Source organism: Coenobita brevimanus, chromosome 8 (genome assembly GCF_032717465.1).
Source record: "Coenobita brevimanus isolate Jiangsu-jjx chromosome 8, ASM3271746v2, whole genome shotgun sequence".
Lineage (NCBI taxonomy): Eukaryota > Metazoa > Arthropoda > Malacostraca > Decapoda > Coenobitidae > Coenobita > Coenobita brevimanus.
Genome location: NC_136961.1, coordinates 47,556,962 through 47,629,050, shown reverse-complemented (window position 1 = coordinate 47,629,050; position 72,089 = coordinate 47,556,962). Strand labels below are relative to the sequence as shown.

Sequence of the window (72,089 nt, the reverse complement as noted above, 5' to 3'; positions counted from 1 at the left end):
TAATCTTGGCACAAAAATACTCCTGTGTTTAGTTATAAGGGTTTGGATCTGAGCTGCTGTGATTTAGGGCTGTATTCTAAGTGGCTCTGGGGATTTCATAACTCCTCTTCCTTAGCAATTTATTCCTCACATTATACCTCAATAACCTTTTGCATGGTACTGATACAAACCATATCAGTGTTAGAACAATACAGATGGCAATGAAGAGAATGTTAAGTTGTAATATGCAAAATAAATAACTTACGAAGAGGTGTTATGAAACCTGTGCCACTCTCTTAATTCTATGCCTGTAGGCTGTATTTATTTATAATTTTATGCTGATGGTCCACATTGTACGTCAGGAATATGTACAAAAATACAGCTTCTTATGTATGAGTGGACTCAGGCTCATTTGGAGATGAACCCAGTGGACTGCAGACTGAAGTAGTCATTCTCCTGCAGTCCAGTATCCTCCTTTTGGGGGAGAGGGAAGTTGAGGGATGTTTGAATAATCAGATAATGAAGCTGTGTGGCTATATAGGTGTCACTAAGAGAAGGTGTCCTTCTTGAGCACCAACAGGCACATTACCTGTGCAGTACTGTAAACTGGGGAAACCAGTAAATCAGATTTACAGGCAGGAATGGAACTTTGGTGATGGAGAGGGATGCCTTCAAGTGGTGGCATTGATATAATACTGTAGCAGTTACTACAAACATTGCCAAAGTCCCTCTCTACACCCCAAAAGAAGGGTGGTGGACTGCAGTAGAATGCCATTTTTATACTTGCAGTCCACCAAGTTTGTTCAGATAACACTGAGGTCACCACACTAAGAATAACGGTACTGTGACAGTTTTCTGTACTTGTGGAGTAAACAGCAAATATGAAATTTGGTGGCTTATGGTGGGGACAAACTGAACATATCAAGAACAATATCCCAAACACACACACACTGAAAACAAATGTGTTTCTAGAAATTAACCGTACAGCATGTGCACTCACATAGACAAACACAGACAATCTATATTTTTTAATATCAGACTTGGATTATGATTCTTTTGTATCCATGCATATCTTGTAACTGAAAATGGAATGTTGATATGTTATTGGGGATGTTTTATTTCCAAAGTATTAATAACTAATAAAATTTTTAAGACTTGGAAGATGTTCTTTGCTTTAATCTCCTACACCTTCTGATGGTGCTGGTAGGGATGCCTCCATACAGTGCCACCAATATGACTGGGTGGCTCAGCGAACTGGTTATGAAAACATCCCTCAACTTCCTCCCTATCCCACAAAAGGAGGACTGTGGAGTGCAGGAGAAGGGTAACTTAGATCTACAGTCCACCAGGTTCACGTTCATATGAGCCTGGGGTCAGAACAATAGCAAATGTCCAAGCAAGAGTGCATGGGCAAAGGGCTAGGCTGTTTAGTCCAGACAAAAGCAAGGGTGACCAGTCACTCATCCCTTTGCTACATTATGACCAAAAATCCCAAACATTCATCAGAGTCAAAACCTTGGGGGTCACATCTAGTTGCACCACCTTAACCCAACAGACCACAGTGTCCATTTGTTCCTTATATGGTTACCACCCATCATAGGCTTGTCACTTATGTACAGCCACATAAATCATCATTACATCAACAGAGGGAATGGTGGGCACCTCCACCTTAAAAAAAAAAAAAAAAAAAAAAAAAAAAAAAAAAAAAATTTGAACTCACTGCAGGTATCTGATATTAATAATCTCATCCTCACAATAAGCTTATTTCCAACTGCTAGTAACAGGGTGGGGAAGGATACAGCAAAAATGTAAAACAAGAAGAAATTGTCATCAGACTTTCATTTTAAAAATCCACGCACACACACACACACAATGTGCACATAGAAAAAGGCAACAGCACTCATAAAACTTAAAACATTCCTTAACACCTCTTTCCTTCAAGTAATTTCTGCATATGATACACAAACCTCAACAATGCTGAGCATATGTTACTGATTTCTTGATTCTTTGCTTGTTTTGAGTGCTTGTAACCCTTTTTTTAGAACGAGAGAGAGAGAGAGAGCTCCGGGTGACTTCATTCAGCTTGGGGGAGACCTATGTAATTTTGGGGGTAACTGGAGATGTATAACCATTCCAGTTCTAAGTTTCGTCAAAGCTGAATAAAATCGACTTGAGATGGTAAAACTATAATAAACATCATCGGACTGAAGGGCTTAATACTCTCTTGTATGTTATTTCTATCGTCACTGTATCGTCACAATTCAGTTAGTAGAAATATCAAAGAGGAATGTATTCAACATCATCATCATCAAAGTCACCACCACCACCATCATAATCATCATCGTCCTAAGCCCACTTCTCCACTAAAATATAGGGTAGGAGGGATCTAAAATAACAGGTAGACAAAAAACAAAAACAAAACAATGTCTCAGGTTAATTTTTATATATTTTATTTCGAAATCAATGCCACAAACAACCCCCCCCTCTCTCTCTTTCTCTCTCCTCAAGATAATTGGCACTCTGTTTATCACCGAGCCTGCATAATTGAGAGCAAATATTACACAGCTACAAAGTCAAGAAGGTAGCGACAAATGAGTATGAAGAGACGCGTGGCCGAGTTGTTATGGTAACGAGTAAACAAAGTGGTGTTTACTGCGTTCTGAGGCTTCGCGTGGCTCAGGCTTGGGATTAAAAAGGGACAGCTATATGTGTGTGTGTGTGTGTGTTTTGGTTTGACAGTCTCTCTCTCTCTCTCTCTCTCTCTCTACATATCTATCTATCTATCTATCCATCTACTGAAATGAACACATTAACCACACAGTAAACTTACATAAATCCGGTATTCATTCTTCCCTGTTTATGTAGGTATGTGTACGTGCGTGAGTGTGCACGTGGCTATCATTGCATGGGAACTGTGTGTGTGTGTGTGTGTGTGTGTGTGTGTGTGTGTGTGTGTGTGTGTGTGAGCTTTTGTAAGCATGAATGCGTGCATTTTTGAGAGAGAGTGAGAGAGAGAGAGAGAGAGAGAATGCTTACTATACAGTATATGCCTTTTCCAACCAGATGATGTATTAGAGTGCTGCCGATTTTTGCTGCTGCTGCAACCATTCCTACTACTATTACTGCTGCTAAGATTACTGGATTTTTTTTAAAACATGCTGTGTACGTACATTTTTATCGTTCTTCTTTTTGTTGATACCGTTGCTGCTAATGTTGTTGCTGCTAGTCGCTATTTATCTTCCGTCTAACATGGCTTCCAATCGACCTCCCTACTGACCGAGAGCCCTTGAACTCTCCCCCTATTCCCCCACAACACACACACACACACACACACACACACACACTCCCGCACCCCATTCCTCATCGCCCTTCTCCCTACATCCACACACGCTCCCGCACTACATTCCTCATCCCCCCCCCTCCTCATTCTTCACCCATTCACCGATATTCCACATGACTTTAGAGATTTCGTAACACCTTTTCCTTGTTAATTCATTCTATACATTGCGCTTTTATATCCTCCTGTATGTCACTGATGCAAATTATGTTAATACAAAAAGATACAAACAGTAAGAGAATAATAAACTTTAACATCCAAACTCAGTCGCCAAGGAAGAGGTGGGACGAAACCTCCTATATCACCTAGAAATGGCTCCTACTGTCGCCCCATACCTTCCCCTTAGCCTACTCTCTAAATTTTCTCTGTCTTTGTGTTTTCAGTAATTTCCCTCATTTTCTCGACTTTCAGTTTATCTCCTCTATTTTTTTCCATCTCCCTCCACTCCCATTCCCTCCTCCGGGAGTACTAGAAACGTAATTAAAATGGCACAGTTCCTTTACACTTATGTTCTCTTGACTTCCCCTATTTTCTCCTTCCTTCCCTCTCCCACGGATTTATTTTACCTCCCCCACTCTCTCCCTCTCTCAACTCTCCAGGTCAGAAGAGTAAGTAAAATATGATAGGGTGAGACCGTAGAGTTTATGTTGAATTTCTGAGCATATATCATTCCTTGTGTGTGTGTGTGTGTGTTTTCACGTGTATATGTAAGTCTGAAGGTGGCATGTGGATACTCGTTACCAATGGATGCACACATGACTTCCTAACCTCGTATGCGCATTCTGAATATGTATGTTTTTGTGCTTGTGTGCGTGCGTGTGTGCGTATTCCTGTACACGTCATCTGTAGTGCGTGCATATCATTATGTGACAGCGCGTGCGTGTGTACGTCATTTGCAGAGAATGCGTGTGTGTGTGTGTGTGTGTGTGTGTGTGTGTGTGTGTGCACGTCATGTACGTGTGCAGTTGTGTGTGTTCATGAAGACTCACAGACAAAATCAATACCGACAAAGGATAAAACACCAGACATTTATCATTTTTATCATTATTCAGCATCAGTACGTCATTCTGCGCGCGCGCGCGCGCGCGCGCGCGAGAGAGAGAGAGAGAGAGAGAGAGAGAGAGAGAGAGAGAGAGAGAGAGAGAGAGAGAGAGAGAGGAAAATTGAAAAGACGATTCCTTGTTAGACGTTCCTATTCTCTCTCTCTCTCTCTCTCTCATACACTAACATACTCGGGATCCTATGACTCACTCTCAGCTGAATAAAATCGGCTGGTGTTGGTTTGCATAGTGTCCCAGGTTGCACAGGGAGCTTCGTAACACCTCTCCCTTAGCGATTAGTTTGCCTGTTACTCCCTATCATTCCCTTACACGTTATTTTTATCGTTTACTTATTATACCGGTCTACTGTAGTTTGAAAGATAACATGCAAACAAATAATGAGGTTTAATATCCTGAATAAATCGCTAAGGAAAAGGCGTAACGAAGCTTCCTATGTCATCTAGAAGACCGGCTTTTATAAGTACTCTCTTGAATCCGAGTGACTTAATTTATTAATTTTATTATACTTGTGCTGCCACCAAGAGATTATATTCAGGTTACCAAAGGCGCCTCGTACAGAAGGGGTTTATTAAGGCTTAAGGCTTCAATTAACCTCTCGAGTTCATCAAGTCTGTCCTGAGCTGAATAAAACTGTCGGGAGATAGGTAGGAACTGTACTCCTTCCCCCTTAACTTGGCCTAGATCTTCCTCCTTCTGCAGCTTATTTCACGCAGCCCAGTGGCCGAGAGATTATGCAACGGTTCTACATCCTTTCCATGGCATTTCTTGTCTAGCGTCATATTCTAGTGTTGATCTATTGTTACAACTCGGCATTCAAGATGGAGAGATGGCAATTTTATGCCAAGTTAAAGTGAAAAGAGGATAGCACATTTGTAGTTGTTTTGTGGGTAAAAAATACGGCGTAGAAAATGTCTGGCGTGTTCTTATATAACATCTTGTATTTATCGGGAACCTGGTAACAGAATACTGTACAGACTACTTCAGTCCCGCATGACTGACGAGAGGTACACACGAGAAAATATACATACATACGACACACACACGAATGAAGTTTACACACACACACACACACACACACACACACACACACACATATATATATATATATATATATATATATATATATATATATATATATATATATATAATAAAGGTGAGTGTTTGTATGTTTGTTACCAATAAACTCGGCTCCCTTAGGGTCTGCCCCTACATATGATACATAATTGATCCAGGGAGTGTTATGGTATATAATTTATTAGGATTAATTGTATGTTGAAAAGTTACAGGAGGTATTTTGACCGAAGGCCCAATCAGCCTTCCGCAGGTTATATATATATATATATATATATATATATATATATATATATTTATATATATATATATATATATCTCAACTGACATTTGCAGTCTGCACAGGAAGTATAATACAGACAGCAGACAATGCATACATACATATATATAAACACGGTAATCAATTTGCATTCTTATTGTACACATATATACACATACAGTATACATGCACATGTACATAAATATATACTGTATATACGTATCCATCAGCGGTTCTTTACCCCTAGATCGCTCGGGCTGTATGTGAGTATAACACTGTGTTTGTGCATATGGGTTTGTGTGTGTGTGTGTGTGTGTGTGTGTGTGTGTGTGTGTGTGTGTGTGTGTGTGTGTGTGTGTGTGTGTGTGTGTTGACTTATATATGTACACCGCATGTCAGTATTTTTTAACCTCTTTTGACGGACCGCAATCCCGCTTTCCGGATATGACGTCAAACAAAATGTCTGCTGCGACAAGTGAATGAATAAGGGTTAAAAAAAAAAAATCAAGACAAAATACCAGAACGATGATACGACTTTCTGACATGCTCGGCGTATGGTGACTTAAATATTCGACAGTCCTGAAAATATTATGAATTTCCGCAGTAATAAAGGCTAATATTTGTTACCATTATTGATTTGTTCTGGTTGATGCTTTACTTAAAAAAATATATCTACAGTCTGGTTTGTGCCCCACTTTGTTATATTTGTGACTTATTTCTGTACACACACACACACACACACACACACACACATAGGTGAAAGAATATCCACCCACACGTATGCACAAGTGAATCAGCACACACACACACACACACACACACCAGCCCTATGGCAGAGAGGGTGCGTAGAGGTACGTAGGGGAGCGTGTGAGACGCTTGCCACCCCCATCACCACACTCTACCACAGTCATCACCTACCACTCAACCTACCACTTCGTTGGATCTCTACAGGTGGGTTTGGGATTATTTTTGATGCTAACTATTGACTATTTTACACTATTTTTGTTACCAGCGGAGTATCTTATTTAGCTTTATTTACCCGAGAATAATCTGCCTGAATTAGCGACCCAGGATTCACTATAATTCCTTCACCTTAACTTGACCCAGATTTTCTTACTTTTGGAGCTCACTTCGCGTAGCTCAGTGGTAGAAGGAAGACGATGCTACAGCTCTTCTTCGTGACTAGCATCATACTCTAGTGTTAATCTATTTGCTACGACGAAGAACTGAAAACGGAGAGATCGATATTTTAGGCTAAGTTAAAGACTGTAACAAACCTACAACCACCTGCCTACCGTAACTCTTCTTGCAAAAATAATACTGAGTTGAGGAAAATATCATGGTTTTCTTTCTTTTGTAAGGAAACACGAAAGGACACCCGAGACCGCACGTCTTTTACTTCTTCTGCTAATAAAAAATCTATGAGCTTAAATCTGGATCCGGGTCAGGGGTCCTCAAATTGTAGGCTGTGGGTTGGAAGAAAGAAAAAAAGACTGGCGGTCGTAGTTTGTGTGATTTTGAAGGTTTCGTTGCACCTCTTCTTCTTCTTCATCTTCTTCTTATTGTTATTATTATTATTATTATTAGTAGTAGTAGTAGTTGTTGTTGTTGTAGCCCCAGGTTCATCTTTATGTGAAGCCAGTGGACTGCAGGTTGAAGTTGCCCATTGCACAACCCACCATATTCCCCGTAGGGGATGGGGAGGGAGTTGAGGGACGTTTATATATCCGGGCAGCGGAGCCGCCCACTGACATCGGTGCCACCAACAGAAGGCGTCCCTCTCCGGCACCAACACCTCTTCTTTAGCGCGATTTAATTGTGTGTTATTTAAATCGTTTTCATACCACACAGTTTGCATCACCATACATACGGACAGAAAGGGTTAAGGTGCAGAATAACTCGGTAATGAAGAGGTGTTACGAAATCTCCAAGGCCAACTAGAATATACCTCTCAGGTGGGTCGCTTTATGACACTCAGAATATAATGTTATATGAAAATTTTTGGAATAGAGTCACAAATTTGCAATGGGGGATTTTTTTTTTAATCATTAGTACAGTGTCCATATATTAATCTTCTTATGAGTGGGACAACTCTAGCAGTGCATTTCAGCTAACAGCATATCTATACATTTAATCATTTTTAAAATTAGTCATTATTATTACTATTACTACTACTACTACTACTGCTACTACTACTACTACTTGGACGTTGTTGAAGGGACACAAGAGTGAGAGCAGTGGAAATGAGTTATTTGAAAGGAGCCTGTGGAGTCACATGGAGAGACAGACTGACAAATAAGGATGTGAAGGTGCGTTGTGGTGTGGATGTGGATGTGACTGGAAGCGTTAGGAGAAACATACTGAGGTGGTTTGGCCATGTGGAGATGATGGAGAGTGAGAGACTGACGAGGAGAGAGTATGTGAGTGAGATGGAGGGGGAGAGAGGAAGGAGAAGGCCAAGGATGAGATGGAGGGATGGAGTGGAGAGGTATATAAGAAAGGGGGTGTGAATTGGGAGCAGGGCAGTTAAATGGTGGGGGACAGGGCGACGTGGAGGCGATCTGTTTGCGGCCACCCCGTATAAACAGACATCAGTGAGTACATGGGGAGGAAAGTCCATGAACATACGAGACGCCAACGAAAAACGCATTAAACTGCAAACATCGATTCAGTTCACTACGATACATAACGAGACGGTGAACACTGACTTTCGAAAACCACTTAGTTTATCCTCGGGGGGCCGCTAAAATTTTCAGAAATATTGCGTACAAGTTTCAGAACTGTTGGTTTAAAAATTTAAACTAATATTAATGGCAGAAAAAAGTACAATTAAGAGCCGTAGTACCTCTTCTTTAACGATTTATTTGGTATGCTAGGCTGTCATATTCTCTTGTGCTTTCTTTTTTTTAAATATCGAAATGGTTGACCTTAGTCCCACACAGGATGGAAAAAAAGAGCTGTAGTATGCAAAATAAATCGCCAAGGGAGAGGTGCTACGAAGCCTAATATGACACCTAAAAAACCGACCATCTGTCATCGTTGCTAGGAGGTGGATTCAGCCGGATATTTCTTTCCCCCTTCTCTCTCTCTCTCAATCTACCTGTCCATCTGTATACCTGCCTATCTATCTATCTACCTAGCTATCTATCTATCCCCAAGTCCGTATTATAAAAACAGGGAGCGCCAAGCTGTAGAAAACCCAAAGTTTTTTTACAATAATTTTGTCTGCACGACCATAAAAACGTCTGACCTTTCTGAGCCGCTGATAACTGCACTCTGGAACGTGGGATTCAGGCAAACCACATCAAACATAAATTACAAGAACATAACAAATAACAACAGCATAACAAATAACATAACATAAATAGCCATCACAAAACAGAACTTTCTCACACCTCGCCACACACGGTTTTAATAATCCAGCCTTAAGTCTGTCATCGCAGTTGTTACCGCTAAATTCAAATCACGTTGTTTTGATTCAGTCTTACTACTGTCACATAAATATATTCAGTTTTGCCTCTCATGCTTAAGGTATTATTTAAGGCCCTATCTAACTCCTCTAACTCAAAACCTCTATCTTAACAAAAATCAAGAGGAAACGGTTAACAAAAAACAAGGGGAAATGGCATGATGTGTAGGTAAAATCAAATCTCCTTATATCAAGTTACATTTATAAACATTTAAACATGCCCTGAACGCATTTGTGGGTATGAATGAATTTACCCTTTCACTATGATGGTGCCTTATATTAATTTTTACTATTTCCGGACCATTTCATATGTCTTAAAGAGTCAGGGCGATGATGCTGATAATGGTGATGGTGACGGTGATGATAAGGACGATGAGGGTGATAGTCATGATGATAGCAGACAGACAGACAGAGACGTATGGACAGAAACTGAATAGGACACACAGACAGACAGACAGATAGATAACTTCTGACATGGAGGGAATATATATACAGTCAACACTAACCCTTTCAGTACAAACAGACTTTCGCAACTGAACTAAATCGTCTGGGAGTAGGAAGAAATGCAGTCTAAGAGAGAGAGAGAGAGAGAGAGAGAGAGAGAGAGAGAGAGAGAGAGAGAGAGAGAGAATTATTCATTACACCCATTGCACGTAAACACAGTCGACTCGGCACTCCACCTTACTTCTCTCTCTCTAAAACCCTTCCATCTTCGTCATCATCATCATCCTCTTCTCCTCTTTCTTCATCTTCTCCTCTCTTCTTCTTTCTCTCCTCTTTCTTCTTCTTTCCCTCCTCTTTCCTCTTCTTTCTTCTCTTCTCCTCTACTTTCTTCTTTTTCTCCTCCTCTCTCCTTTTTCTCATCTTTCTTCTTCCTCTTCTCCTTTCTTCGTCTTGTTCTCCTCCTCTTTCCTCTTCTTTTTCTCCCCCTCTTTCTTCTTTTTCTCCTCTTCTTTCTTCTTCCTCTTCTCCTCTCTTCTTCTTTTCTCCTCCTCTTTCTTCTTCTTTTTCTCCTCCTCTCTCTTCTTTTGCGGGATCTGTGTTTCACTCATGGTGCCTCCACACGAGAGAGAGAGAGAGAGAGAGAGAGAGAGAGAGAGAGAGAGAGAGAGAGAGAGAGAGAGGGGAGCAACAATAGATGAGACAGTTTAGCTATTGATTGAAGGCTTGTATGGAAGAATAAGTAACTCTCTCTCTCTCTCTCTCTCTCTCTCATCTATCCGCCTCTTTCTGATCGCCTCCCCGAAGAGCATGATCAGTACACCCTAATTTGACCTCTCCATATATTTAAGTATTTTCCATTACATACACCTATCAACGTTCTCTTGGTTTACCCCTCAATCTATCAATCTATCTTGTATATAAGGGTTATGATTATTTACTACATGGTTTAAGTGTGTGTGTGTGTGTGTGTGTGTGTTTCAATAATATACCCGTGCAGACTGGATACATAAACCAAAATATATATTGAACGTCCATTTCATCTCAAGTATCAACGTAAAGAAACAAACACATACTCGTGAAGTTGTGAGCAAGCAGATGGAAAGCATTTTAATATTTTTCGGGTGCTTATACATTCACGTTAGTCTGCGGTAACCAAATCAAATTATCGTTGGTTAATATCACCCTTGCCTGAATTACCCTGCGTGAACTATCAATGCAGGTGTTGTTTATGTTTGAGGAAATGGTTTATCTACGTTGCTTCAAATCCAAAATCTTGGCATAGTCCGTTGAGATATTTTTCAATCATTGGGCCGAATTTTACGTGGCATAAGACGGTTTGTAGCACATCTTCCTTTGCGATTCACTTATACTCAGTTTTTTTTTTTAATCGAGGCGAAGATGCACTTGACAGATTGGCGATGATTGGCTGAATGCAACATGTCCGAATAACATCGCTGTATTTCAAATAATTACCGGTGATGTGAACTGAAACCCAAATACAACGATGTTATTCAGACATGTTGCATTCAGCCAATCATCAATCTGTCAAGTGCATCTTCCCCTTGATTAAAAACTCTGAGTATAGTATATTATTATTATTATCCTGCAAATTATTTTTAATACTTTTAGTACCAACATATTTTGCATCAATAACACTCAAGAGTAAACTGAGGTTAACAAAATAATTCGCCATGGATGAGGCGGTATGATATCTCAAAGCCACTCTGAATACAACACTCATTCTTACTGTTCCAGCTGTGTGTGTGTGTGTGTGTGTGTGTGTGTGTGTGTGTTGGAGCATATCCTGAGTGATCTGGAGCGGTCAGTGACCGGTGTATACACACGTACATACAAAGACACACACACACATACCTACATAACTAGTCAATATACACATATAGAGTATGTATATAATATATTATATTATATACATACTCTATATGTATTATATATACTATATACACTATGTATATACATACATACATATGTGTATACAGTATAGACTGTGCCGGTATATATTACTCACGGAATACATCACACACACACACACACACACACACACACACACACACACACACTTTTCTCAGAAACAAGTTTATACGCACGTACTTACTCTGCCATTCATAAATATACAACTCTGTTACATACCATTCAGTTACACACACACACACACACACACACACACACACACACACACACACACACACACACACACACTCGATTTCACTTCAGTGATGTAATTACTTCAGTACAAAGACCTGTACACTGTATTAACTTGATTAAGTTGGGTTTAGCTGGGCTGTGGTGAATTATGAGAGAGAGAGAGAGAGAGAGAGAGAGAGAGAGAGAGAGAGAGAGAGATTTAAGGCATAATCTGAATGGGTTTGGGCTTAGATGGGTTGGGTTTGGGTGGCTTGGGTTCAGATAGGTAGGGATTGGGTGGGGTGGGATGGGTCTCTCTCTCTCTTTGCTGGTTGGGTGGGAATGGGGTCAGCTTGGGTGAGGTTTGTGTTGGTAGCGAAGCAGTGGGGAAGAGGGAGGAATAAGAGTGGGGGTGAGGGCGACATGGAGTGGCAAAGATAAGGGTGAGGGTGGGAGAAGGGGTGGGGATGATAGGGGGAGGGTGAGAGGGTGAGTGTAGGGGGTGGGGATGAGGGGATGGGGATGAGTGAGGATGAGATTTAGATTGAGGAGTGGGTAGGGGTGAATGTGATGGTGTGTGAGAGTGGGGGGTGAGAATCAAGGGGGGTGAGGAAGGGTGGGGGGGTGAATAGGGATGACCCAGTAAACTTGAGTGCCACTATTTATTGTCAGGCGATACTACCTCTCTCTCTCTCTCTTGCCAGTAAGGTCAACAGGTGTTTTTGTTACTGTTAATGATCAATGTATCTTATGACGACCAAGGTTGACCCCTCGCCACCCCCCTCCCTCTCTTTCTTTCCACCCCTTTTGTCCTTCTCCCAAGCTTTTCTCTTTCCTGCCTAACAATTTCTCTTCCTTTTCTTCTCCCTCTTTGCATATCATACCACTGTTGCCACACTTTCCACCTTACATCTCACACTGTCACACTTTTGCTTCAATTAACATTTACTTCCTCGTATTTTTCTCTGAACACCTCACTAACTTGGTCATACTACACGCATCTATATTACATTTACTCATCCCTGACAAAAAACCCTAAACTTCCAGCTAGGATGATGGCCACATGTAGTCAAATTGGAGGGCTGATTTGGCTAGTAACCAAGGAGATTCATTCACGCCTCACAGCCAAAACTTATCGAATTTCAATTAACCGCGACTTAGTTTTTGTGGGATTGGTCCAGTTCTGTCAGATGAAATGAAACTCACCACAATTCCTCACACGCTTCATCCCTCACCCCCTCTGCAAGACCCTCATTCCTACCCCTCACGTTTCCCCTCATCCCTCACCCCTTACACCTTATACCTAACCCCTCGCCCCTCATACCGTCCCAGCTGCACCCCTGCCAATACCGGCCTCATGTTTTAGTCATACACTTCTATGGCAACCACCATCACACCCTTACATTCCTAAACACCCTCACCCCCTCGCCCTCCCCTTACCCCACAATTCACCCCTACTCCGTCTCACACTTCTGCCCTCATGTACCACAGCCCTTCCCGTCCCTCCTCCCCTCATATTTCACCCCTCCCACCCTTCACCTCCCCTCACATTCTTGCCCTTACGTAACACACTCCTCAGACTCCCACACGTCACTCGTCTCAATTTCCTTCACCCCTATTCTATTACTATTTCACGCAATACATACTTTTTCAACATCTCTTTTTCACACTTAACCCCCTCCCCTCACCTGTTACATCCTTTCCTCTCCCTCTTACACCCATCCGTCTCTGTCCCTTCCTTCTCATGCACATCCCTCACCCCACCTCTATTACCCATCACATCCGTTCTCCTCTCCCCCTACACAAACATCACACACCTCCCATTTTATTTCCCTATCCTCCTCCTCCTCCTTCATCCCCCACATCCTCCTTCGCCCCTCCTCACCCCCACCCCTCACCCACCGCTTTCCTCCCCTTCCTCCAACCATTTTAATTTTAAAGCGGCATTTTTTTTTCTAGTTTCGACGCTTACATAAACACATACCAACACGCCTACTCTCTACCACACACACATACACACACTTTCCCCTCTCCATGAAAGGTGTGTGTGTGTGTGTGTGTGTGTGTGTGTGTGTGTGTGTGTGTGTGTGTGTGAGGTATACGTACTAACTTATGTAATAGTGTGTAGCATATATAATCATGTACATTACAGCCTACACACAATATCACACCAATATCTTCAGCAAATGTACAGATCAATTATGTCATCCCCAGACCTTCTACACACCTCGCCGCCAGGGGACAGAGGGAGGGGAGGAATGGGGAAGGGGAAGGGGAAGGGGGGAGGAGAAGGGCGGAAGAAGGGGGTGATTAATGCTTTGGTAAGTGGGTAGGGGATAGGTAAAGTGAAGGAGAGAGGGAAGGGGAGGGACATAAGGTGGTGAGTACATTATTAAAGGCCCTATAAACACAGCTGATACGCCAATGACACGTGTTTAGTATGTAAACAGTGTGGACAGTCTTACCCACCCAGCGTCCCCGTTACCATGACAACCACTTACCCATCCTGCGTCTCCGTTACCATGACAACTACGATTACGGCAAATTATTCTCGTGTCCTTATCCCTTTAATATGGTGGCGTCTTTGACTTGTTCTTGAGAGAGAGAGAGAGAGAGAGAGAGAGAGAGAGAGAGAGAGAGAGAGAGGGGGTGTTGGTGGTGGTAGAAACAAAAGTAAAGTGTGGACTGAAATGAGAGAGAGAGAGAGAGAGAGAGAGAGAGAGAGAGAGAGAGAGAGAGAGAGAGAGAGAGAGAGATCCCTACGAAACACTATCTGTCAGACGATATAATCAACTGTTCAATACTTCATATAAAAAAAGCAAGTGTGGAGATGTTAGACATATTGGTGTGTGTGTGTGTGTGTGTGTGTGTGTGTGTGTGTGTGTGTGTGTGTGTGTGTGTGTGTGTGTGTGTGTGTGTGTGTGTGTGTGTGTGTGTGGAAAATTGATATAAACTGCACTTTCTCTCTCCTAATGAATTCCAGCTCATTTTTCTAATTACGAAACGGATCCGACAGCGAAAGTGACGTTAATCCAATCTCTCATCATGCCCGACGTAATCAACCAATTGCAAACAGAAACGCAAAACCAGTTCCAATTTTTTTTTAGCAAGCAAATCCATTACAGACAATTAAAGTATTATTCCTAACCCTGAAACTTCGCACAAATTGTTATAAGTGGCTTTGAAGATCTCGCAACACCTCTTCGTTGGCGATTTATTCTGCATAATACACCTCAGTATCCTTTTATATACTATTAACGCAAAGTAGGTCGATATTTAAAGGCATACTATCACACAAGAGAATGCCTAGTTTGAATACGGAAAATAAATCGCTCAGAAAGAGATGCTACGGAACCTTGTATGCTTTAAGAAACGCACGAACAAACCGAGGCATAAAATTATACAAGAGAATATTTACAGTAGGCAGAGTAAGAAAAATAAATCACTAAGGGAGAGGTGCTATGACGCCTTGTATGTTCTAAGAATCAATCGAGTAAAGCGAAAAGCAAAATCCTGAATCGAAAATGTAAAGTTCAATACAAAAGATTAATTAGGAGTTAAATAAAACTGACGTTCAAGATGCGAAACTGTTTATAAAAGATGAAGGTGGTGACCGTGGGATAGGGGAAAACGCTTAAAAAAAAAAAAAAAAAGTCATGCCCAGAAGGTTCTATTCCAGTGTGTGTGTGTGTGTGTGTGTGTGTGTGTGTGTGTGTGTGTGTGTGTGTGTGTGTGTGTGTGTGTGTGTGTAGCATTTCCGTGAATCGAACGTGGGTGATGACGAGAGCGCCATTCAGGGCCAAGTTCTCGCTGACCTGGGAGATTTCGTAACACTTCTTTCTTAGCGATCTATTCTACCCACAGCACCTCTATATCTTCTTGTATATTAATAACAAAACTATGTCCGTATTATATCATACAAACAACACAAGATAGTAATGAAGTTCGAGAATCCTAAATGAATCCCCATGCAAGAGGAGCTACGAATTCTCCTATGCAAACGTAACCAAACATTCAGTGTAGGCGAGGTGTATTTCCAAGAAGGGGTTGTGACGTCAGCTGTTGTTGTGGCGTTGGTGGGGTAACGGAGAGGAGGGGAAACACGGGAGGGGTTGGAGAAAAGAGCGAAGAAAAAATGGGAGGAAGAAGAAGCCGAAGAGGGAAAGAGGGGATATGGATGACAGAAAGGGGGGAGGGGACCGATGAGAGGAGGATATGGGGTGTATATATATATATATATATATATATATATATATATATATATATATATATATATATATATATATGAGAGAGAGAGAGAGAGAGGAGAGAAGGAAGGAAGGAAAACGAGAAAGGGAGAAAAGGAAAGAATGAAGGAAAATGAGGGAAAGAAGAGAGGTGGGAGGCGAGGGAAAGGAAAAAGTGGAAACTCGTAAAAGAAAGGAGAGAGAGAGAGAGAGAGAGAGAGAGAGAGAGAGAGAGAGAGAGAGAGCGTCTCTGTTATGGCGGTCGCTAGGAGAGAATGAAGCAACTCACGTACACACCTCATACGTACACAAACACGCACATAGTTACATACACGCACATACATACATACACATGTACTCACACAAAACCACGTACACAGTCACGCTTACAGATGTACACACACACACACACACACACACACACACACACACACGCTTGACAGTCATAAAACCAATCCCTCCTTCCCTCCCTCCCCCCTTTTATCAGAACTGGGATTAGGATGATGATGATGATGATGATGATGGTGATGATGATGATGATGATGATGATGATTACTGTTGGGGTCAAGAAACCATCCGTCTACTTAGCTATCAGTGTATCTTTATTCATCTACCCACCTACCTACCATTCCATCTATCTAATTACCATCCTCCTACCCATTATGGAACTTTCTATCTATCCATCATTCCATCTATCCTTCAATACTCCTTACCTACCGACGCATCAACCTGCCTATCTATCTATCTATCTATTACTTGCGTGGGACATGATGAAAAGTATGGTGGTACCCCGATCCATCCATCTACCTACCTATCCATCCATCTATTTTCTATGTATCTATCTATCCAATACCCTGCCTATCTCTATGCATTCATCTACTTATTTTTACCTATACATCTATCTATCTACCTGTCTATCTATTTCAGGTGTAGTGAGAGGCAAGATGAGGTGTGTGGCGGCGCCCTTAACATTACTCCTGACGGGGCTCCTTCACCCCACCCTCGCCCACACTGTCACTGGCATCAAAAGTTTCATCTGGAATGAGGTAAGAGAGAGAGAGAGAGAGTGTGTGTGTGTGTTAACAAGAGTATGTATACCAGGTATGTATGTATTTACTGTATGTATGTATGTCTGTGTGTGTATATATAAGAACATGTATACAACCAATATTAGTAATTCTCTTTAACTATTTCAAAAGAGTCAGAAGGTAATGAGATTGCCCCTTGAAAAACAAAAATAAATATAAAAAAACAAACTAATCTCTTTAATTCAGATTTCCGAACCCCATGGATGTGTGTTAATCTTCCTGTGGCTACAGGCTCATTTGAACGTGAACCCAGTGGACTGCAGGCTGAGTTCCCCTTTTCTCCAGTCCACCATTCTACTTTCGGTGGACAGGGTGGGAGATGGGCGTTCTTATAACTGGGCGGCAGAGATACGTCGGCGCCACCACCTTCTCCATTACTAGCTAGCGTTTTTGTCCATTACTATCTAGCGTTTTCCTCAGTTACTATCTAGCGTCCTTCTCCATTAGTATCTACAGTAGCAAAGTGGTTTCATCTCGAGACCGAACTGTATTCCCTACGCTGAACCAAAATATCGAAAGACAACAAGAATTAAAATAGTAAATACAGTATGCCATCAGACAGAAAGGAATGTTATCTCAATCTCACAAATATTCTATGCCCTCCCCCACATCCGCTGTCCCCCTCAATAAGACTTACCCACACATACCCTGCCCCCTGCTACAGTGTTAAACCTTTATGTCCAGAGCAGCACCCCCAGATACACCGCCTCCTGCTATGCTGTTAAACCCTTATTCCCACACCTACACCCACACATACATTCCCTTTTATTTTCTCGTCACAGCAAACCCTGACCGTGCCTCCTATCCCACAGCAAATATAATCCCTTTCACTAACCACAGAAATTGCAAGAAGTCGAGCTACCCTGATCAGTAAAAGATGGACTCTCTCTCTCTCTTTCTCTCTCTCTCTCTCACCCCTTGCTCTCTCCACAGGAACAACGAGAGGCCGAGGTGTTGTGGTCAGTTACAGGGAAAGGTAAATTGGAGGTGTCGTCCCCCGTGGATTCCATGTATGATGAAGCGGCAATGTCGACAGAAGGAGAAATGGAGTTTGGTGAGTAAGAGAGAGAGAGAGATAGATAGAGAGAAAGAGAGAGAGAGAGAGAGCGTCTTAGCCCACGAGACCGCCAGAGATCTATTTGGTCATATGGTTACCACCCAACGTAATTAATGGTTACCTGTGTTACGGTAAACCATTTGACTTGTCACTCAGTGCAGAGTCGCTTGAAGGTACCACTACGCTTATTACTACAATCTATTATATTTTCCACATATTTCAAAACCACTATCACCACCCACATCATCTTTATATTTACTGCCATCATCAGTATCACCACAACTCCTTATCATTACACTTATCATCATCATCATTACACTTATCTCTGTCACCATTATCGCCATCGCTCCCGCTAAACCCACCACCACTACAGTCATCACCAAAATCATCATCATCACCATCATCATCATCATCATCATCATCAACTCAGCAATCAGTACACTAACCTCTCCCACTCCTGCCTCACAGATCCCCCTACGAATGGCGAACACAGCGTTATGGTGCCTTTAGATACCCTCTCATACAATCTGCCAGAGGTAAGACAGACATAGATAAATACATAAATGAGAGAAAGAGAGAGAGAGAGAGAGAGAGAGAGAGAGAGAGAGAGTGAGAGATTTTTACCCCAATCACACAATCTATATTTCCAATCATCTTCCTCAGACGTGTGGGACGTTCTTCGTCTGCGCCTTCCTCTACTCAGTCGCCGAACCCACCAAGAAACTCGACAAAAAGTGTTCCTCGGTGATGAAGCCGTGTGAGGAAGGTGAGTATGGCTGAGGGAAAGAGTAGCCTAACTGTTCCTCTGATCTATGTATCTATCTCCACACCCACAATACAGATAGACAACTAGATAATTATTATACTCATTATTATATATGCAAATGTGCTTCTTATCTGTGCAATGTCACTTTCACCAAACGACTCTTACTCTCTCTCACCAGGGGCGGGCTGTGTCTCTAACTGCATATCTATATACATCAACCCCTGTGTATATTTTTATTTCAAGAATACAACTACAAAACTCGCTGCAGTATCTTCGTGTTCTAATACCTCCAATGACTGATGCTACAGAAATTATATCCCTACTACCACATAACTGCTATTGTTACAATAATACGGGTGAATATGGGTGAGGGTGAGGGTGTGGGTGATAGGGTGGGAGGGAGGGTGAGGGTGAGATAGGGTACGAATAAGGGTAATTCAGTAATGACACAAATAAACAGAAGTGGTGGTCAGAGAGAGTGTGAGTCAGTCACTTAGTCTGGGGAAGGGTGAGTCAGTTAGTCAGAGAGAGTTATGTGACTCAAGTAAAATACGAGTCAGACTAAGACTAACTGAAATGAATCAGATGTACAGTGGTATTAGGTGTACCTTTACCATTAATTCTCTCTCTCCCTTCCTCTCCCATCTTTCCCCTATCTCTCTTTCCTTCCCCTCCATCCCCTCTAACACTCCTACTTTCCCTCTCCCGCCTTCCCCTCCATCCCTTCCACTACCTTTGCTCTCCTTCCCCCTACCCCTGTCACCTAACCCCCTCCTTTCCCACAGACGTCGATCTAAAATGGGTGATCAAGGAAGAAGGGGATGCGAGTCAGATGGACATGCTCTCCTTCACAGTCGCTCCCGATGGCAAGCTGGAACTGAAAGGTGCGTGGTGGTAATAACTACAACAACAACGAACAAAAATAATAATAATAATAATAATAATAATAATAATAATAATAATAACAATAAACACCACCCCCACCCACTTATATAAGGGCCGTACATTTTACTTTGCCCTTTACTTTCGACCAATTGTTCTCAAACTCAAATCACTTCATCCTTGCTTTAACCGTCACCCGTCCACCAAGTATGGTCCAAATCAGATTAAAGCTGAGGTGAGCTTGCCTTGTGACCTTGACTTAATTTTCATCCTGCTGTGGAGTTGCCGGTTTATTTGGCGACAATCCCACCACGTAACAGGTAGTACTGGATTACGTGGTACCAGTAGCAGATCTATGTCTGACCTGACTCCGACAGTTAGGCTAGATGATTTGCACTTCGATAAAAGACTTTCCTGGACTTCCACACGGCTCAACGCAATGTCATAATACCACCCCCATAATACCATCATACTAGTCCTAAATAAGACGGCCCTAGCATGTATTCAGAAAGGATAGTGAGTCTGGTGTCAAAGTGGCGTCATGTGAAGTGCTTGGCCTTTGAGAACGGGCTGTCAAAAATACACCCAAAGTCGTACACACAAACCTATTTCTAGTCAGGTTTAACATTTTTCTTGCAAATTATATCCATCTCCCTTCCAGTTTCATATAATCCTTCCACATTGCATACGGGGTCCACATGTGTCCCAACTGTCGTGTGTTGCGGGGACGGCTCAGTTTACGTTACCAATGTCTACCCTGCATCAATAACTTTACTTCCCCTAACATTTTCCATCCTCTGTTTCTTACATGAAATGACTGATATGCTGATTATACTGCATTTACCGTCCTTCTGAAACTTATTTCACGTAACTCAATGATAGGAAAGCACAATACCGCGACTCTACGTCCTTTCCATACATTTTCGTGACCAGCATCATAGTCCAGCGTTAATAACATGCAACAACTCAGGATCCAGGATGGAAACATGGTATTTTTTGGCCTAGTTATGAGTGAAAAGGATACATTATTTTAACGAAGCACTCATAATATCTGTACCCCTCACACCAATTGACTGAGCCGCCCCCGCAACACACCAGCATAGAGACGCGTGATATATGACCTTCCCTGTATATTTACCTAGGTGTATCTGTCCTACAGGTGCCGAACTGAGCATCATAAACTCTGGTCCAACCGGCGTGGCACCCCGCACTGCCCTCAACTACGCACAAGTAACTGCGTACCTTCTACTGGGGCGTGATTACTGGTTCGACTTCCCAAATATGTGAGTACCTTATCACTGTTATATATTACCTTAATCTAACCTAGACAGATATCATTCAGACTAACCCTGCCTATTTTAATTTAATCTAACACAGCCAGATATACTTTAGACGAATCCAGCCTATTTTAATCTAACCTAGCTACAAATAATTCAGTCTTAATCCAATCTAGCCACATATCATTCAGACCAACCCAGCCCATCTTTATCTAACCTAGCCAGATACTCAGACTAATTCAGCCAAACGTAAAGTTACCTCTAAGCCCATGCAATCAAACCTAATCCAGCCTACCCGAACCTGTCCAAACCTCTCCTTACCTAGTCTAACACAATTTACCCCAGCTTAAATTTCTGTCCGTCTAGCACAAACTAAGCTACACTCACCTAACCTCAATCAACCGAACTTAACCAAACCTAACCTTTACTATCCTAAACTTTGGTTCGTCGTCTAGGTGGCGTAGGAGACGAGGGGGAGACCAAGGCCCGTATTCTCGTTGGGTAAGAAGGCTCCCTAGCACCCCTTCTTTAGCGATTTATTCTTGGATACGGCTGGTTAATATCCCTTTGCACGATACCTATGCAGAGTATGGCGATATCAGAATGATTTATGTAACACGGCGATGGGCAGTATGGTGTAACTGGCAAAATAAGTCGCTTAGAAGATGATGTTAGGGAGCTTAATTAACAAGGGTGAACACAGACCCAAAGATGAGATGGAGGGAATGGGATGGAAAGGTATATGAGGAATTGGGGGTGTGAGCTGAAGAAAGGGTGGGACAGGGTGACATGGAGACGGTTTACCTGTGGCCACACCTTGAGGGATTAGCTCATTAGTGCCCAGAGCTCCTGAGTGGGGGATTTTGCTGGAAAGGTAGTCAGCGTACTGCCATCCGCCTATCGGCTCATAGGCTTCCACCCGTTATTAACTCTTGAAGGCACCTGATTTAGTCGATTTTAAAGGACCCTGGGTACTACGGGTTGTGTCTGGCTGTGAACAAAAACAAACAGCATATAAAAAAAAATGAAGGTGCTGATTGCAAAATAAATCGCAACACAAAGGTGCTACGAAGCCTCCTACGCCATCTGGAATACGGCTACATTTGAATTAAACTCCTTCAGTCTGGTGTTGTGATTTCCTGTTTCCTTCAGGTGATCTTGTTAACCGTTAAATACCACTTGTAGTTAACTGGTAAATGAAGGATGTATATGGCACTACTCTATTTTGAATTCTCTCCCAAGATAAAGTTTCTGGAAGTACGAGAAATAAAACATGCAACGTATCATGAAAGTGAAAGACCGAATTGTCCTGTCTGTCTATCTATCTACATATGAGTGCTGAATTAAGTCACATTTTTCTATCTATCTATAATCTATTTTTTCCCCCCATCAAGAGAGTCAATGTCTGGGGCCAGGTTACTAATTTCCGATATCCAGGCAAGGGTGACCATCCTCGCTCGCCCCTGAGTGACATTACGTGAGCTATTAACCCCAACCATCCCCTCAGAAGGAAAACCTGAGGGGTCCCATCCGGTTAGAGGGCCTTAACCAGCTAAACCACCAGGTGTTCATATTAAACCCTAAGTAAAACATGTCTCTTTCTCACTCCTCTCCCTCTCCCACGCCAGGACCCTGCAAGAGAAGGTGGATACGTTTACCATGATGCATAACGACGGCTACAGACCGTCAGCCACCATGGTCCGCGTCAGTGGCTGGGACGGGGTTGTGGATCGGCTGGCTGTGGGTGAGTAGATAGATAGATAGATAAACAGAGAGAGAGAGAGAGAGAGAGTGCAAAACCTGCGTCCTACAATCGGTCTGAGGCCAAATCTTGGATCCTGACCGTTCATAGACCCGAATTAGTTCCTCTTTACCTAACCCTTCACGTTTCTGTTGCCTGCTATAAAGTGGATCACTATAGTTTAAGATTACCTTGCCCTGTGACCTTAACCTTTGACATGGTTCTAAAAAAAATAATCACTTCATCCTTGGCTAACCTTCAACCCTGTCACCAAGTTGGGTCTAAATCAAATCAAACTATATGAGCTACAAGGCCGAATTTTTTTACCATACTCTGTGACCTTTTCCACTGACTTCTCAAAACTGAATCGCTTCAGTCTTTCCTGACCCCCAACCCTTCCAATAAGCTGGATTCAAATCGTATTAAATATGAGTTAACCTTGACCTTCATCTTCAACACTTTCGGCCAAAATTTAGTCACTTATTCTCCTGCTACTTTTCAAACATTCTTCCAAAGCAGGTGTAACTCCGCTTATTTTTAGTTTTTGATAATCTCCCTGACACATAGACTAATCAGCCAAACCAGACACGTAACGCCCCCTCCCTCCCGTTGATAAACCACCAATTTCCTTCATTCCAGCTGAGGTGAATGTTTCAGTTCCCATTAAGGTGGATCAGCTGAGCGTGCCGCCTTCAACGCCTTGTGGTCCGTCTGTCTTTATGGCCGTCATCGATGAAACTGGGGTACCGTATCCATAAGGGTTTCCTGGGCTTCGATTGCTTAAGATTGTGTATACGTTTACCCTCATTCATACAGCAGCCAAATACTTCACAAGCAAACATACGCTAGTTCAGGTTGTATACTGTATGATTCTTACCCTCATTCATAAAGCTATCGAACACTTTCAAACCAAACTATACTGTTTTCACTCTATACTGGTCCAGATTTTCATCCTTTTGCAGCTTATTTCACGCAGCTCAGTGGCAGAAGAAGACAGTGCTACGGCTCTATAATACCTTCCACAGCACTTCCTCTTGACTAGCATCATATTCTACATATGGTGTTAACCGAGCATTCAAGATAGAGAGATGACAATTTTGGACCAAGTTAGAGTAAGAACGGTAGAGTGAAAAAAAGAAAAAAAAAAAAAAAAAGAAAAAAAAGTAAATTCTGTCCAATAAAGACTTGCTTGTGGTGAAATTCGACTAACGTTTTTCTTTAATCCTTCCCGTAGGCCACCAACGACAGTAACGTCTCAAACAATGTGCTTATGCTGCCTATCTTCAACACTTGCCAAGGTGAGAGAACACACACACACACACACACACACACACACACACACACACACACACTCGCTTGCCAACTGGTGGACGGGAGTTCGCGCCTCGCTCAGGTTGCGAAAAGTTTCACTGACGAAGTGGGTGGTTACTGTCCCCCTTGAGCAAGGGGACGGGTGCGTGCGTGTGTGAAGGTCACAGCCTTGCCCTTAGATCGGACTATATGAGCTCTCAGCTCCCTTCCGGGAGGGTAAAAGCTGACGATCACGACCATCAAGTGATCCTGACCGACCCGGTGAATTACACACAAACTGGACCTTCGACCGATTCCATAAATGACACACACACACATAAACGCTTGCTTACACCTTCGGGCCCTCAATTTCAATAATACAGTTACTTGGACCGTATACAGAGTTTATTTGAAATTCCATTACACCTGCTCCTTACAATTTTTTCCCAACAAACTTAATTATCCTATTTTATGCTACTGATGCAAACTTTATCGACATTAAAACAATATAACATACAACAGAATGTTAAGGTGTAATATGCAAAATAAATCGTTATGGAAGAGGTGCTACGATTCTTCCTGTGCCACATAGAACACGGCCAATTCAGAATCCGGCCAAGAAACTAGAGCCGCAGTTCAAATACTATAGGAAGCTTCGTAATGTCTTTTCCTTTGCGATTTATTTTGCATATTACACCTTTCATTCTCTTGCACGGTATTAATATCTATAAAGACATAATTTGCAACAACGGCGTATAAGACTAAAGAAAAATATAGACCGAGGCTTAACATGCAGAATAAATGACTAAGAGAGATGTAGGTTGAGGTTTAATAAGGAAAATAAATGATAAAATAAAACAGATTCCAAAGCCTCGTACAATGCTACATAATAATAATAACTAATAATAATAATAATAATAATAATAATAATAATAAGCAACGTACTTGGATGGGTGACCGCCTGGGAACACCAGATGCTGTTGGCGTTCTCCCTACGTGTCAAGTGGGGTTGGTGGAGGATTAGTGCCCCTCCCTGTAAAACAATTAACTCTAAGCCCTTGGCCACTCCGTTTGGGATACATGGCGTCTGGCAATGAATGAATGAATGAATAAACAATTTTCTCAACAATGGACACTACTATTTTCCGGAGAATTAAAAAAAAAAAAAGTCTAGCATCTGTAGTGTCTAACCATATCCAAGCAAACTTAATCCAGCCTAATAAAACCTGACCAAGCTTTATTCTAACTCAATGTATTCAGACCTAAGCTAATTCAGACCACTTTAACCAAATCTAAGCCAACCTAACCTAACCGCATTATCCAACCCAACCTACCCTACCCTATCCCAACCTAACACAGTCAAACATATTCCATACCAACCCAAATTATCCTCACATATCTCATCCTAACCCCATCTAATCCACCCTAACAACCCAACCTAACCCACACTACCCTATCGCAGTCTAACTTTATCTAGCAACCTAATCCAACCCAGTCTAACTTACCCTATCCCAACCTAACTTTCCTCATTCCAACCAAACCTAACCTAAGCCAATCCAACTCACCTTTATCTAACCCAACCCAGCCTAAACCAACAACATAATCCAACCCACCCTAATCTAACTTAAGCCAAATCAATCTAACCCGTTCTCATCCACCCTAACAGAAAGAAGATCCTTGTGTCAAGTTCTGTCAGACTCGGCAACTGATGGAAGAACTGCCTACCTCCTCACCTCAGACCGATTACAACCACCAGGCTTCAAGTACCAGGTGTGTGTGTGTGTGTGTGTGTGTGTGTGTGTGTGTGTGTGTGTGTGTGTGTGTGTGTGTGTGTGTGTGTGTGTGTGTGTGTGTGTGTGTGTGTGTGTGTATGAGAGACAGAGAGAGAGAAAGAAAATGTCACTGAATTAGGTTAAGCATAAGTTATAAGCTATCTCAGGCACCTCAGGTCAAAGTCTGCCTTATCTGGGGAGGGTCTAACAGCAAGATTATTCCACAGGTCGGCAGCGGTTTCATGGTAGCAACAAGAGAGGAGGTGGATGAAGCGGTAGATATGAACATGGCCGTGGAGGGTCGCTACAGCAGACTCTCCTCCCTCAGTATGTGCCCAGAGAGTGAGTTCAATGAGGCAGCGGCACCTGACTCCTTCCTCGCTATGATTACTGACCTCCTGAATAAACTCCTTGAGAATATGAATGGCCTCACGGTCACGGTGAGTTGGATGAATGGTGACGATGTTGTTGGTACGGGCAGGGTTACCGAGAAAGATCTGCAAGAGTTGAAAGTACAGGAAGTGATTGTGGCAGAGGGTGATGATGATGATGATGGTATGGCTGATAATGATGGTGGTGGTGGTTGTGGTGATAGTGTAAAAATGTGATGATGGTGATGACGATAATGTAAATAAAACAGTTAATATATTCCCACCTCAACCAGACTTCCGAGCAACAACTACACGACCTATCAGTACAAGCAGTGACAGTGGCCGAAGGTATTGCACGGGAGGTTGCCGAAACGGACGGAGCCCTTCGACAGCTGGTCCTTTCCTCCGCCAGCAAATTCCTCCAGCTCGCCGTCCCACCTCACATTCAGATGGTGGCGTGTGGAGGAGCGGGGGTTTGTATATATAACCTCTCATTAACCCTTCCATGATTGTGTTTGGGTCTATTCTTGCTGTCTCCAACTGATTCTAATCAGTTCAAGGGAGACTTTGGGTGGTTAGGGTTAGATATCGCCATCATTAACGCTTTCACTAATATAGATGCCTTGCCATATAGCTGGAATAAAATGGAAAATACATCATTGGATTGAAGGGGTTAGGCTTAGGGTGTATGTAAGACTGATTGTACTTGCGTCTGCCTTCAGTTATACAGAGAGAGAGAAAAAAAACTACAGTATCACAATTAGGGCTCGTCTTTAGAAACTCTCTAAAGTTAAAAGATCAGTTGTGGAAATGAAAATACAATCTTGAAGCCCATTTAAGATCAGATATTGCTGTTCATCTCATTTGGAAATGTCTGTTTTTTTGTTTTTTTTTCTAAGCAAACCACGGTAAACGATAATAAATATACTACGTGCTTAGAAACTCGCAATCGAAAATTCACGTCACTTGTATGATGTCAAAGGGGCCATTTTCAAATACCAAGTTGCTCTGTCCAACAGCTACATTAACCCTTACTACAAAACAATGCATCATTTTGCATCACTGGACACTCTTGCTGCACTTTTGACTTACACGATTTATTATAAAGCTACCCAGAAAAAAATGTGACGTCACAACGTTTATGGGGGGGTGCGAGACACTGCTTTTTGGACAAATGTAACCTATATATATATTAGGAATTGTGAAGTATTCTGTTCCTGTCCATGATTTACACTGAAGTATGCTTCCTGCTCAACTAAGAATTCCATGCACGAATTAATCTTCTTAATTCACCTTATATTTAACTCCTTCACTCCGATGAAGCAATTTTCACTTTCAGACGATTTCACTCAGCACAAGAGAGCATTGGGGGACTAGAGGAGTTAGTTATAGCCTTCATTATGAACAGCAAGAAAAAACTACACAGAAACGTCACTAAATTTACGGGGTTAAGATGGCTTATGTAAACGTTTGCCTTCGGTTATACGGCTACTAAACACCTCTTGGTCAAAGCAAATACTTACGTCGTATATTACGAAAAACACAACAATATTACGGTTTAGTGCACTGGTTCTCATACTGGGAGCCATGGCCCCCAAGGGGGCGTAGGGTTTTAGGGGGGGCCATGGCAGGCTAGTGCAAGTAGTAAATCAGTGTCTGTGATACCACACTTAGAGTCCTCTTGCCATTTCCACAACATATTTATGTTAATCTGGTTAATTCACCCTTCTACACATTAAAAGTAAAGGCCGAAACCGGTTGGATGTTGACCCAGATATGAGATGTGCGTTATCAGTGACTCAACACTGAATCAGTCGACTGACTGAATGAAAACTTTGTCATCCACCCCACTGATGTGTAACAAAATAGGCATTCTGACTGAGTTGTAAACATTAAAATAAATGGAGAGAGCACCAATTTTTTCTTTTTTTCCATTATCATTTGTGACAGGCTTGAGAGAAAACCGAAAGAGGGCCAAGAGGATGTTCAGATTCCCGCAAGTGGGGAATGAAGGGAAAACGTTTTTTGAAACATTGGTTTACTGGTTAGGGAGACTTGTTTATCGTCAATATTAGCTGGAATGTCTTATAACTCTCTCAGCAGCGGATGATGGGCGGGTCCAGCTGTTCCTCCGGTATGGGTATGGGCAGCTGTGTGGACCCCGTGATGATGATGGGAAACTGGTCCATAGTGGAAGACGTCTTCGAGATTTTGATGATGATGATGCCAAAAGACAATGACCAGGGCAATGACGGTGAGAGGATAGTGTTTTTTTTTAATGGATATATAAATGGATAGATAGACAGATACGCAGACTGATAGACAGATAGATGGATAGCTGCGTGGATCCTGAAATGATGGGAAATTTGTCCATGGTGGATGAGATGTCGATGAGGCTGATGCTTTGTGACACTGATAAGGGCGTTAATGAGGGGAGGGTGCTGTTATTTGATATACGGATAGATGGATGCATGGATGGATAAACAGACACAGACCAATAGACAGATACGTACACAGATAGAGATAAATACAGACAGATACAGATATCAAGACAAATGCATTTCTCATAGATTTACGTTTGTAGTGTAGGTGTCACAGAAGGCGTTGTAGCACCTCTTCCTTACCGATTAATTTGCCTGTTGCACCTGAATAGTCTCATAGGCTATTCATATCGTTTTCATATCAACACAGTTTGAATCACTCATAGCTTTTTTTAAAACTTAGCTTGGCCACGATTTTCATCCCTTGTAGCGCATCTCACGCAGCTCAGCGGCGGGAAACAACAATGCTACGGCTCTACATAATTTTCATATCACTTCCTCGTCCCCAGCAACATAACAGTCACAACTGAAGGTTAATGATGGAGAGATGGTGATTTTTATGCCTAATTGGAGTAAATGGAGTGTAGGGTTGGTTATACTGGCGAAATTAATCTTGGAAGAGAAAATATAATGTGCGGTGATGAACTGATGTACAATTTCTAAACACACCTGAAGCCTTTTTGTACGTTGCTCATTTGTTTTTAAGGTCCTGTTTTACGGGGCTTTGGTGATTTCGTAACAACTCTTCCTTAGCGACTTGTTTTTTTTAATGCATGGAAGAAGGAACCAAAGGCTGGAAGCTCGTAAGATAGTTCTCTCCAAGAAAACACAAAAGCAAGGTAACAGAGAGCTAAATTCAAGATCAGTACATTTCGAGAAAAATATTTATTTTTTACAAGTTTCCAATGTAAACTGTGTCGATATTAGACCGATACACTCTTATAGAGTACAAAGGAAACTGTTGAGGTGCAATATGCAAAATAAATCACTACGAATGAGGTGCCATGAAGCCTCCTATGCTAACATCAGATTCCAGTGTACAATGCTGGGGGTGTTGTTTTGATCTAACTCTTCGATCGGCAGCGGCGGGTTTCCGATCAGCGGGCGTGGTTAAGGACACGAAACTGCATCCCACTGGAGAGGTCACGCTAGTCAAGGAGGAGGAACCCGACAACGCCGAGTGGGTAGCCGGGGACCAGCCAGACAGCGTCATGAAGACCAGCGCACGGAGGAAGGGTGGGAATGGGACGAGAAGGACGAATGGAACCAGGAACAATGGAACTAGGACGAGGACGAATGGGGCCAGGAACAGTGGAAGACGTGGTATTAACTTCCCCGGGCCATCGTCAGCAGGAAGAGAGACGGACGAGAGTATACAAAGGCAATACAGGTACGGAAGAAACAGGTGTAATCATAGAGAGAGGGAGGAAGGGTGGGATAGAGGAAGCTGCGGGGAGAGGGAGGGAGTAATGAGGACTGGGACGAAGATCAAGAGAACACAGATATAGTGGGATAAAGACTGAGGAAGCTGGGGGAGAGAGGGATAAGGACTGGGAACATGGGAAGGCAAAATATTAACTTCTCCGAACCTCTGATTAGCAGAGAGAGAGAGAGAGAGAGAGAGCGCCACGCCAGCCTAACACCCTCCCTCTACCCACGCACAGGGCAATGATGATGATTATGATGATGAAGAACCTGCCCATAGCCTGCCTAGCCCACAAACTGGCGCTCAGACTCCAGACGGGGGTCGGGGTGGTGGGAATGCCGGAGTTAGAGAACCTCCTTCCCTCGGGCCTTCTGCAGGAGGTCAAGAAGCTCTATGACCTGATGATGCAGAGTGGGATGCCTGACTTGGGAAACCTTATCAAGGCTTTCAACACCTCTACGGCCGGCGAGAAACTGAAGTGAGTAAGGGTGTGAGTAGGGTGAGTCAGGCTGGTAGAAAGAGTAAGGTGGGTTTGGCAGAATGAGCTAGGTGAGTCTGGTACAATGAGGAAGGTGAGTCAGTCTGGTAGAATGAGTAAAGTGAATTTGACAGACTGGGTTAAGGTAAATGAGTCTATGGAGTAAGGTCATGAGTAAAGTGAGTAAGTTTGGTAGAATGAGCAAGGTGAGTTTGGTAGAATATAAATAATGTCAACTGGCCACCCTAAGGCATTTAAAAATCATCAAGGTCTTTAATGCCTCTGGAATACAATGTGAAGCTAAAGCGAGTATGGGTGTAAGCTGAGTAAATGTAACAGGATGGGTGAGGTGAGTAAGATGAACAGAATGAATAACATATGGACTGGCAAAAGTGAATATAACCCGTCTTGCTCATACCTAACCTATCCTGACCTACGTGAGGCTTATCTAACCACTCTAATTTAACCTATCAAGCCTAGCATAGCCTAATATAACTGAACCTAGTCTAACCAACCTAAGCTGATCCAATCTAACCTAACCTTACCTAACTCAACCTAACCTAAGATAACCTAACCTAACCTTCCCAGGGATTACGCCAAAGAGCTTGGCGTGACTAACCTCTACATGATGACGGCGGATCAGGCGAAGCAGATCAAGAGTTACCTGGAGGGCGACTTCAAAAAGGCAATGGAGAACAACCTTGAGAGCCCCACCGACCTGGCCATGCTCTCCCTGGCTATCAAGTATGTGGGCATCATACTCGATAACTGGGATACCGTGATGGAGACCAAGTTAATGAGTAGGGTGAGTCTTTTAAGTGTTCAGGTATATATACATGTGATGGAGACCAAATTTATGAGTAGGGTGAGTCTTTTAAATGTTCCGATATATATACATGTGATGAAGACCAAGTTAATGAGTAAGGTGAGTTGTTTAAATGCTCTGGTATATATACATGTGTTGGAGACCAAATTAATGCGTACGGTGGGTTGTTTACAAGTTCAGATATATATAAAATGAAAGAAAAAAAAGAAAGTAGAAAAACTTTTACTGGACTATACATTGTAAAAAATCGTAACTGATTAATGGGCAAACCTGAAATACTATCATTTAACAGTTAGTCTATTTCTGTGATGGTTTCCATGGCAACCCTATGCCCGACCTGTCTATCTATCTATCTCTTTACAGTATCTACCAATCAACCTATCTATATATCTATTTACCTATCTATGTATCGACCTGTTTCACTATTACATTCAGTTTATCTATCAACCTATCACTAAATTTATCTATCTATATACCTATCAATCTATCAGCTTATCTTTTTATGTATCAATCTATGAATCATTTATCTATCAACCTATCTATTATTTATCTCAACATCTGTTTCTCTGCAGCTGATGAGTGGACTAGGCAACCCGATGTCTGACCTGTGCCTGATGATGAGCCCAGCTGGTCCTCGCCCCACCCAAGACATGACGTGTTTCAGGTACTGTGCTGGAGAGACAGACAGGCAGACAGACAGATAGATGGACAGACAGATAGACAGGTGGGTAGACAGACAGATAGACATACAGGTAAGTAGACACGTAGATAGACTGACTGATTGATTGAATAAAGATAGAAAGACAGATACAGACAGACACAGAGGCAGACAGGTAAGCAGACAGGTGGATACGAATAAACAGACAGAGATTCAAAGAGATAGATACAGACATACAGATAAATAGATAAGACAGATAAATGGATAGATATACAGGCAGATAACGGTCAGCTGATGGCCAGGTGTAGTCAGATCGTAAAATCGATTTGACTAGTAACCATGGAGACTCAATCCTACCTCACAACAAATGCTCAGGGAATTTCATATTACCGATTTAATATTCAAGCTAAGTTACCCAGTACCGTCACGTGAAAAGCAAAACTATATACTTCACCCATCCATCCACCAGTTCACCCATTAACTCATCCATCAATCTGTTCAACCACTAATCCGACCCTCTGTCTATCGGCTCATCCAGTAGTCCATCCATCTATCTATCCACTACCTATTATATTCAATCCATTCATCCACCTACTCATCCACTTATCCGTCTACTAACCCATCCCTTCATCCATCCTACCCTATTCAGAGATGCACTGAGTGGAAACAGCAATGAGTTCCTTATATGCAGCCCAAATGGAGGAGGAAGATGACTCACTCTTGCTATACCATTATCCATCCATCCATCTTGCCACCTGTTCATCCACCCCTCCCTATTCAGCCATTCCATCTGTCCATCCATTTAGCCACTCCTTAAAGATGTAAAAATTCATCAATCTATCGATACACCTATCCATCCACGAATCCATCCATCCATGCATTTCATCTCTCCATCCATTCATCCACACCTCTAAGAAACCATATCACTATTTCAATCCATCAGTCCATCCGTCCACCGACTCACCCACTAATCCAACCAACCATCCATCCATCCACTAACCTAACCATCCATTCACCCTGCCCTATCCAGATCTGCACAGAATTAAGTGGAGACAACATTGGGTTCCATCGATCCATCCACCTATACCTTCACTAATCCACCCATCCACCCGCTAAGTCCTCCGTCCACTGTGTCCTATAGAGTCACACAGCGCGAAGTGGAAACAAATGGGCTCCACCTACCCATCCATCCATCTATCCACCCACCTATACCTTCACTAATTCACCTATCCACCTGCTGATCCCTACATCCACCCTATCCTATCCAGAGCGGCACAGCGCGAAGTGGAGATAGCAATGCGTCCCTTCTCCCAACCCAGCGAGGTGGAGGAAGACGACTCATTTTTCCCGGACCATCTGAAGGCGCTGCGAGAGGGGGGACGAGCGATTGGCAAGGAAGCGTACTGGAAGCTGGGTGAGTGTGATGGTGGTGGCGAGGATGGTGAAGTGATGGTCAATGACTTACAAGAATGTATACTGGAAATTGGGTGATGATGATGATGATGATGATGATGACGATGATGATGTGGTGGTTGTTGTGGTGGTGGTGGTGGTGGTGGTTGTGGTGATGTAATGGACAACGACGTACAAGACTATGTACTGGAAACTGGGTGGTGGTTGGGATGATGATCATGATGGTGGTGACAGACAATGAGAAGGATGTGTACTAAAAATTAAGAGGAAATGGTGATAAATCATACGGAGGGGGAAGATGGCGATCATTAAATCTTAATCATGTTACAGCTCAATAGCAGAATAAGACACGCACAGCATATTCATTGCAATTTTTCGTGACTAACATCATTTTCTAGTAAGATGTGAATGCTCAATGGCGGCATGAGATAATAATACGACTCTACATCCTTTCCATGGCACTTCTTTGTGACTAGCCACACATTCCAACATAAATTCTCCTTCTCTCTCTCTCTTATACACCGTGTTGTGTCCGCAGATAAGGGCTCTGTGTACATGGGGTCCCAGAGCTCCATAACAGGGCTACACCACTGGCAGAAGGTCGCCGTCTGCTCCTGTTCATCACGTCGCCAAGGAGGGCATGGCGGCGGCGGCTGGGGCAACTGGGGAGATCCTTACAGGGGTCAAGGTTTTGGCGGAATTCGTGGTACTGATTTCATGGGAGGTGGAAATGGCGATCGTGGTTTCATGGGAGGTGGAAATGGTGGTCGTGGTTTCATGGGAGGAGGAGGAGGAGGAAGAGGCATGGGAAGTGGTGGTGGTTTTGGTGGCCCGGGAAGTGGTGGTGGTTTTGGTGGCCCGGGAAGTGGTGGTGGTTTTGGTGGCCCGGGAAGTGGTGGTGGTTTTGGTGGCTCGGGAAGTGGTGGTGGTGGTTTTGGTGGCTCGGGAAGTGGTGGTGGTGGTGGTTTTGGTGGCTCGGGAAGTGGTGGTGGTGGTTTTGGTGGCTCGGGAAGTGGTGGTGGTGGTTTTGGTGGCCCGGGAAGTAGTGGTGGTGGTTTTGGTGGCCCGGGAAGTAGTGGCGGTTTTGGTGGCTCGGGAAGTGGTGGTGGTGGTGGTTTTGGTGGCCCGGGAAGTAGTGGTGGTGGTTTCGGTGGCCCGGGAAGTAGTGGCGGTTTTGGTGGCTCGGGAAGTGGTGGTGGTTTTGGTGGCTCGGGAAGTGGTGGTGGTTTTGGTGGCTCGGGAAGTGGTGGTGGTTTCGGTGGCCCGGGAAGTAGTGGCGGTTTTGGTGGCCCGGGAAGTGGTGGTGGTTTTGGTGGCCCGGGAAGTGGTGGTGGTTTTGGTGGCCAGAATGGATTCAATGACTTCGATGACTTTGGTGTCTGGGGAAGCAGTGGCGTGGATGGGTTTGGTAGTGGCACTGGAAGCTTTGGTGGCAGGGGAGGTAGTGGTATGGGAGGATTTGGTGGTACAGGAGGGTTCAGTGGCACGGGAAGCTTTGGCGGCGGGGGAGGTAGTGGTATGGGAGGATTTGGTGGTACAGATTTTGGTTTGGGGGGCCCTGACAGCACAGGAAGTTTTGGTGGTGGTTGGGGAATGGACGGAACAGGACAGGGAGGAATGGATGAGGATGGGAATTACAATGACTCAATGGAAGCGTTTGGTGACGGCGGTGAAGAGTATATGTCATATGAAACTGGTGATGCTGACAGTTCTGAATTTGGTGTGGAGTTCATGAGCCTAGGAAATGGAGGAGAATTTGGAAATGAAGATAATTTTATGGGACAAAGAAATCCAGGAGGTTCTGCGCAAAGACAACCTGGACGCCCCCCAAAGCTAAGAGCCCAAGGAGGTCCAAATCCTTTCGGAAGTCGACGTTCAACAATGGGTGTGTTGGGATCAGGTTCAGATGGAATTGTAGCTCTGGGAGGAAGGAGTCTGGGCACAGCTCATGGGTTTAGCAAAAACCATAACACTCAGCATGGAACCTCAGCCCTGCATGGGCAAGGCAGCCACGCCACACCACTTCTTTGTGAGTATAAGTTTTTGATGGTGCTTCGTTTTCTCTTAGCCTGCCGGTCCTGAAGATCAGTAGCCTATTAGCTGTAGTAATTACAGCCTCACATTTCATCTTGACGTGAACTCAGTGGACTCAAGGCTAAACATTCCTTTTACTCACAGCTCACCATCCTCCTTCGGGGGGATAGAGATTGAGTTCAACGATGTTTAAATAACTTGTCAACTCCACCAGATTCTCTAGATTATACAAGTGTCACCATGTGAAGGCATCCTGCCCCAGAACCTGAGTGGTCTAAATGACGCTATACACCAAGAATCTAGTCAATCTTATGCATTTTAAATTTTGAATTAAATACATACACAGCCTTTCAACCTAAAAGCGTTTTTTTTTATTTTTTATTCTGACTAAAGTCATGTGATAGGAGTAAATTAAAATTCAACTGTACGCTAATAGCAACAGAAGAATATTACCGGTCACTGTATTTAATTCTACCGTTTCATGAGTATCTCTAGTGCTAAAATTACTCAGTCTGCTAGTAACAATAGAAGAATATTATTGGTCTCCGTACAGCTACTGCTACCGTTTCATCCTTTCCTACCCCATCAGAAACCTAGGGACTTCTCTCATCCCAAATGAAATTCTGTGAGTAATACACATCAACCATCCCGCAGATTAAAACTTTTGTAGCCCACATCTGGTAGGAACGTCTTAACCCAACCACATCTGGAAGAGCTTCAACCCACTACACTACCAGTCATCCAGTTGCTGGCTGTGCTGTACACCCTAGTGAAAGTGTTTTAAAAAAATCCTCCACCAAGCCAACACAAGGACGGATATGAGAATGATGGAGAGGCAATGCATTAAGTCTTCTGGCCGAAGATAAAATACAAGGAATACAGACATGACAGTATTAGGGTTGTGTTCTAGGTGGCATAGTAGGCTTCATTGCATCTTTGCCTTAGTGACTAATTTTGCACATTATACTTTTACACTCCCTTGCATACTATTTCTATTGTTTTCATAGCGACATAGTTTACACCTGTAACATGAGTGGATACTGAGGTGCAATGTGTAAAAGGAACTGCAGAGAAGTCGTTAAGATATTCTAGACTATTAACTCATCATCCATTTTTTTTCCCCATCAGGAGCATATGGATCATGGGCAAGCTTACTCAGTCCTGGCATTTTAGTCAAGGGTGACCAGCCTTGCTATGCCCTGAGTGGTATCATAAGAGCAATAAACCCCAACCATCCATCAGACTTCAACCGGAGCGCCTTAACCCACTAGAACATGCATAGTAAATGGTTTCCTGGGTTGCAAGAAACCATCTGGCTTGTCACTCGGTGTAGAGTCACCGAGAGAGAGAGAGAGAGAGAGAGAGAGAGAGAGAGAGAAGGGGGGGAGGGGGTGAATTACATCTTGAGTGGATGTTAGACACCAATCACAAGCCATTTACAATACAGCCTTTAAAATCGCACCCATTTCTCCACCAGGAAGTAAATGGGGCGAATATGAATGAAGGCACTGAACCAGCGACGGGTGGAGTGATGGTGGAAGAATGGGGTGATAGTGCAGTAGCTAAATTGCCTAGTGGTAGGAATTATTAAATAAAAAAAAAACATGACGTTGCAGGAATAAGTCTAAAAATAACATACTTCCCTTGACACAGCAATCAAGAGAGTGGATATGAGCCTGATGAAGAGGCAATATGTGGAGGGTGGTGTGGAGGTGAAGGGACCTGTTGTGCTGGCACAGAATGTCCAGGGGGGAATCAAAGAAGTACACGTGTGTCACAACAGCATCTGGGGCACAGAGGAGGCAAAAGTCGTCTGTCACATGATCATCAAAGACAACCGAGACAAGAGTCTCATGTGAGTAGATACGACTAGGAAATGCATGAGTTAAAGCAACATATATGGTCACTTTTTGTTTATGTACTGTAGAACACTGTTATATGTAGCAGTAACTGAGGCAATGAGGAAGTAAGAGTCGTCTAGAACGGGATCATCAAGGGCAACCATGTACAGGTGTATGGTATGTAGTGGGACTACTGGGCCCTGACGGCATCTGGCTGTGATGCCGATGCCCAAAGTCGGACAGATTATTCACACACACACACACACACACACAGAACCTCACATGAGTTAACATGACTTCGAAAGGAGTGAATGAATTATGATGGAAAAGGAGCTCCCCTCTCGAAATGAAGTGAAAACAAATCTTGATACTTTTTTGCTATTATCGGTAACATGCTTATTACTATCGATGAAGGAGCCCTCCTCCTCCTCACCCTAGCTCTCTCCACAGCCTACAAGAAGCACAAGGACAAAGCGCCCCATACCGACACTCACCAAATGCCAAGATGGTGGGAAACGTGGAGTGCGAAGGGACGGAGGATGACCTGCTAGCTGAGTGTACCTACCAAGCCCAAGGCAACAAACCCTGTACGTCTAAGGAGCTGGCAGCTGTCAGGTGCATCATTACTGGGGACTTTGCCACAGCACCTCTCACCAAAATGGGTTAAGTGGTTGCAGTGTCAGTATCACAAATTTAACCCTTCCCTGTGAAGATATAATTTTTTCTCTTCTTGCTAACTCCTATCATATTCAGCTCAAGGGAGATTTTCAAACTGAAGGGTTTATGTATATTTGACGTCCTTCACTACGACAGGCCCTCTGGAAGCCAAGTAATATCTTTTCGTGGTTGTTTGAATATAGTGAAAAATGTCACTGTTCTAGAGTGAGATAACATCTTCAATTTTTACTACCAAAACATACACTATTTATACGTATATACTGTACTTTCCTAAGTGACCTTCTTTCACCAAATTAGTGATAAGCAAGAATGTGGGTCCAGGAAATATGGATGGCAGGGCAAATGCTGGCAGGGGAATGTTGGTAAAATTGACTATGACAGTGACAGTTTATACTGTCTGAAACATCAGCACTATATATCATTTTGTAAGTGACCTTATTTACCAAACTAGTACTGTATATAGGGTACTGGTTTAAGAGTAAAAACAGCACATGTGGGTTGAAATGTTACAACTATAAGGTATATATTTACCTATGTGGCCATCTCTTACCAAACTATGTTCTTTTCACTTTACCTTGGCCTAAAACTGCCACCTCTCCATCTTGAATGCTGTCTTATAACAAGAGTTTAACACCATAATATGATCTAGTCACAAAGAAGTGCTATGGAAAGGATGATCAGCCATAGCACTGTCTTTTTCTGCTACTGAGTAATGTGAAATATGAAAATTTAGGTCAAATTAAGGTGAAAGAACTACTGTAGTGTATAGTGTTAAGCAAGAATGCAGGTGCAGGAGGAAAGGGTGGTAGGATTCGGGTATGGCTGACCCCTTAAATCCTGGTGACATTTTTTCTTGTTAGTTTATTCTTGCTACTACAAATGATTTTATTCAACCAGGGGAAAGGACTCTGTACTGACAGGATTTAATAGTCATATTGAATTCAAGCTATAGATAAATCCTAAGCTGAATAAAATCATCATGAGCAAGAGCTAAATGAAAAATATATTCCAGGACTAAAATCAGTTAAACCCTTCCATCCAGTGATATTTATTTCTTGCTATCATCAAATAATTTTAACCTAGAGGAGGCACTGAACAAGGAGGGATTTACCTAAAGCCTAATCCATCTCCTTCACTACAAGACATCAATTGGTTTTAACCCTTCTCTGATGATGTCAATTTTCCTACAGGTGATGATGATGATGATGATGATGATGAAATTCTTGATACTGCATGATTCTATCTAGCTTGGGAAGAACTCAAGCAACTGAAGGGTTTAGAAACCTTTGTTAACCCCTCAACCCAATTACATATATTCAACCAAATGCTTCCTAACTCCATGTAATTATATATTCGGTTTAGAAGAGATTATCAGAACTCGAGAGGTTAAATATAAACTTCATTAACTTCCCTACAGGGGTGCTCGTCGAAGCTGAATGAAAATATCAGGAGGTAGCAAGAATATAGATGTATTTTTTTTTAAATACATCATTGGAGTGAAGAAATTAATTCCTTCACTACAAGGTCTCCTCTGTGCTTATTATAATTACCTGACAATGGCAAGATTCATTCATTCATTTTTTCATTCATTGCCAGACGCCATGTATCCCAAACGGGGTGGCCAAGGGCTTAGAGTTAATTGTTCTACAGGGAGGGGCACTAATCCTCCACCAACCACTTGACACGTAGGGAGAGCAAGATGAAAAGTCATAATGGTAAAGCCATTAACCCATTCAGTAAGAGACGTGGATTTATGTTTTTCTTGTTGCAACCAATTACATTCAGTATTAAAACAGCCCCCCAGTAGTGAAGGAGATACTAAAAATGCACCAAAGTCCCTAGCCCAAACCATCAATCTAAAGGCGCATGGAGGGCGAGGAAAAAAACGTCCTGAACAGGTAAAAGCACTGGAATGACTTTGGTAAGGACTGGTTTGGGGGTCGGACTGACGTGTACCATCCTGCTCTGCGTTCAGACCATACTGTATCTGTGATCACTGTGCCTTGGATGAATAGACATAATCCACAATACCCCACTGGCAATGTAGCATCTTTAGCAGTGAACTTCTTTATTTTCCTTTTCATATGTGATGAGGGAAGAAGCAATGGGAGGAGGAAAAGAAGACTGGATAAAGATCAGAGTAGAAAAGCATGGGTTACAAGGAAGGTAGAAGACCAAGGAAGGAAACAAAGGGTTGAAAATAAAAAGTAAAGTGGAAGACTATGGGTGGAAAGGAAGGTTGGGGGGAAAAAAAAAAAAAAAGTGGAGTAAGGCAGGAAATGAAGGCTGGAAAAAAAAAAAAAAAAATACATAAGAAAAGGAAGCTTGGAAACAGAGCAAAGTAGAGCATAAAGGTAAAACAGGAAAGGAGGGCTAGAAAAAGCATAGTAGAAGGGTATGGGAGGAAAGGAAACTTGGAAAAAGCAGAGCAGAAGAGTAAAACTGAATAAAACTGGAAAAAGAAAGTGTATATATATATATATATATATATATATATATATATATAAGGAAGGCAAAAAGAAGAGTAAAAGTTGTTAATAAGACACTGCACTAAAAAAAAAAAAAAAAAAAAAAAAAGTTATGTGTTTGTGAGTAATGAGAATTATCTACCACGTCATCTAGAATGCCAACAGTGATTACGTGTTTTTTCGTGACTGTTAATGTGGTGGTTGGGCTGAACCCCTTATGTGAAATATATCTGAGTGTCCGGCACTTACTCCCACCAAGATCCAAAGTGAAAATTATATATACTGTACTGTACAGTACTATACACAAATGAAAACAGGTCATGAGTGGGATGAGAAACAAGGTGTCCCAGTAAATCCAGGAGAAACTTCAAAGTTATTCTTAGGTTAAATCAGATTTATAAATCCTTAGGCAACATGGGTCCAATTCTCAACCACGTCAGAGCTAATGATCTCATAATGAGTGAAAATGGTCTCCCTTATAATATAACCCAGAGTTATCAGTAACTCTAACTCTAAAGAGCTAAGAACATGATCCACGTTAATATTGAATTAATAAAATGATACCCAGTACATTACTGCAGAAAGGTGCACAGGAGGTGAAAGGGATCATCTGTGCTCCCTATCCAAGGCTGAACCACCAGTGCCTATCACACCTCATACTGACTGCTAACTCTGGAGCTTAGGCAAGTTTTACTTTATTATACTCTTTTCACTTTAACTTGACCTGACATTGCTATCTCCATGCTCAAACCAAGCTGTAACAACAGATTAACACTTGAACATGATGTTAGCCAATAAGAATTGCTAAGAAAAGGCCGCAGAAGTGTAATACTGTATTTTTATTTATCTATTTCTTTATTTTTTTTGCCAAGTTAAGGTAAAAAGAGTACCATTTAGCAATACAAAATATGCCACTAGTATTTCGTAAGTATATCTGTGTGATAGGGTCTTGACCACTATGTTTACTATACTGACACATGTGATAAATAAGAACACAATAAAAGTCTGCAATGAACAAAATGTTTTACTTCACACTAACATTGTCATATAGTGAACTGCTATGTATGACCCACCCCATCCTCCCTAACTGACAATGAACCTTTAGCTCAACCGCCTGTTTCACTTGCCTCTGTGTAACTTGCATAATACATGGAGTAAGGAAACCTGCTGCTAACGACAGAAAAGTGTGTGCTTAGATGGTACGGTCATATGGGAAGAGTGACATAGACAGGATAGTGAAAAGGGTGTATGTCAGTGGGACTGAAGGTGGCAGGAAATGCAGTACAAAGGAGGTAGATGGATACAGTAAATGTATGAAAATGCTGTTAGGGAAGGATGAAAATGGCTGAATATATATAGAGGTACAGAGAACATGAAAAGAATTATACACCTCTTTTCAACTTGATAGTAGAATGACCATTTGGCCAGTGTATCAGCAGTGAATCTATCATCTATAAGGTAAACCCTCAATATACGAACCCTGTTTTAACAAATTTCGGTTTTAATGACCACCTTGAGCAGGCTGAGCGTTATGATCATTTAACGAATTATCGTTCGGTAAAAAATGGATGAAAGGGAAACGTCAACCAGCGTGGCAACCCTACATATACGCACACACAAACACAATCCCACAGAATGCCGCATCAGTCTCTCAGTGACCAGCATCGTGAAAAGAGCCATAAATAGAGTATTTATTGAGAAAAAGAGCCATTTTGACCTAGCTATATACTGTATATATATATATATATATACTGTACAGTGGTAGGTGGGGGTGCTCACCATCCACTCACTCGATGAAGTGCTGCTGTCGGGTGTCTGCCCTTTCCTCTACTCCCTCCTTCTTTCCTTCCATCCTCTTCTGTCTTTCTTTCCTTCATTCTTTCCTTGTCTTTTTGCCTATGGGTGACTTTACACCCCCTCTTCTGTCTTTCTTTCCTTCATTCTTCCCTCTTCCTGTGGGTGACTCTACACTGAGTGACAAGCCAAATGGTTTCCTGAACACCAGGAACCATTTACTATGCTGGGTGGTAACCATATAACCAAATTTTGGTGCCTGGTGGTTTAGTGGGTAATTATTGTGCTCCAATCGGATTGAGCCAGTGAAGGTTTATATCCAAGGGATGGTTGGGGTTGATTGCTCATGTAATGCCACTCAGGGATGAGTGAGGCTGGTCACTCTCATCTTAAATGTCGGGACCAACTGCCTAGCCCTGGGCTCCTACACTCCTCATGGGGCAATATAGGATTGGATGATGGATGGATGGAATATATACATATCTATATCTATATATCTATATAGATAGACAGATAGATAAAAGGCAGACTGACCATGTGGCCGGTGTATGACCAGTTAAAAAAATAAATAAATAAATAAAAAAATAAAAAAATAGAGAGGGGAGGGGGCGTTGAGGTTAGGCATGTGAGGTGGGACAAAGTGTAAAGGTACCTGAATAATGCATGAGTGATTGGCAGGCCCATTTCACTAAGCATGAGGGTGATGATTCACCCACTCTGTGCCTTCATGTTCCCTTTCCTTGCTTCTGAATCCTTCCTCACCCCATCCCTGGGTGAGACAAAAGATGGTGGTAGTCATCATGATGATGATAACAGGGATGGTGGTGACGAACAATACAGTAGTATAACTGGGACAAGTCTGGAATCAGTAATGGAAGACTGTTAAGAAAGTAAAAGGAGATGCTTTACCCAGCAAAACTGGGTGATGCCCTTTTTAGTTCATGTTCTCCACAACCTGATAACTCTATTCAGCTTAGAATAGCCTTCAAAATGGAGGGAAGTGGATACCAGCATAATAAATGCCTTTAAATAAGAGGCCCTTTCTATGATGAATAAAATTGTCTGGTAGAAAATCTAAAAAGGATGTCACCCAAATTCAAGTTAAGGGCAGAGCAGCCAGGAGACTTTTATCTTGACCATCCCCTATCGGTAAGTTCCAGGGAGGGGGCAAGGCATTAGCAAGATACACACAGACACAGACACACACACACACATACATATATATAATCATCATCATCATCATCTGGACCTCCTTTCCCACCCTACGGCAGAGTGAGGAGCAATGTCCAGACAGCCCAAATCTGCCCAATCCAATAGGCCATGCTTCCATTCTCTCATCATTCAAGCCCCCAGAATCCTGGCTCTATCAGATACGCCAAAAACATTCACCACATTCTGTAGCTTCACATAATCGTATCCGATAGTCTATCTATCTATCTATATATATATATTTCCTTAGCTGACAAAATTGGGACACCTCATATTCTGTAAGCTGTATGAGTTGTGGTTACATGAAATCTGAAATCTTATGATGGTCACAGTAAGATATATTCAAGTATTTATCGTTCCATTCAAAAAACATGAATTCCAGACTTTTGGAACAATTATCAAGGAAAGATTTGAAGACAATCATGTTCATCTTAACATGTATGAGGTACTGCAGGAGTGTCTCCATGGTTACTGGTAAAATCCACCCTTCAGTCTGACTACAATTGGCCATCAATTTATCTGAGAGGCATCTGGGATCTTATCAGGTCCGAACAAAAAACTCAACTATTGTACTGGTATTTTACAATCCAAGAAGAAAGCCCGAAATCAATGTTCCAGTAGTAAAAAGCATAAGACAATCACCTCTGACATTTTATTATCAACTTCCAACAGAAGAAAAATAGTAGTTAGCTAACGAGTTTCTAAACATGAGAAATCTGAATACCTAAACCATAACTTTCACAACTGACAACACTTTCACCAACATTCAGATTGGCCAGGGTTGGGAAATAATTTTACAGTCAGGCACAAGGAGACGTGAGCATCCGAGACATGAAGGGCACCAGAATGTCATGGCACAAGTACACCAAAGCAACACATACACCCACGCAGTTACAGAGTGTCATGGCACAACCAAACACCATTTAATCCAGTACTGCCCAATCATGAGTGTTGTGGACCTGGGGTTAGACTGCCCAATACAGACATTTAAGATGAATGATCAACTGATTGCCCCAGATTGGCATTAAATGAGCAACCAACCCCAGTGAAGTTTTCCCTGATGTCACACATCCAGATGGAATGCCTTAACTCACTAGACCACCAGGTGTCTACAGAGAGTAAGAGGGCAACGTGTTAATGCACTACATCAGTACAAGTAGTGTACAATGCATGAAGGTACTTCCTTTGATTTCCCACATGGTTCAGAGAACTGCCATATACAGGGGAAAGTACTCAAGTGCAACTGGGTTCAAAATCAACTGGAGTGGTGTCTGGCACAGTAGTCTGACTCCATCACAAGCAATGATGTGTCTCTGTCAAGGATACTGCCACAGATGCAGCGAGCAACACCTCAGCTACATAATGCAATGATTATGAGCAGACAGCAGCATACAGAGAATGACTACCTGCATCCCAGACATGCTTCATACATCTCCGGGTCACTTTTACAGCAGGTGGTCTTTCACAGCATCATATGGGTGGCAGGATGAACACTTAACATATTCTTCCTTTGAAATAACACTAGCTAATTTATCAAATGGTAGAAATGGATGAATTTTTTTTTTTGCCAATTTAAATCAAATGGTGCATTTTCTGCACTGTGTACAGTACCAGGAAGCTTGACTGAATACAGTCTTGACTGTTGTGTCATAAAGCCTGAAAGGGTTGAAGGACTGTTTCAGTGAACAGAAAATATTTCTTATCAAAGCGGTACTGTACTTAACAGCAACATTTTAAGTATACGGTAACTGTTATAATGCTGTATCCATTCACATGTGCAGAAAATGAATAACTGGCGTACGGCCAAGATCTGATAAAACGTTACCCCATTGGAGGTGGGAAATTTACCGAAATATAGTGATCCCTTGGTTATTGCACATGACTGGTACCTTACCTAGTGCATGAGAACAAAACTGAATGATAATAAAAGTGAAAAACCTATGAGATTTATCCTAACTGGTACTAGGGTACCCCACTCATAAACCCCAATTTCCCTTTTACAACAATTTATACCCACTAACTACATACATACTGCTATAGCAGGCATGAGAAACACACACAGGCATGGTTAGGTTAATGGAAAACAATGAAAAGGGCACAATAAAGATGTACCATACAGAGACCTCAGATGTACTAGAGGTAAGGGGTTCTGAGGCTAGGGGCTGGAGAGTTAGTGGTCTCAACCACCTAGGATTAACTCCTCAAGTAGGATCTCATCTTTGAATCTCTCACAGCCATCAGAAAACACAAATTTTGCACCATCATTATCAGTGGAAACCAGATCGGGTGTGCAATAATGAAGTTTTTTTTTAGCCAAAAAATGCACAAAAATGGCAGGAGTGCACATTTTCATCTAGCAGTGATAACAAAAACTGTTATAACCAAGTGCGCAATAACCGAGGGATCATTCTGTTTACCACCACATCATATTAAGAAGGTAGTAAACATGCTGGTTTGTCAATGGATGGTGACACTAATGAACCTCAGCCACTACGGCAGGAAGTACTGTATAGTTAATGCGGCTTGAAGGGAGCAAGATTTGTTTGCATCACGGCCATACATCTAGTGAGTGAACAGTTACCTGCCTCCCTGTGCTAACTCTGGTAAGCCACTTACACCACAACCAGCAGTGCCACGACACCCATCACTCACATGTTAACACAAATGAGAGGAATGTACAGTACTCTTATGCCTCCAGTCCTATAATAATGGGAATTTTTTGGCAAATCACCTCCAAACCCATGGTACAAAATGTCATAGCGCTGAAAATTTTTGACAAATACATAGTGCAAACTGCTGCCATAATGTAGATAATATTCAATACCCAAATAAGAAAATTTAGATAAAACAGATTTGAATGCACTAAGACTAGGATACATTCATAAATATCACACTGAAAAAACAAAAGAAGAGAATAATGGGAATCAGCATAAAAGCAATGGGCCCTGGATAAACTTAAAAAGCCATGTCATCTGAATCCAATAAAAAATGATCTATTTATTTATAGCATACTGTACATCTAAATCCAGCCAAGAAAGACCTGCATAGCTGTAGCACAAATCAGAATCTAAACAAAATAGCTACCTAATCGTAACACAAATCTGAATTTGAAAGTTGTAGCACAAATCTGAATCCAATTAAAAACAGACCCCCTTAATTGTTAATTACAGCCAGTCAACACAGCAACCCTTCCTCCTCATGCAACGTGCAGCCTTTGACCAACCCAAGCCCTTTATGCCAACCTTATTCTCACCAGTGATGATGACTTCCCTGCATAAACTTTATTTCCCCATCCATACACATCTCCTCAATCCTGCTTGGTGAATATACGACAACGCAACTCCACAGAAACTCGCCTTAATGCCAACGGGTACTATACCCATATATCTTCCTCTGATACTCCTTTATTGTTCACCTTTACGGCAACCCAGCATTGCTATATCAACATTTTCATCCGATACCCTTTTAAAGCACCTTGGCTCCTATGTGACTTAACTTACACTTTCCAGACAACTCCTTTACTGGGTGGCCTTTTTAACTTTCTTTTTAGCCTTCTTCTCCTTCTTGAGCCCATCCATGTTGGAGCGCATGAACTGGGCAAACTGCAACTGGAACTTCATCACATCTGCCGCAGGAACCTAAAAACGAACAGAGTTGAATGTATTAACCCACTGAGCCTGGGGATGTCTTTTTCATATAATTCTTGCCGTCTGACAATTTAATCAACTCAGAACAGATTTTTCAAAATGCAGGGAGACAGATACAGCCTTAATAAATCCTTCTGTACAAGAGGCCTTTCCTAAGCTGAAGAACACTGCCCAGTAACAGAATGAGTACACTAAAAAAGTTACTTGGATTCAAGGGGTTAACACCTTCCATCTGATGATGCATTTTATATTTTGTTCTTGCTACTTTAAGATTGTTTTCTTCACCTTACAGGAGACTCTTCAAACCAGAAAGGTCAGATACAACCTTCATTAACCTGTCCACTGAAAGACATCTCCCCTTAAAAAAAGGTTGAAGGGATGAATGAAACTGAATGTCAGTAAACGAAAAGCAAACTGAAAGACAAGAAAGATCAGACCAGAAGCGCAGGGTAAATGCATTAATTTCATAAAACAGTAAGATGGCAATTAGTTATCGACTTGAAGGGAAACCAAAATAGAAAAATGAAAAACCAAGCATGAAAGAGAGTAGAGTACAGTACATCTACCGACCTATTTACTTAATTACTGTGACCATACTTCATCACTTCCCTCCATTTCTGTTTTCTTCACACACATACATACACCTCATAAACTGAAAATGATTATCCAGTAACTGCCAAAATGGTCTTAACTTTTTCACACCAGATACAGCTTCTATTTTACTCTCTTGCTGGTGAGGGATGCCTTCACAAGGTAGCACCCACACAACCAAGTTGTGGAGTTGCTCAGTTATACGAATGTTCCTCAAATCTCAACCTTTCCATCAAAAGATGTTGGATTGCTGGAAAGGGACAATTTAACCCGCAGTTCACAGCCCACAGTTGCACTACAGTACTACTATTTTACTCCAGCCAACATCAATATCAGCTTTTTGTAGGATATAAAGGATTTGTTATGCATTGTACTTTTTGTACTGTATTTACAATCTACCTCGCCTGGTAATATATAATGAAACTGGTGGATGCTTAATTGTCTTCTGTACTGTATTTTACAATTAGGTGGCAACTAGTGATGACCATCATTCACTCACTCAATCTAGTGTTGCCTACTCCTTACTTCTGACTTCTTCCTTTCCATTCTGTCACATTTTATTACCAGTACTTGTCTTTCCACTTCTGGTGGCATAACAATGAGTGGCAAACCTAATGATTTCCTGTAAACCAAAAAACCATTAACAATGCTGGGTGGTATATAACCAGATAATGTGGTGGTGTGGAACATGATATGGTGCCTGTTAAATGGTGGAGACACAAATGCATTATCCATCCAGGAACAAAACCACCACAATTTCCCCCATACCTCACTATCGTGAGGCATTGTCAGCCACATGGGAATATCAGTCCACTGCATAAGACCCTACAAGGGCGGCTGCTTGCCTGTGGTTAATGGGTTTGCCTGGCGAGGCAGACCGGGATTGATCAGCAACAACCACCTAATATTTTGGCACTGGAGAGAGATACTTTATGTGGTGGCACCAAATTAAGTAGGAGGTTTTGCTGCCCAGTTATAAAAACATCCCCTACTCCCTCCCTATCCTTTCAACAGAGGATGGTGGAGGAGGTCAATTTCAAGCTTGCAATCCACTGGGCTCATGTCAAGATATGCCTTAGGCCACAACAATACCAACCTAATATTCTGTATCAGAAATGTCCAAATAGATTGAAATTACTGTTCTCTGGTTGAAGGAGTTAATGGTTTATACTTAGTTACTGTAACCGAGTGTCTAACAATATAGCAGTTTACTAGAGTTTATCATCTACTCTTTTACTGCCCCAACAGGAGCACACAGGGACCCAGGACTAAGCTATTCAGTCCAGACATTTATGGAGAGTGACTAGTTGCCTGTCTCTTAGCAACACGACATAATCAAGAAATTCCAAACATCAGTTGAAATCAGACACATATGGGCCACCACTAGATCACCAAGCTTCTAAAAGCTTGAGGGTCCACCTTATTTCCATGAATGCAGCAGAGACCTATCCAATGAAGGTGATAAGTACCAAAGTATACAGGGAATGTACATAAGAACTGAAATAATGGAATCAGTATGAAAATTAAGTCCTTAGTAAGCAAGGGATTATGTTGTTTAAATACCCACCACAGTACTAATTTTCTTGTCCTTGGTCTTTGCTCGTATAAGGCAAAAATACTCATCTGGCTGAGGCAGTGGCGTTACTTTAGTCATCTTTCCGTTCTTCATCTTCCGTGGCTTTGGGTACGGCACTGTTCGACCATCATCTGAGGAAGGAATAGAGTATACTAGCACTGTCATCATCACTACCAACATCACCACCATTATACAATGTGGGTTAGGATACAGCAATGTTCTACCATCATCTGATGAGGAATGGGATAAATGAGGAATGACTGACTTATTTAAACTAGTTCTGGAATGGTTGGGCTACCACAGTCTAGATTATTAAAGAGTAGTAGTGCTGCTCTTGGGTGTCTGCCCTTTCCTCTCCTCCATCCTTCTTTCCTTCCATCCTCTTCTGTCTTTCATTCCTTCATTCTTTCCTCGACCTTCTGCCTGTGGATGACTACACTGAGTGACAAGCCAAATGGTTTCCTGTACACCAAGAATCCATTTACTCTGCTGGGTTGGAACCTTATAACCAAATTTTGGCGCCTGGTGGTTTAGTGAGTAATTACGGCGCTCCAATCAAATTGAGCCGGTGAAGGTTTATATCCAAGGGATGGTTGGAGTTTATTGCTCACGTAATGCCACTCAGGGATGAGTGAGGCTGGTCACTCTCATCTTCAATATCAGGACCAACTTGCCTAGCCCCGGGCTCTTACGCTCCTCATGGGGCAATGTAGGATTGGATGATGACTGAATGAATAAATGAATGATGAGACTCACCTACTTAACTGCAGCAGATTTCTCCTAACCAAACAAAATTATTATGTGCTTGCCTAAATAGAATCCTATGCATACCAACAACAGAGAAAGGATGAACTCCGACAGTTTTTGATGACTTTAACTGCTAGACTTTCTGTCAGTTAAACAAAATATTCCAGTGCAAAATATTCCAAGTGCATAAAAAAATAAATAATAATAGGCAACTTGTAACAATAACTTATAATCCAGCAGGTCGATGCAGGATACTCACATCGCTTGATAGTGGTGGCTACGGTGCCCTTTGTTCTCGAATTGTGGAACATCAGTGTCAGTTCAGACATAAACTGGAATGACAAATAAATTATAAACTTAAAATGTGTTAGGATGGTAATGCCTGTGAAGTGAAGTCAAGATTTCAAGGACTTGCATGTTGACTAAATGAGTGTTTCTCCTTCCTTGCTTTCTGGACCCTGCCTTACCTCATCCTCAGATGGGACAAAAAGGTCAAGATGATAATGACGATGAAAACTTTAAATTTACCAACAGAATATCAAGTATAATTACCATCATAATCTTTATAATGTTAACAGTGCTGCAATACTCACTTAAATATGAGGTGGGTAGAGTCCAGAGACAAGACAGAGAAAGAGCACAAAAATAAGAAAACTATAAGCAATAGTCATTCCAGCCTTCACAATCTTGGTTCCACCTCCAACCATCAATTCCCAATTCAATAATATACAGTGCTGACAACCTCAATAGTTCGCTTTCTCAAAATTGAGCCATTTTAGGTATCATCTTGGAATTCTCCGCTTTGATATTCACCTTTGCAGCAGCAGCAAGTCTGTAGGCAGTTCTGAAAGATCCTCCACTGAGTACTTACAAGGATGCAGTTAAACTAGTTAGCAACCCCTCTGCCAATGGCATACTAAGTCCAGCCATGAAGATCTGGATCTGCAAAATCCTGAGTGAAAGAACTAGTGCTATTCTTGGTTCCAGAGCCACAGATAGCCACACATTCCCTAAAATTTCCTCTGTTAGTATCAAAAACTGCACTGAAGTTATCCAACCAACAATGCATCCCATGAGTAAAATTTGTTGTAGATCAACAACCGTCTCTCTACAAAATCACGCACCTCTATAAGAGCATATTGCAATAGAATGAAACAAAGTCCAAAGTGTGCTTAACCCCCTGACACCAGTTCATGTCTGAGGACGTGTGGTCGACAGGCGACGGCTCACCTCTGAGGACATTTTCATATTTCACGGGCAAGTTTCAACTCTACAGCGCGCCAAACTCGCTGAGAGTGGAGTGGAGGGCTCTCTCATGTGCCTAAGAGTGTGGGGAGAGACTACCTGGGACAGAGGTGGGAGGGGCAGACTACACGTGTACTGTACTGACTGCAGTGAGCAACCCACACACTAGTGGAGATATACACCGGTAGATGTTAAGTACACGCTTCTTTGTGTGTGTCTATAATTTGTGACTGATTTGTGAGTAAAATATGTATATATACATACAGTACATTTTTTCTGGAAAATCCAAATTACAAAAATAAGCCCAGTTGTGGGACGGGGATAAAGTGCAGGGAGCCAGGCACCAGGGGGTTAAACCTCTCCAGCATTATATGCTCATTAACTGGAATAATCACATCAACATAGGAGCCAAACTGAGTGGCAATCACCAAAGCAACTTCCCTTAGACACCACTGTCACAGCCAGACAAGTGGTAAAGTATCTATCACCACTGGCACCATCATGGTCAGATCATCATCTCACCTCAAAAACTGCAGCCATACTGCACCCGTCACCCCACCTCTGATGACAAAGGGAGTCAGTTGCTCTCCATGAGGCACTAAATGTTTTAAGCACCATCTGAAGTGCAAGGTACATTAAATACAAGATGGGGGATGAGAACTAGGCTCCCCTCTCCTACATTTGGCTGCCTGACTTCCACTGGCTTTATCCAACAGCCTTCATAATCACTGGGTGTCTCACCCTCCTCACTGGACTAGATAATTGGGGCTGCCAGTTTAGTCACCAATACAACCATGCAACAGGTAGTGGTGGATTACATGGTACCAGTAGCAGACTTATGTCTGACCTGACTATATCTGACAATCAAACCATCAAACAAGTAGTACTGGAATACATGATACCATTAACAGATCTATGCCTGACCTGACTCAAATTGTGACCTGACCATGACAATCCAACCATGAAACAGATAGTACTGGATTACATGGTACCAGTAGCAGATATATGCCTGACCTGACTCAAAATGTCTGACATGACCCATGATCAGACATTTTATAAGTTTTAACACCACACCCTCCCTTTTCTTCAAAGCTCTGCCCACCTACTGGGGAAAAAAAAAAAAAAAAAAGCAATTTCACTGACAGATTTCAACTTTGTCACTGCATGACCTAATTAAAATACTCTGCCTGTCTCCACAACTTAGTACCATCAACAGTGTACTGAAGGATTTACTGGATATCATACTTAGCCCCTACAGTCATTCCCCCACCCCACCCACCCAATTAATAATCACCTATAATTTTTCACCCTAACCTGGCCTACAGTTTCATCCTTTTGCTCACCCATAGTTGTTTTACTTCACCTTGAACCAGATGTTCATCCTTTTGAAGCTTATATCATGTAGTTCAATGGTAGAATAAGACAATACCATGGCTCTACCTACTTTGCTTTGAGCTTCTTCATGACTAGACTCACACATTATTGTTTTATTTACTGCTACAACTTAGCAAGATGACAGATGGCAATTTTAAGTTGTTTAAGTAAACAGAGTACAGTATATTGGCAATCAGAATAATACTAATCCCTTGAATCCAGTGACATATTTTTTTGGTTTCTTGATAATTCCATATTATTCTACTCTATCTAAGGATCAGCACTTGTGCTGACAGGGTTAACAAAGAAATGTGACTGGTATTCTATGTGGCTTTGAAGACGTAGCACCTCTTAGCTTAATCTATTTATATTGTGTACTGAACTTTAACCCATGATGTCAATGGACACCGTTTTCATTTTATTTTGGCTATCTCCTGATGATTTTAGTCAACTCTGGATAAGATTTTTGAATTGGAGGGGCTAGATAAAGCCTTAATAAGCCCATTTATAATAGGAAAAGTGTATGGTAGGATACTCTCATTGACAGAGTTAGAGAAAGAACAGAGGATATAGTTGGAGAAGAACAGGGAGCGTTTAGGAAGGGAAGAGGTTGTGTAGATCAGATATTCATTCTTAGATCTTTAGTGGAAAAGTTTCAAGAGAAGGGAGAGAAGTTGTATGTGGCTTTCATGGATTTGGAGAAAGCATATGACAGAGTGGATAGACAAGGATTGTGGAAAGTATTAAGAATATATGGAGTAGATGGGAAGTTGTTGAATGCTGTGAAGAGTATGTAAGATAGTGCGAAGGCTGCAGTGCGTGTGGATGGTAAAACTGAGTGAATTTTTTCTCTTTGAAAGTTGGGTTGAAACAGGGATGTGTCATGTCTCCATGGTTGTTCAATTTGTACATGGATGGGGTAATAAAAGAGGTACAAGGTAGGGTAGTGGATGTTGGAGTGGCCCTAGTGAGAGAGGGTAGTGTTTGGAAACTCCCTGTACTGTTGTTTGCAGATGATACTGTGTTGTTGAGTGATGACGAAGGGGAGCTGCAAGGCTTGGTGGATGAGTTTGGAAGAGTGTGTAAGAAATGGAATCTAAAGGTGAATGTAGGGAAGAGTAAAGTGATGGTCTCTGAGAGAGGTGAAGTCAGTGAATGTACAATGAGGTTGGATGGTGAGGAATTGGAAAATGTGAGTACATATAAGTACTTGGGTAGTGTGATGAGTAAGGATGGAGGTTTGCAGGGTGAAGTGCTTGAAAGGGTACAACAAGGAAGAAAGGTTGCTAGTTCCTTGAAAGCAGTGATAAGAAACAGGGAAGTGAGCATGGAAGTGAAAAAGTTACTACATGACAGTACAGTATTGTGATACCAACTCTAACATATGGAAGTGAAGCTTGGACGTTGTTGGAAGGACACAAGGCAAGAGAGAGCAGTGGAAGTGAGTTATTTTAAGAGGAGCCTGTGGAGTCACATTTGAGAGACAGGCTGACAAATGAGGATATAAAGGAGCACTGTGGAGTGGATGTGGATGTGACAGGATGCGTCAGGAGGAATACACTGAGGTGGTTTGGACATGTGGAGAGGATGGAGGGTGAAAGACTGATGAGGAGAGAGTATGTGAGTGAGGTGGAGGGGGGGAGAGGGAGGGGGAGGCCAAGGATGAGGTGGAGGGATAGGGTGGAGAGGTATATGAGAGAGGGGGGTGTGAGTTGGGAGCAGGGCAGTGAAATGGCGGGGGACAGGGCGACATGGAGGCGATCTGTTTGTGGCCATCCAGAACAGGATTGAGGCATCTGGCAATAGATAGATAGATAGAAGCCCATTTATAACTGGAGATCCATCTTAAGTACCGTATAATAAAATCATCTGGTTGCAGAATCATCTGGACTATCTGGTTATACAAACTTCCCTTAACTCCCTTCCTATTCCCCAAATGGAGGATGGTAAGCTGCTAAATGAGAACTTCAGTTTGCAGTTCAACAAGTTCATGCCCCCAGGAGCCTATGGCAACAACAAAAGTCATCTGTATTGTGATGCCAAGGTCTGGACCAAAGAATGCCAAGATTAGGATTAAAGGATGTCTCTGAGGATTCAAGACAGTCACATTATTTTTAAAAATAACTAAATAAATATTACGTAAAGTTTGCAATGCATCAATAAATCATACTAAATGATTCTGCTGGGGTTAATATCCAATGAAAACAACAAAATCAGCAGGCAGACAATAGAGTAATGACCTTATCATTAGTTTACATGATGAAATATTTCTGAAGCCCTACAAGCTACAATTCTCTCCTAAACTGAATTGTAAAAATTCATTAATAATTTACCAAACAGGTGCAGGTCTTTCAAATATACTGTTGCATAGTGCATTTCACAAAAGATCTTTTATGCTTCATGGATTACCAGTACCATAAATAATGGGTACTTTTAAATTTTACCTGTGAATACTAAATACACAAATATTTGTTATATCTCAAATACCATCATTTCCATGAAGTTACCATCACGAGATATACTGGTAATTCCTGACAAACTTTCCCAAAGCACATCTTATTTTTCATGCATCTCAAATTCCTTACTGATGTTGTGTCTGGATAATTTCAGTTGTAAGGACAGGTTAGGTTGAGCCAGGACAGGATGTTACGTTAGGCATGATTTACTCAGGTTTAGTTAGTTGACTGAGACTTGGCCTTTATGTATTACACGTCTTTCTAAGTTACCAAGTGACAGTCCTAGGCAGTTAAAGTCAAGGGGGGCTGGGCACTGGGGGCAAAGCCCTCAAGTTTGGGTAAGCTCGGTTAAGATGCTGGGTAGGCTGGATTGTTAGGCTTACTACAGCTTCAAATGTTTGATGCCCTGAGAAGTCCTGTCACCACAATCAATGCATCTGGTCAGTAAACACAAAGCTGCTGGCAAACTGGCTGCTTCCTTTAAAAAAATAAAAAAAAATAAAATAGCTAAATCCTATCCACTTTTTGTAGTTTAAAATGAAAAGATACCTGTCACATAGTGTAGTAAAATTACTTTTCCTGATGGATGGTGAGATTGTCAGGAGACGGTTGGAATCACTGCAACCATGTGATAAAATTTTACCAAAAATTCAAGTCTAGCAGTATCACTTTGGGGTCACTGTGACCCCGAATCAATTTATCCAACCATTTGTCTCATTAACCTAGACTAACAATCTAATCCAAATTAATATTTTCCCCTAACCTAACCAAACCCAGCCAAACCTATTTATCAACCCAGAATGACAGGGACAATTGGGTTTAGGGAGTGAAATTACCTGTTACTGCAGTCGAAGATAATGGCCACCCACTTTAAACCAAACACAAAATTAAGGTGAACAGGCATTAAATATGTAGCTATGTCAGTGATGCCCTATTTCCAAATTTCCTATTAGAATGAATTGTTGATGAGATCCTTTGTTAATATTTATGGATTAGTGTAATATATACTGGGCTTTTTTAAAACGTTCATAAGTAGGGGGGTTCATTATTGTATGTAATACTGCTCGTAGCTTATATTTTACGGAATAGGAAGCAATTTAATTTAATCACCAAGTGCTGTTTTACTCACATGTATAATATTTCAATGGATGTCTCCTGTGTGGTGTATATACAGATTTGCTTTATGGCTACACCTTCCTTCACAATCACATGGTCATATGACGATTGCACATGGTTAACAAATGCCCTTAATGCAAGATACTGTTTTGGCGCAAGTTTCATGCAATGCACACTTTAGTTTGCATGTTAAGTACATAATGCTCATTGGGGGGGGGGGTCTGTGGGTGAAGCCCCCAGTTAGGTATCCATTGCTAATGGGGGGGGGGTCTTGGGGGCAAAGCTCTCCCAGTTAAGTAATGCTTTTCTAGACAGATGCCCACTGAAATAGTAATTGTGTACATTTATTTAGTGCACTGCGAATTTGGTCAGCAATAAACACACCGTCGTGGGTGTTGTTCGGCCGGCTTTATTTTGGTAAATTTTTACAAGTGGACAATACACCCCCCAGGCAGTGCAATATATTTTTCTGGCAGTTTTTGATGCGATTCGAATGTTTCTGACCTTCATTTTTGTCAGAAATGCCCATCACCGAACACAATAAAACTAACGAAACCAAACCCAACATACCTAACCTATCTTAGGGGAGTACTAATCAATTTCCGAATGGGGTAATGGGGGTTGTGATCCTTAGGGACTATACTATACGATAATGGTGCTAAAATTCCAAAACTGCATATTGTCCACTTGTAAAATAATACCTTTATTTCATATACTTGCTTGTTTTCATTTCTTTAGTCGAAAATTATATGTTAACTACCTGCGATGTATCTAGTACTAAAATTACTTTGGCTAAAATCAATGGTTTTAAGAAAAAAGCTTGAATCCGTGCATCACTTTGGTTCATATTTACCAAATAGGCTTACTGGTGCTTCTCATTAACCATCGCATTGCCCTTCAACCCTAGCCAGTTACAGTGTCATATGCTGTACCGTTGATCACCAAACAACATACTGCTCTGGGTGTGACCAACTGCACTGTAAACCATATGTTAATATCCACAAACATGCAATATGCACCACCTAGTGTTATATGTTAACATCCACAAACATGCAGTACGCACCACCTAGTGTTATATGTTAGTATCCACAAACATGCAATATGCACCAGCTAGTGTTAAACAATGTCATTTCATTCAAAATCATACTCAGTATACCTCTAACTCTTGCAAACTCATATTGTGTACCTCTCTGTCCACGTACCTGAAGGGAGCTCTATATCCATAATTATGTAATTCAAAGAAACATGTCTTTGTGATTTCTAATTACATTTTAGGGGCGTACACGCAACTGGAAGGCACTATAATAGGCTACTTACCACCTCGTTACTAAGATGTGCCCTAGCCATGTTGTCACTGGTTGTTGACTCCTGAATGATCTCCATATTAACCCACCGAATATATTTGTATATGTAGTCGACATACATAGTTACAAATTACTCATTTACTTGTAGGTATACATAGGAACAAAGATAACAATTTTCAATGACATAATAAAGATCTTATCGACATTATTACCAAACTCTCAAAATTCGAGATGACGCCAAAATCATAACTAGGATTCTGCCTCGATATACTGAGTGGGACAAGTATTTGCCTACCTTAGTAAAAGAGGCAAGGTAGTCAAAGTTCATAAATGGTGCCTCTTCTCAATAGCTCAGTCTCATGCTGGTAGTACTTACGATATTCTTATACACGTTAATACTGGCGCTACTTATTATTTATCACTCTTGTTTAGAAGTTATTCCTCTGGGTTGTTCTGTGTCGGGGCTTTGCTAGTTTTTGATGTGTCCCCGTGTTTCAAGGTGGGTAGCCCTTGGTGCTAGCTGTAGGAAACAACCATCCTTGATTTTGTCAAAATCCTTCAATATTTTGTAGGTGTCAATCATATCCCCTCTAATCCTGCGATGTTCTAGAGACGCGATACCAAGTCAACCTCTGTTTATATGGAACCTACTTGTACCCTGGGTTCTGCTTCCCAATGTGCATAGCCTTATATTTTTCTTCATTAATTGCAGTAACCATTTCTGACTCCACTCTTCCTGCAAGGTAATGCCAATTGCCATCTTGTGGCATTTTTATCCTGCGGTAAATTTTTGCATCGTCAGCAAAATTTTACTTGAACTGGCTTCTTGTAAAAGATAATTACTGAAAACCAGAAAGAGTACTAGTCCCCCATAAAAATAATGTTTCCCCCGAGCTAGACGTTATTATATTATATAGCCTTGGTAGGTGACAGGAGGGCGCTACCCATCTCGGCATGGCAGCTACCAGGCGTGGCTTGAACTCACGACCCCCGGTCCCGAGGCCGACGCTCTCCCACTGAGACACCGTGCCCACTACTGGTCCCAGAACACTGCCTTGTGGGACTCCACACTTGTAGCCATTCCGAACGAGTTCTCTGACGCTGACTCTCTGCTGCCGATTCAAGAAGCTGTTAATCCACCTGAGTACTTCACCGTCTACACCAACACCACCGTTTGGTCAGGAGACGACAATGTGGGACAATACCAAAAGCCTTTCTACAATCCAAGTATACTACATCAACACAGTCTCTTTCATCTATTGCATCCTCCGATTCTAACTGATAATCATGGAGCTGTGTTAGGCAAGACTTTCCTAAGTCCGTGTTGATAGCTTCTAAGTTGTTTTTCTCCACGTGGTCAAGAAGGCTCCCTCTTAACAGTTTTTCTACGACCTTACAGTGAGCAGAAGTCAGGCTGACTGGTCAGAAGTTAAAGGTGTTAGATTTTTCTCCCTTAAAGACAGGGCTCATATTGGCTCTTGTCCACACTTCTGGTACTTCACCTGTACTGAGTGATGATCTGAAAAGCATTCACAGAGGCTTAGCAAGGGCAGCTGCACATTGCTTCAGTACCATGGGGTGTACTCCATAAGGTTCAGAAGCTCACTGTCCTTAGTCCTTCAACCACTCTGTGAACATCTTCAGTGCTGAAATCTCACTGACGGAGCTTCTCTCCTTCAAAGGTAGAGATATCTGGGATCTGACCATCATCTTTGGTAAATACCTTCGGAAAGCCTTGTTTAAGATCTCGCAAGACTCGATTGTACTACTTGACAGGGATCCATCACCTCAAAAATACTCGTAACAACAGCATGTTCCCTGGAGGGGGGAAAAAAAAAAAGTATGACCGGGAAACGAGGAAAATTTTTCTTCATCTTGGCGTTCCGACAGAGATGTGATTAACCTTGAAGTCACGGAAAATTATTCAGCCTTCAAGTAATGAGGTGCATAAAAAGCCCACATGGTCAAGCAATCAAGTGGAATACGTTTCCTACAGCATGCAGTCATTGTCCCTATCTGCCTGGTTCAGGAAAAGTGGTTTCCTTGGCAGTGCCGACAAGGAACGTCTGAACATCGGCAAGTGGAAGTTACGCACTGACCACCAGCGCCTCTCGTACTCCAAACACCTGGGTATCATGAATCAACCGATTTGTGTGCCGTGGAGATCTCACCGTGACCACATTCACACGATTCTCAGCGCATTAACAACGGGAGTGAGCTGCATAACGTGGCGCTGACCAGTGTTTCACAAGTTGAATGCGACCAGAATATGGCGCTCTGAAACTTAATCGCCGCTGCAGCAAGAAGTTAATCCCCCCCCCCCCTGCATACTGAAGGGTTTCTACTGCCACTCCAAAACCTACGCCAATCCTAAGACTGCTGTAGCCTGGTGATGGAGCTCTTGTGTTTGAAAGGGCTGTGGCTTACGTGTTAATTCTTAGAGTCCTAGAGGTGATCAGAAGTCTTACTATCATGTCTTTACCAGGGGCATAAGTTGGTCTCGTACCCTTAAGCGTTCTGACTGTGGTAACCTAGCCTCAGACCCCTGTGATTCGCCGGGGGCAATTTGGGATGGATGGTTACTATTCCGTTTACTGCAAGACCATCTGACTCCTTTGCCGGCTACAGGTGTCTCCCCTGTATACAGTTGTATGAGGCAGCAGAAATTCAAGTGTATCCACTACCAGCTACTTTCTCGGAACATTACTCACCATCATCATCATTCATACCTCTTTTCTCATTTATGGATCGAGTGAGGTAGGGTCCAAAGAGCATGAAAATACCTAATAAAAGGAAAACTAACAACTCACCATCATCATCACTCACACCTCTTCACATTTATGGATCGAGTGAGGCAGGGTCCACAATGAAAATATCTGATAAAAGAGAAACTAACAATATTCTGCCCAAATAAATGGGCCACACTCATCCATCCACCACTGAAGCCCCGGAAAACCCGACTCCACCTCATAGGCTACACATTTAGGCGCCTCACATTACCTATCGCCTAGGGTCAGTTCAACAACTACCACGTCACCGCATAGAAATATGGATGCCGAACCAATGGGGAAAAAAATATATATCTATTCAGCCAGATCCGCTGGCGGTTCACTAGTACTGTATAGTTTTCAAACTGACGATTTCAGTAGGAAAGGAGAGGGACACTCACTGGAGGGTATCTCTCCGACAAAGGCAACGTAATTTTCAAACCACTCTTCATTATCGGTTAGGTTTTCTCATCAATGATTAAAGTTTCGCAAAGTGTTTTCCGGATCCAGAATCTGTACGGTAATACGATCCGGATATGTCCCACAGGTTAACTAATTGTTCCGTGGGACATGGACTATCTACCAACCAAATTTGGTCCAAATCTCTCGTTCAGTTTATAAGTAATCCTACCAACGGACAAACTAACAAACAGGGGTGAAAACATACTCTCTCTGTCGGAGACAAATGAAATATGGGTGACAACTCGCAACCCTCTAAATATCGTTAAAGACAATATCTTATATATACTGTACAGTATTTATGGTCCTTGAAACTAATCTTCAACAGGAAATGAGATATCCTTCTTTTCATAACCTTTCCCAAATGCCGGCATGGGTTACGTCTGGGACAGTGCTTGTGATCTTGCATTCCCTTTCAACGCTTTGTCTTTCTCTGTTGGAATCTTTACTACTGCACCAAACACCTTGAGGTTTTTTTCTGGCACAAATCTATAATTTCAGAACTGCCCTCTTACAGTATCTATCCCTCTCTCTGTACAGCAGAATGAAATACACAGATCAGAATCAATTAACCTTGACGTCTTACCTGATGACACGTTGAATGTTGTGCATAGTGAAGGTAGTGGTTGAAGTGGTCCTGGTGGGTGGGTCTCGTTGTAAGCATTGTCCTCCCTCATCTACTCGACTACATCTCTGTCAGGCCATCCTCCAGTCTTCCTTCGGCTGCGGCTCCATCTCTCTCCACCCACTCCTCTCCACCTCCCTAATACTCCTCTCCACCCAACTTGTCTAATTTCCTCCCCTCCTCCCAACTATTCTAATCTCCTCTGCTCCCACCTACTTAACTCTCCTCTCCTTTTCCCCATCGAGCTCTTGTCTCTCCTCCCAACTCTCCTCACCTCTTCTGCTCCCAGCTCTTCTCTCCTCTTCTGCTCCCAACTCTTCTCTCCTATCCCTCTCCCTCCCGACCCTTCTACTCTCCCCTCCCCCTCCTGACTCCTCTATACTCTTCCCTCCCCCTCCCGACTCCTCTACTCTCCCCTCCCCCTCCGACTCCTCTATACTCTTCCCTCCCCCTCCTGTATTCTCCTCCTTCCGACTCCTCTACTCTCCTCTCCCCCTCCTGACTTCTCAGCTCTCCCCTCCCCCTCCTGCCTCCTGTATTCTCCTTCCGACTCCTCTACTCTTCCCTCCCGACTCCTCTACTCTTCCCTCCCCCTCCCGACTCCTCTACTCTCCCCCTCCCGACTCCTTTCCCCCTTCTGACTCCTCTACTCTCCTCTCCTCTTCCCAACTCTTGTACTATCCTCTCCTTTCCTTCCAACTCTTCCTCTCAGTTGGTCTGCTCTCCTCTCCTTCCAACTTCTCCCATTTCTCCATTCCTCACTATTCCTCCCAACTCTCGCCTCTTGCCTTCCCCCCCTCCCACCCTCTCTTCTTTCCAACTGCTCCACTTTCTTCTCCACAATTCCTCTCTTTTTTCTAGCTCTTCTCACTTCCTGTTTTCCCAACTCCCAGCCTCCTCCCTCCCCTCTTTCAAAACTTCTATCCTCTCTTACCTTCACTCTGCCTCCCAGTATGCTCCTTTCCCCTTAAATCCTCCTTTCCTCTCCTCGTCCCAATTCCGCTCCTCGTCCTTCAAACTCTGTCTCAACCCCCCCCCCTTGCCTCCTCTCTATCTTCTCTCTTCCTCCTAACTTTTCTTTCTCCTCTCTCTTCCTCCTACCACAACCCTCCTCTTCCCCACATTCCTTTCACCTCCTCAGTCCTGCCATTCTTCCCCTCAGTTCCACCATCCTAACGTTCTATTCAAAGTTAATCTACCATTCTAACTTATATTATTCCTTCTAACACAACCTAACGCGCCTCTCTCTAGTCTAAACATCATTCCTTCCACCCCTCCACCCTACCATTCTTCATTTGAGTTCCCCATCGTATCATTTTTCCTCCACTTCCTCCATCCTATCACTCTACCCTTCATCCCACCATTTTCCATCAACCCTATCATCCATCTTTCTACATCTCCATCCTTCCATAATTCCTTCGAACCTCCTCCATCCTCCTATTCGTCCCTTCAGTTCCTTCATCCTACTATTCGTCCCTTCATCCTTCCACTCCATCCTGCAACTGTCATGTGCAGAATTTCACCTTTCCATGTGCACCTCTGGTCTATCTCAACTCGTTATGTGCACCAGAATCCGTCTTATCTCAAATATCCTTCCCCCACACCATATCATGTGCACACCTTAAACCCCCGTGTGCACCTATTCTTCTGCAATTTACAAGCCTTCCATGTGTACATAACCCTCCGACATTAAGTCTGCTTGTCATGTGCACCAGCTGCCCTGCAATGTTCATTCACACCCCCCGTCAGACACAGGGCTCCTTCATAACTCAACTGCACGACCCTCAAAACCGCACACCCTCGGCCCACATCTAATAAAATAGTGCACACCCTGATCCCGTACCTCCTGAATTTCCTTAATATATATATATATATAAAGGTGCACACCCTTTGCCCACACTAACTCCCTAATTTCCTAAAAAATAGTACACACCCTCAACCCACCCTAAAGAATAGGGTACACTCAGTCCATCCAAAAAAAAAGTACACTCAGCCAATCCCCCCCAAAAAGTGTACATTCTGTCCATCCTAAAAACCGGTGCATCCCCTTCATTCATACCTCTTATATTTCAAAAAAAAAAAAAAAAAAAAAATGCACACCCTCATCCCAAGCTCAGGTAAGTTCCTAAACGATTCTACGTCCCCATGATCATATCCTATTTCCTACACAGATCTCACTAACTCGGTGCCAGAGAGGGAGGCCTAAGTCGGTACAAACGTCCCTCAAATCCATATTACCCAAAATGAGGATGGTGGACCGTAGAAGGGCAATTTCAGCTTGACGTCCCCGAGTTTATGTCAAAATGAGACTGACTAAAATAATAGTAATAAAACTACACTGACTTCCCAACGCTGAGGATCTAGCCCCTCATCTCCTCTCGTACCTAGTGAGTCATCAACCCCCGAAAAGAGAATGGCTGACTGCAGGCAAACGACACACTTATTGCCTTCAGTCCACCGAGTTCACGCTCAAATGAGTCAGGGACCACAGTAACAAAGCTAACATGACTATTTCCTAAGCTATCACCCTTCAGCTCGAATAAATTGCCAAGGAGGAGGTGCTACGAAACCTCTTTTGACACCTGCAATAGTCCTTTTCCTAAACTCAGATCTTGTCCTTCATAACTCCTCAAACTTCCTGGGTAGTCCTCCATTTCGCTGACGCCACCCAGCACCACAGGACAAGCCACCGTTGCCGCCGCCGCTGCTGCGGGTGTTGTGCTGTGGGAAAGGCTCGAGGAAAAATGTGTCATTCATGGAAGTGCTAATATTTTGTAGGACCTAACATCCCTAACGCCCTATCAACGAACCAAATGCCAACACTCACCACCGGCGAGCTTGCACGAAGGGTAGGCTGGGTCGCTCCCGCGGTGGGAAGTTTATCTGCCAGATGGCAGCCTACCTGCAAAAGGATAAACAAATAAATAAATACATTCCTAAAACATAAATAAACAATATAAAAAAATCCATATTAGGCAATGCGTACCCACTGTCATCATTAGAACTAAACTGTACTGATCCCATACTGTACAACAACATTATGCACTAGCAAACCAAGATCTTCAGTTCAGCCAAAGATTCCAAGCAGAGAAGGCTAAGACCAAAATGTGCGAAGTGGTTCAGCCCAAAGACAAACATTCACGGTGGCGGGCAAGTCACACACTAGATTTTCCAGGTACCAGAAATCTTTACCTCGTCTTTATCTTTCTACGATACTTCATGGGAGTGTTGTTCACACAAAACGTACGGGTCTGGTTTTCTGGATGCGGGGGCGTCCCTAAGAACAGCCTGGTATGTCAGGCACACTCAGTGGATTTTCATACACAAGGCACTTCACTCAAGCAAAGCTCCATATGATGCTCCACTTTGGTTCTTTATGAATTTTCATACGCAAAGTGCCTCACTAGATGTCACAGCGGTGCTTTACGTTAGCGAAGCCACAAATGGCATCATCGCAATCTACGATCTCTGTACTTTTTCAGCTTCCTAAGACTCAAGGCATATACTTTAAATTATGGTGCAGTACATGTCATTGTTATCTAATATGCAATCAATCAATCAATCATTTCCTGTGGCACCCTCGGGGATGCATAAGGCCTCGATGAACTCACACCACCACATCCTATCTTGTGCTAACTCCTCAAGATCTCCCCAACACTCATCTCCAGCTTCCCGTCTCATTGTCCTCACCCACGTCTCTTTTGGCCTTCCTCTACCTCTCCTACCAGGTGCCACCCACCCTGGTGTACCTCGTACTATTCCCTGTCTCCTATACACATGTCCTAGCCACTTCCATCGTGAGAATCTAACATATTCATCGATCGGCTGCACTCCCGTTATTTCTCTAATTCTACTATTTGGTATCCTTTCCCACCACTTAACTCCTACTATTCTTCTAAGTGCTTTATTTTCAAACACCAAGAATTTATTTTCCATAGTCACTGTGCTGTACCAAGACTCGTGTCCATAAATTAAGATACTCCTAACCATTACCTTATAAAGTTTGATTTTTGTATGCACAGAGAAATTGTTATTATTCCAAATATTTTTAAGCATTCCCATTGCCTGATTAGCCTTCTTTAACCTTTCCTCGAATTCAAAGTTCAAAGAACCATCCTTGGCTAAATAAGTACCTAAATATTTAAACCTATCAACTTGCTTTACAACCATACCTCCAATTACACATTCCTGCGCATTTTCCATATTCATATTGATTATTTCAGTTTATCCACAATTAATAAGCAAACCCACCTTGCGACCTTCACTCACCAAACAGTCCAACACTCTCTGCATCTCTTCTGGCCCATCACAAATCAAAACTATATCATCTGCATAATCTAAATCCAAAAGTTTCCTGTTCTCTCCCCAAAGTATACCTGCACCGGTTTCTGTTCCAACACGTTTCATAATGTAATCAATGACCAATATAAATAGTAAAGGCGATAGAACACCACCTTGAATTACTCCGGACTTGACTTCAAACGAATCACTCAGACAACCATCAACCATCACTTTACAAAATGTGTCCTCATGCATGTTCATAATGACCCTCACAAACTCCTCTGGTATTCCATAATGTCTCATGATCTTCCCCATAGACTCTCTCGAAACACTATCTAATATGCAATGAATAAATTTAATGCCCCGTTCCAAATCTTTAAGTTTTCTCCCGAAACACCGGTACGCAAAATTACGTTTTCCTAGCTGATCTTTTCAATTTTATTCCACAATCCGATATATATATATATTCAACGGAGGTACTGGAAAGGGACGCCTTACATGATACCACCGATATAACTGGGAGATTCCACTGCCCGGTTAGACAAACGTGCTTCAACTATACATGCCGGATCAGTGCTTTGGAAAAGGGGGATGAAGAGGCGTGTATCCTACCGGAATTAAAACTTACGAATTCATGATGACACATTACCAAATTACTTGAAACATTTTACTAAATCATGGAAACGATTCTTTGAAAATTATATAAAATATTTATTGAATATATTACGGTAAACAGAAATTATAAATTGGCCAATCAATGGTCTGCCGAGAATTAGGAGGTGGGGCATCATGTCCTCCCACCCCAACCCCCAGTCCGTTCCTGACCTTTCCCCCGAACGAAATGGTGGACTGCAAGGAAGAGCTACCACAGCCTGCAGTCCACTGAGTTCATGTTCATATGAGCCTGGGGGTACAACAAAAATCACTGGCTTAAAATTCGATCCCATTACACTTCTCCCATGAGTAACTGTCATAAAATGTGTGCTGCGGCTGCAACATTTCGTTCCAGATTTCCAAATTTTCCCCTGAACAATGGCAAAATCGACCGTATCATTCACGTATGGTAGTCTTAAAAAAAAAAAAAAAAAAAAAAAAAAAAAAAAACACGGCGCACTCCTAACGTCTTCAAAACAGGCGAAATCGGAGACGATTCTTTTTTTCCCTAACAAAGTGTAAAACATCCAATTATTTATGGTACCAGTACTTTTGTTAATTGTAGACCTCTGAAATGCATTTAGTTTTATCCTATCCAACCTACGCAATCCACACATATCCCTTAACCACCTCAGATATACATATATATTCTCCTTCCTATCAGATGATTATACTGACCTCAGGAACGTGCTCAGTACAAGTGCTATTAATGATAATTACTAGTCCCTCCAATTCAAAAAGTTTCATAAGCTCGATGGGAAAAAAAAAGTAAACGGAGTGAAGGGGCCAGTATAGTCCGTTTGATTTCACCTGACCACTCCCACAACTTAAACACTAAATCGTGGTTGCAACATTTTCGGTGTCCTGCTATGACTGCGTGGCTTGTTATTTCAGTACCGACGTAGATTGCAACAGGACCATACAAAAGAACATTAACATGCCCAAAGCAAAAAAATATGGAAAGATGAGCCAGACTTAATTTTTTCAAGGTGACTAGAGAGTGCGGACGGAAAATCAGGCACGTAAATTATATATTACGGTATTTTTACCTGCAGCGATAGCCAGCAGGTCAATGAGTGTGCAGAGTTCTTTTATTTCTGGCAGATTTGTTAAAAGGAGGCCTTTGGAGACAAAAGTGGTACCATGTTGAGTAGTTTGACACAGAGAAAACAAATCTGCCATCAGCTGACACCTGAGGTGGTGCAATCTAGCAACAACTTACGTAAAAGTGCTTAATTAAAGTCTACTGAGACAAAAGTGGTCCCAGATAAGGTTATTTACGGTAACATGGAGAACCCAAATTTGTTACCAGCAGACACCTGTGGTGGCGTCATCTAGCAGCAGTTTTATTAAAAGTTCTTCACTGAAGCTCACTGAGACATCAAGGTGGTCCTATGTACAGCAAACGTTTGAAACAAGGACCTCTACGCAGGTCCCACAGCTATTCTACTCTTGTTTGTTGGCACGTGCACAAACAGACCACCACCGATGCTTGAACTACCCAAATGTCCACACTGAAAGAATACTTTTTCAAGCAGGGTTATTAATGTGTTGGGACTGGATAAACGATATCACTGTCCACTTTCCGTACTTGATCCTCCCGGTCCAAACTAGTTGCGGCATGTAGTGTTACAGTAGTGACAGTCTTACACTGCCGAGTCATTTCCAGTCACCTCAAAACCACATTCTAACTTCTTGCTGTCATCCTGTGAACTACAGGAAGATCATAAAAATATATATTTAAACACGTTCCACAAGAAGCCACTCAAGTAACTGACAGACGCACGCTATCATGTCAAGTAGAATGTAGTGAGGACCGAACCAACTCCAGAATTTTCCGTATCCCTGATCTAGTATCCTGGTTTCAGAGAATCTGTTCATGGGGCACTATGAATATTGCGATAAGTGTAAATTAGAAGATAAATTTGTTTTTCATCCTGACCTTTTTTCCTGCCTAATGATGGTGACGTAGAATTCAGAAACAAGGAAACAGTAAGCAAGAATGAATTAAAGCTATCAGCACTATACCCCATAAAATGATTCAGACCCTCATTCAAACACTAGTAACCCCCTGGAATCCTGGCTCCACCTCACAGACCTAACCATCAAGACATTCTTCAATAGTGATTATGATTAGACTTCAACCGGTCGACTGTCAAGTTAATAACGGGGGGTGTTCATCCCTTGCCACGTTTTTCGTCTATCCATCAGTCTACCTATAGCCCGACGCCCTAATCCCGCAAAGGGTGGCCGCAGACAAAACGCCTCCAAGTCGCTCTGTCACCCACCATTTGACTACCCTCCTCCCAACTCACCCCCCCTCCCTCATATACCTCTCAACTCCATCCCTCCACCTCATCCTCGGTCTACCCCTCCCTCCACCTCACCTACATACACCCTCTTAGTCAGTCTTTCATTCTCCATTCTCTTCACATGTCCAAACCACCTCAGTGTATTTCTCCTAATCTTCTCAACCACATCCACATCCACCCCACAACGTTCCTTCACTTCTTCATTCGTCAACCTGTCCCTCCATGTCACTCCACATGCTCCTCTCAAGTAACTCATTTCCACTGCTCTCACTCTTGACTTGTTCCCCTCTTGCAAGGTCCATGCCTCGCTTCCATACGTCAGGGTAGGAATCACAATACTATCATGCAGTGACTTCTTAACTCCCATACTCACCTCCCTATTTCTCATCACTGCTTTCAGTGTACCAACAACCTTCCTTCCCTGCTGTACCCTTTCACGCACTTCATCCCCCAAAGTTCCATCCTTACTCATCACACTACCCAAGTACTTGAATGCACTCACATTCTCCATATCCTTACCATCCAACCTCACTGCACACTCTGTGACTTCATTCCTCTCAAACACCATAACTTTGCTTTTGTTTATATTAACTTTCAGATTCCTCCTCCTACACACTGTCTCAAATTCATTCACCAAACCTTGCAACTCCCATTCATCTTCACTCAACAATACTGTATCATCAGCAAACAGCATACAGTAATTTATCATCAACTCAGTCTCTGTTCTGTAGCCTTATTATTATTCCATACATTCTTCATCCGACAAATTTAAGTCTCTCTCAGTTCCCCAGCCTCTTATCAACTTCAATACCGAACACTTACACTGTATACTCATATATCAAGTTCATCTATCTTCTTGGTATACCATGCCTCCTCCCACCTTGAACCTCACACACATCCGTTTCACCACCCTACCTACACCAGTGGCGTTGACGAAGAACCTACATGTGATGGCACTGTGCACTCTGGATAAAGCAGCTGCGTTGTCCAACTGAAGTCGAACCTCATTTTTCTGCACCTCGCCGTGGGAAGGACCCTGGTCCGACCCTGGTGGGGCGCTGTCAGCCACATGAAGGTGCCAGATCCCTACATGGTGTATGTACTGTACCTGTAGGACGACCCCAAAGAAGCAATTGCTTACCTGTGGTCGACAGGTCCGCTCAGCAAGACAGACCGGGGTTAAACAACCTACATGTTCTCTCCATATATCATTTGAGGCACACTGTAACTTGTTACCAACAAACTTCTTTCCTACGTGTTTCTCGCAAATCACACCATTTGTTTTCCTACCCACTTCACGCACACCACCCACATTCCTCAATAAGCCCATTTCCACCGTATCTTTTGACTTTTCGGCCTCATGCTGCACCAAAGTCTCAAACGCATACCTTAGTATGGGCACTAACCATCACAACAGAATATCACAATAAACGGTAAGTGTGATTATTTGGTTATTTGTTAACACACACACTGACAATCTGACAGTCAACAAAGGTACGCAACATCCCACAATGTTTCAGCCCTCAGCACGCACTGCATGCAGTTTTACTGTCTGAGCAATTGTCCCACTGAAAGTTTGTACACGTCCGATTCACCCCCCCCCCATTACGAATGAAATATAAATATGAACTATAAATACCACTTATACATCTTCTCAGTACCTTTAGAGCACTTACGATTTGGGATTTTCAGTTTCAGCTGTTTTGGACATGAGGCTGATATACGATGGAATTTACTAGACAGAATCAGAACCATTGAGTGGGATTAGGCTGCGGGTCAAAACAGAAACACAGTAACTGAAATGGAAGTAGAATTTCAGTGTCAGCCCGGCCCGAAACTGTTTTGGACAAGGAAGTAAAATTCCACACCGTAACTGTTTTGGACATCTTTCTGAATGATTGAGACGGAAGCGTTCAAAGGAAAAGTTATTTCAATTCACAGGATAGTCATAGAATGCACCAAAATATGCATGGGGGATTATGGTTGTCGAAAATGTCATCAAATTATGAATCAACAGTAATGATTATTGGTGAAAAAAAAAAAAATAATAATAATAATAATGGAGGTCCTGCTCCGCCGTGGAATCGTAGTTACCTACCAAAATGAACGTCATCGTAGTGAAGTGGTGCTACTGGAAGCGGCCTACACCTGTTTCCAGAATTTGGTCTAAATAACAAGTAAATAAATGGGCTGGGCGCTAGAGAGCCCCGAACGCTTTTGCACCGACATACCAGACGTTGTTTTGTAGGAACAATAATTTCGATGGACTCAGTGTGCATTTGTAAACTTAAGAGACGTATGAATGTCACAAAAAAAAGAAACTGCCTGGTAAAACAAAGGTCCCTAAATTTCCTCCACAAATGGAAGGGGATGGACTGCAAAGGAACAGCTTCAGCCTGCAGTTCAGTGTTCACGTTCATACGAGTTTTGGGCCACATTAATGCAAGTAGCTTATTTCTCTAGTATAGGATCCTTGGCGCAGTTTCAATAACAGACGTGCGGTAAATGAAAGCTTATTTACCTTTAACGAAGCGACGAGACGTTTGTGGTTCACCGAAGATACCCAGGAGGCAGCGGCGGCATCACCATTCGGTGTTTGAAGTCAGCACCTGCAACAAAATTCGTTATTCACAAGCGTGCACCAATATTAAAACCAAGTTAAACCTTTCATGAACTTAAGGCCAGTAACAAATACGTAGGTGAGCATAAGAGATACAGTAAAACTGAAGCTGCATTAACTTTGTCAAGCCACACTAGAGTTGCGTTGCTCCTGATGCAGCATGGGCCAACCTGGCCGGCTTACTCCAGTTCTCTTTCTCATTCTACCAAAAGACAGTATATGCACTTTAAAAAAAGGCACAAATGCAAGAATCTCAATTCAAGAGACAAAACAACATGACTGATAAAGTGATATATGTTGGTAGTCTCACCCGGCAGAGCAGACGCTACACATGAACGCGTGTGCTGCCGGCTTACTGCATTGTTCCTTTCTTATGCCCTAACATCCCCGAGAAACAATAAATCCACTTCGAAAAGGTACAGCCGCAAGAAGTTACATTAACACGATAAATGAACTTGACTGATAAGGTACAAACTTAGGTAAATACTAACCGGGCAAAGAAAAAGGCTGAGCACCGAACGCACTTGCAACAACGGAAGCAGCGGTGGAGGGTGTGACTGGTTCCAGGTGGATCTCAAAAGACGCTGCTTTTGGGGGGTTGCAAGGGCGTGTGCGAATCCTCTGTGCTTCCTATGCAGAAGAAAATTCGGATTTGTAGTCGAATACCGTGGACGCCCATGCTTATTTTAATAACGAAGCGCAATATTATTTTCATAATTTCATGATCAGTTCAAAGGCGCTGAAACTGGAAATCAGATTAATTTTCAAAGTCTAATGCCCACTGAAGTTAAGGATATCGGACACGGGTTTTTGGAGGGAGGTGTAAAGTTGGAGGAGTCCTGGAGGTGGACGAAAGATGGGGGGAAGAAGATAGGTAAGAGATGAGAGTGTTGGAGGGCAGGGGGTGAGGGTAGGGAGGAAAGGAAAGACGTGCTG

The 72,089-nt window shown here is 42.4% G+C and overlaps 1 protein-coding gene across 1 annotated transcript; it reads right to left on the bottom strand.

Annotated features, from left to right (window-relative positions):
• Positions 1 to 44,028: 44,028 nt before the first annotated feature.
• On the bottom strand, positions 44,029 to 57,479 carry Srp14 (signal recognition particle 14). Its single transcript, XM_080279268.1, has 4 exons — positions 57,448 to 57,479; positions 50,199 to 50,271; positions 49,184 to 49,323; positions 44,029 to 47,016 (listed from the first exon to the last, which is right to left on the bottom strand). Exons 1-4 carry the CDS (start codon positions 57,475 to 57,477, stop codon positions 46,897 to 46,899), a joined length of 363 nt encoding a protein of 120 aa, XP_080135394.1. The 5' UTR covers positions 57,478 to 57,479; the 3' UTR covers positions 44,029 to 46,896.
• Between the last annotated feature and the right edge of the window lie 14,610 nt (positions 57,480 to 72,089).

What these genes read in the sequence shown, in the direction of transcription:
- Srp14 (XM_080279268.1), bottom strand. Translation starts at nt 57,477, where the DNA reads ATGGCTAGGGCACATCTTAGTAACGAGGTG. An exon ending in CACATCTTAGTAACGAGGTG is followed by an intron (nt 50,272 to 57,447) that starts GTAAGTAGCCTA and finishes TTGTCATTCCAG; the next exon opens with TTTATGTCTGAACTGACACT. An exon ending in AGCCACCACTATCAAGCGAT is followed by an intron (nt 49,324 to 50,198) that starts GTGAGTATCCTG and finishes TTCCTTCCTCAG; the next exon opens with ATGATGGTCGAACAGTGCCG.